A 72,089-nucleotide genomic window follows, 5' to 3' on the forward strand; every position below is an offset into this window, starting at 1 on the left:
GTCAGACTAAACGATCTACTATGAATGTGTCTGCTTCTGACAAGCCAATGCCAACCATCCAAGACGTCATAAGGTTACAGGAGGACGCTCCTGAGAGTGATAAACAAATGTGGAAACGGTTAGGTTGTACATATGATTCTGTTTCCTCTTTATGGACCACGCCTGCACATCAGACTTGTATGTCTGATGTACTGGCTTTATGGGTCATCGAATGTGTACACTTTGCAACTCATTGTGGGGCTCGGGGGACTAGTGATTTGTTGCTGGACACTTGGTGGCACCCTAAAATGCAGGGGTTGGCCCAAAGTATCAGTAATCGGTGTTTGATTTGTCAGCAATATAACACCGGAAAAGGTATCCCTTGTGGGAAGGGGCAAACCCCGTTGCCCAGTGGTCCCTTTGAGACGCTCCAAATGGATTACATTGAGTTGGAAAGGTGTCAATGTTATAAATATGTTTTGGTCATTGTGGATGTGTTCAGCAGATGGGTTGAGGCGTATCCGACTATCTATAGTAAAGCTGCTACTGTGGTTAAAGTCTTGATGAGGGAAATCATTCCCCGGTACGGTATACCAGCTCAGTTAAGTTCTGATAATGGGCCTCATTTTATTGGACAAATTAACAAGGAGTTTTGCTCCCAGTTGGGCATACGCCAGCAGTTACACTGTGCTTACAGACCACAGGCAGCCGGGGTGGTTGAAAGACACAATCAGACCCTCAAAACTAAATTGGCTAAATTAAGAGCAGACACGGGACTGACATGGCTTAAGTTGCTCCCCGTTGCCCTCTTCCAGCAGCGGGTTACACCTGCGGGACCAGCCCGGCTCTCTCCCGCCGAGATTCTCTATGGCAGGCCTCTTAGAACTCCCTGGAGCCTGCAGGTTCCCAGACGGGTTCAGTTTCATCAGATGACTGAGGAAATGACCACCTATGTTCTAGCCCTTACGCAAGTGCTCAAGGAACTCCATGGCCAAGTCCGCGCGGCTCACGAGCCATTGCCCAGTACCTAGCTCACTTTCAGTCTAGCCCGGTAGTTATGTAATGGTCAAAAATTGGACTAGGAAGGGGTCGGAGCCGCGATGGGACGGGCCCTTCCAAGTTCTCCTTACCACCCCCACAGCAGTTAAAGTGGAGGGGCGAAGTGCTTGGGTCCACCTACATCACTGTAAATTGAGCCCATCTCCACTACTGTAAAAGGTCGGATACTAACCTGCCTCCCTTCTCCAGTGCTATTTTACAGGTGTGGAGCATGATGGAGTGGCTACGCATCGTCTGTCTGATATTTGGCCTCACTTCGCTTGGCGTGTTATTGGCGATGGACATGGAAAAGGGGAATATTATGTATCTGTGTAGCCCCAACCAATCTACAAGGATACATCACCTATGCACAGGTGATGTTCTTCACTGCCCCCATATACGAGGACATGGTATCGACTCATGGAAGGTCATCAAAGTTAAGGAGAATGCGGGAGTCATGAAGCAGCTGCACCGGCCCCGGCGATGGGAAGGGAACATTATATGGACATTGCCTTGTTTTTGGAATACATGTAAATTTGATTTTGGATGTGTTAAAAGTGGTACAATAAAGGTAACATCAGGCTGTCAGAAGAGTGTAGGAAGAGACCATGAGAAAGAGAAAGGGACTAGAGAGAGGACGGGGCATGTGAGAAGGGAAGTACAGCTAGAACGTAGGTTACCGGGAGATGCACTTAAGTTAATTAAAGGCCAAACTGAGGAAAACCCGGGTAGTATGAATCTCTTCTACCAGATTTACCACCGTCTGTATGGCCAGGGACGGGTTGTCTGCTACCCAAACCCCGCAGCGGTGTCTAGGTTATTTTCTGTTTCACCGCTTTGGGGCACTCCCCAAACGGTGGTTCATTGTCAGCGTTCCGAGCCATTGCCCGAGCAAGTCACTCTTCCTTACGATCCGGATTCAGCACCACCGGCTATTTGCCTTCCCCTCCCTCGGGATAATTCCCATTCACAGTACGATAGGCTGCGACGGTGGAGGGCGTACATACCTAGCCACTTCACTCCCAATAGGGATTCCCGGTCGTACGAGAATTGCTTCAGCAGTGAAGGATATGGCTGTTTGCTGGTAGAGGTGGACACAAATATAACATGTCTGTTTCCCACCTGTACGGACAGGAGGTGCCATATCACCCAGGCGTCTGGCCAATGCGTTTGTTATAGCACCACTTGCGTTCCATTGAACGCTGGCCTCCAGCTCCTTTGTGGCTGGGCGAATGTCTCTCATATCACTGTTGGGAATAGGGCTTTCTGCATTGCTGGGCGGCCCGAATGGGCATTTCAAAATTGGATAAACTGGGCTACTGGGAGGTCCTTACGCAACCGGTATGCTCTTGACTATCTTCTGGCCCGTGAGGGTGGGGTATGCGCCATAGTACAGGGCAAGTGTATTATGGGGATTCAGGACTTGACTGCTAACATTACTAAATTTATGGATCGCATGCGGGATCACTTGGACGGGATGCAGGATCCTGACTCTTGGGGTAACTGGGGATTTGGAGGATGGAAGGACTGGTTGATAAATATGGCCATGTATCTAGTGGTAGCTATCGGCTGCATCTTTGTGGGCCTGGCCATCCTTAAATGTGTGATGGGTAGAATGCTGGGTGCACTGGATCAGATCACCGCCCCAATCACCGAGAAAAAAATTTAACTGTTAAAATCCATGAGGGTGAAGCAGATGAAGGGGGGCTAAGACAGGAATTGGAAATGCAGCGACGAATCTTTTTAGATGAGGAACCGTAGCTATAGATTGGATAGTTCGGTTATCATGGAATGATAAAAGGAGGGAATGACGAATGTGATATAAAATAGTTACTTTAGAGTTACTAGTTAATGTAATGTAGAAATAAGCCACTTTGATTTTTGCAGTTAGGGACAAAGGAATTTGAGACCGCATGGAAAAAGCAGGAAGAGGTGTGTCTATGAGGGTGATGCTTCATTGATAGGGGCCAGAGAAAGGGATTGGAAGTGAGCCAATCAGAATAGATCGAACAGGTCAGGAGGGACATAGGCTGACCTATGTCCGTCGAGTATGTGAAACTTGATACCATTTGAACTGATTTTGCAGAGATCCCTTTGTCTGTTAGTTCAGTCGTTTTCTGGAATGAAAGAGGCTGGATGTCTCTTACATTTCTGTAAGATGATTAAGCTTGCAAGCTAAATAAATAACTTCTGTTTACGTGCGAATCCGTCTCAACTTTTATTGAGGCCAGACTGACAGAGAAAGAAATTTGGAGATCAACAGGTACACGTGACAATAAACAAATCCAATCCAATTCAATCCAAACCCCTCATTCTGAGATGGTGACCCTGTGTTCTAAATTCCTCAGCCAGGAACATTTTCTTACATCTACACCGTCAAGCCCCCTAAAAGCTTGATATGTTTCAATTCAATCACCTTTCTAAACTTAATTACGGGCTGGCCTACTCGATCTCTCTTCAGCAATTCCTTCATCGCTGGAGTCGGGTTGGTAAATCTACAGTTTGTTTAACAATATAACCTAGTTTCTTCAGAATGCAGCTTCCTGCTTTTATCAATAACTTTGATAGAATATAATTCTAAAGAGATAGGAAATGTAATATTTTACCATTTTGATTCTTGGAGTGTTCAAAATGAACCCTTACGCAAGTTTTCTCACAAATTTGACCTTCGCATAAATGCTTTTAAAATAAAGGATATTCATGATCAACATGGTGCACTGGAGCTGGGGGAAGCCAATGATATAATGTCCTTCTACTGTCTCAGGTTACATGGTTATGACTTACTTTGAGACAGACATGTAGTTTCGGGCTATGTGGATTAATTGGTTTGAAAATGAACTCGCTCTGATCATTGTCACGGTTAGAATCTGAAAAGCTGAAGGGTTGGCCATTCACTGTCGGGCTGGGCGAAAAGGTATGATTAATGCACTTGACCCTTCTGGTGTCACACTACGTCAAGTGGGAGAAACTCGAGTATAACTGATTAGAAAATACCAAGATCACTTCTTGTCTCTCCCTCTGATGTTGTTTTCCTCAGGGCTGTTTATGTGTGATATGCATCTTTATTGTCCCTCTTTACTGTCACCGAGATGGAGAATATTCAGTGCAGCAGCACTTAGGGAATACAATTGGCTTCGATCTTTCTAGGGTCCTGATTTCACAGCGTAAATGTGGTGGGTCCCATGCTGACCCTCGCAAATGACCAAAGCTGACAAGAGGAGACACAGATTGAGGGGGAGTTAGACACTCATCTGATTCTGATCAGTGACCTGTTTAAAAACACCCATACTAGAGTAGGGAACTGGAACGGGCTTCTTAAAACGTGCTACTGATTAAAAATAAAGTTCACGATCCAATGGTCCTGTTATCATGAAGCGGTGAATTCTCCTTAGAGAAAGAGCAGAGCGATGCTGAATTGGAAGATGAACAATGCGACTAAGTGTGACCCTGGAGTAGAGAACAGTTAGATCATTTATTACAAACTAGATGGAAAAAATTCTCCGTCTGTGCTGAACTGACTTCCCCCGGCACGGAGTGTTCACTGGACAGTTAAATCAGGGAGAATCTGTGAGCTCCCAAGATTTACATATTTCCGGCCCTGTGGTGGTGGGAACTATCTTGGGAGATTCGGCAGTCCAGACAAAAGTCCATTGATTTTCAGCAAGGCTGGACAATCCCAGTGAATGGCAGAGCAGGACAATTTCACCCATTCTCTTGGAATTAAGCCAGCATCCACTGAAAAGTGGTGCTTGCCATTGGATTGACTTTCTCACTACCAACTACATTTCTGTTCCCTAACCTTGAACTTTAATTTTCATGAACATATCCAGGCTTTGTAAATCTCCTTCTAGCACTGTTGGGCCATATGGAAGTTATGACATGAACCCGTGGCAGTCAACATTATTGAGGCGGAGAATAATCATAGAATCCCTGCAGTGCAGAAGGAGGCCATTTGGCCCATCGTGCTCCAACCTCGTTAAATGTTGAATATTAATCCAGGAGAACACACTGGCTCTGATCAATGTTCTAATTAAATATTGAGAAAGGGACTAGGAATTTCCTCAGCCAGATCATCTCAAATCAAGTGGAATAGTCATTAAAACATAGTAAAATGTGTAGGATCGAGGCCTGTCCTGGCATTCTTGCTCCAAATAAATGTTCCCTTCTCAACCCCTCCATCCACCCCACTGCACTCCCAAACTCTAGCAGTTGAAACCCTTTTTGGAGGGAGAGTAAATGGTAATGGGGACCTTCGCTCGCCTCATGCCCCAACCATTCACTTTCATAGGCTTTTCAGAGTTCCTCTACCTTAGTTTTGGATGACCCTCTCCTTGCCTACTGCAATACCAATGTAACATGTCCCTCAATTTTCTCCGTGGCAGTAGTCGGCTGCCTTCTTGGTGCCGGTGTTTCGCTGGGAGCTCACTTTGCAAAGGTGGTGAGCCTTGATCCAGATAGATGGGTTGGGGGTCAACAGGGCTTGGGTGGTGAGGGCCTCCCCCTCAGCTGCAGGAGAGAAATCCACCTCACATTCTCTCTGATCGAACAGTTCAATCTGTTTACCATTACCGGAAGGTCCATGTGCAGAGTAGACTCTTGTTATAGGATGCCACCAGTCGTCTGTGTTTGGTTTTTCAGCAGTACATTGAGAACCTTGCTACAAAGTAATTTTCTTGTGAATGCTGATAATGTATTTCTTATTTTTAAATTTAGAGTACGCAATTCTTTTTTTTTCCAATTAAGGGGCAATTTAGCATGGCCAATCCACCTACCCTGCACATCTTTTGGCTTCTGGGGGAGAGACCCATGCAGACACAAGAAGAATGTGCAAACGGCACACGGACAGTGACCCGGGGCAGGGATCGAACCCGGGTCCTCAACACCGTGAGGCAGCAGTGCTAACCACTGTGCCACCTTGCCACCTGATAATGAGTTTCGAATATGACATTTTCATTTCTTATGGAAGAAACTGATCAAATGTTACATTTGTTGCCCTTAAATGCTACCCTCCCATACAGAGTACTTGTATTTCAAAAAAATATTTTTTGAGAAAATATTTGCCCTGAAGTTCACAAATCCCAAGAGATAGATGTTTACTGTCATGCACAGCCATGCAAGTATTTCAGGCAATGGTGAGCTTGCATGAATTTGCCAGATTTGCCTCTGCATATGTCAGATGCTCACACATTTAAATACAAGCAAGCAAGTCTCTATAATTCCTTTGGATCTGTATCGGGGATTTCAGGAGCTCCACATTTACATTTCTGATCCGAGTAAGTATGCAGCTTGTTACAATTAAGCTTTGAAATGTTCCGAGATATTTGCTCAGGCAAATCAACCGTGAACACTGATGTTGCTGCAGAGATTTGAATCCACTTGTCATCATTTCAATTTTCTTCAGGGTTTTTCAGTGGCTTATGCAGACCCATGCATGGATAGAGTTTGCCGATTGATGACAAGAAAACATCTTACCTCAGCACTATGTGGGAATGGAAAGTGTCTCCTTGCTTTTGTTTATGGCTGACCAGTGAGGACAAGGTCAGGCTTAGGCTCAGCTAAGATGCCCCCATTCTTTGCTGGCACACAAAGGGCAAAGTCTGTGCGAGTTTCCTTAATCCACTCCCACTTTTCACCAGGTGCCACTGCCTTTAAACATGCAGTTCAATAGAACCGTGGCCAGTGTAGTCACTGAAAACCAATATATTTTTCAGTTACCGTGTCACCCCTGCTTTCTTCCAAAACGACAATGATCACTTTGTGAATTAGGGGTGTCAAAAACAATGGCCAGATTCTCCGCTCTGCCAGCCCCGTTTTCCTGGGCGGTGCACCATCGCTGGCAGCTGGATTCTCTGTTCCCACCACCTGCCAATGGGATTTCCCATTGTGGCCATGCCATGCTGCCGGGAAACCCACGGGTGTGGGTGCGCTGCTCGCGGAACAGAGAATCCCGACGGTGGAAAATCCCGCCAATATTTTTGAGGTGCATATTTCCGTACACAATCCTCCAGGAGCCTGGCCTGGACTAGCAAACAGTAATTACTGCCATATATGTTTATTTCTGAACAGTAGTGTAAGGAAGCAATTTTTTAAAAGCTCAGTTTCAATCATATTATGAGTATCGATGCATCATTTGGAAATTATATATATATATATATACACTCATGGTTTAATGTAAGATGGCCAAAACCCTGGTCTATGTTTTACTGATTAAAATGACCACACAAGGCTATCCTATTGTTATAGTGACCATTATCCTGCAGTGTTCTGCAAGCTATTTCCTGCCTGCAATCACTATTGTAACATGTATAAAATATGTAATGGTGGCCACAATCAGGGGGCAGCCACACAACGGGAGGCGTTGACCAAAGGCGAATGGAAGAAACAAAAGGGGGAAACAATGAAACATAGTTCAGTCAAAGTTTTCTCATTTTCTGTGGGAATTCCAATGTCAGTCAGCTGTAAATTAGTCACAGAATGCAAATCATGACAAGCTGTCCAGCCCTGGCTTTTTTTGTTGCAGCTCTAATGTTGAGTCCCAGCATCTGCAAGGTGATTGTTTTGTGCGAGTTTGCTCCTGCGAATGTGATCTAAGTTGAATTTAAAGAAAGCTTTTTGTTAATGCGTGGGGCTGTTTTTTGTGTGTGTGGGATAAATGGAGGCTGTCGAAGTGCAGAGAGTAAGCTGTGGCAGCGCTCCTCTCTCGAATGTGAAAGGGTCATAACTCATCAGCGCTGCATGCGTTAATCAGTCGAGATGGAGCGAAAAACCACCTGGAAAGCGCTGTCGCTGGTGAGATATTATTCTGTTTACTTTATGGCCCCCGGCTCCTGACAGACCCTTAAGGGCATCTTTAACTGAATTCTGAATCACCGGCTTTTAAGTATTCTTTTTCATTTGTGAGTCATTAGCTATTTGTGGGTGTGAAGTATCTGTGAGGAAAAAAACAAATAAAGAAAACTTATACTTATATTTCTTTTGAAGAGTTAAGCGTTTAACCTTCTTGAAATATTGGCTTTCACATTTCCTCACTGCTCCTGGTCCGAGTCATACTCCCCAGTTTATCTATTTTCGTTCTTTAGTGCTCTTTTTTGTATATTTCTTATCCATGAGGTAATGGCCTGAGAAAATAAACAGAGTGGAAAAATTAGAGGAAAGAACATCTCTTTTAACAGCGGGCTTCTGATTTATTTAACAGGAATGAATAGGAGGTTTAAGTAACTACATAAGACAGGAAACTTTACTATCAGTTAAGTGCCCACTCGCTGAGCCCTGAGACTGAACTGTTATCCTACAGGAAGGCTCACTCCATGTCCTAGCTGCTTGCTCACACTGAACGATTTTCCAGATGGAAGTTTCTCGCATCTACAGCATTTGAAGACTTAGATGCTGGTAAACTTGCTATTGTTGTCTGCTTGGCTCATGACCATATGTTTCATCGTCATTATTGCCTTCTTGGCTGATAACCTATGTCACGATTATCTTTGTCGTTCTGTTAAATTTTGACTTTACAAATCGTTAACTGCCTGACTCAATTGGTGCTCCTCTTGTCTCTGAATCGGTAGGCCTGGGTTCAAACCCAACGACCAGCACAGAAATCCAACCTGGCACTTCAATATGTAAAAGGAAAGAGGTTCCAGCATTCAGATGAGATTTTAAATTAACATCCCATCTACTTTCTGTGGTGAATGCCAAAGATCGCATGGCAGCATTTGAAGAAAAAACTGGGGGTTGTCCTGACCAATATTACGGCCATAACTGACACCATTAAAACAAATTCTGATCATTCGTTCATTTGCTGTTTGTTGGGTTCAACATTCACCTACACTAGCGACATGGTGGCACAATGGTTGGCACTGTTGCCTCGCAGCACAGTCCAACGATGTGCGGGTTAGATGGATTGGCCATTCTAAAATTTCCCCTTACTGTCCAGGGGTGAGCAGACGCAATGGGCCGAACGGCCCCCTTCTGCACTGTAGGGATTTTATTATCGCGACCATATTTAGAGGTGATCCATTATCTGTAACTCAACATCCCGGAGGATAGTAAAGGTAATGGGCGGGAGTCTCTGCCGGTGGATGGTGTAAATAAATGCAAATGGATCTTAATGACCATTTGCTTCTATTTAGTGGACCTGGCGCCCTATGATCCGACCTCTTGTGATTTTCCGGTCCCCGCAGCCAGGAATCATGTGGTTACGGATCACTTGTGGTCTCAGCAATCGTGGACCTGACATGGTGGACCTTGCAGTGATCCACAGGACCCCCTTGGCCCATCGCGAGGTCCACCACCCCAGGGCCATACTGGTAGAGACCGATGGCCACCCCCCCAAAAATGCACTGCATGCCACACCTCCTCTAGCACACACCTCCACGGCCTCCCCACAGGGAACCCTGTAATTGGGGGACACCCCACAGGGAACCCTGTAATCGGGGACCCTCTGCCTAAAGGAACCCCCTCCATAGGTCCCCCACACACAAACACACACACAGACAACCCCCCAAGCACTAAGTGCGCTCCAATCACTCAAGAGTGTGATTTCACTGCACTTAACTCTCTTTGACGTGGTCGATGTTCACAAACATTGGGGTTTCACCACTGAGGCCACTGATGTGTGAAAGGATATGAATGGAACAAAGCTGCAGATGGCTTTTACAAGCTGTCAATCACAGACCACTACTTGAAATCTATGACTGGATTGCAGGTAATGGATCTGTGGGAACCAGACTCAGGAACCAGACAGCAGCTCAGGGAGAGGGGGGTGGGGCTTGTCTGCATGTGGGGGTGGTCTGTGGAGGGGGCTTCTTCAGGCAGGGGGTTCCTGGGGACTCCCCCTATTACAGGGGTCCCAGGGTGGTTCCCCTTATTACAGGCTTCCCGGAGGGGTCCCTCTATTACAGGCTTCCTTGGGGGGAGGGGGGTCAGCTCACCCCCTGAGGGGACATCCAGGCAATCCGGGGTTGGGGGTCTGCTGGGCTGCTGGCGGTTTTGCAGTATGGGGGTTGAGGCTGATTTGCGGTATGGGGAGGCGGGGAACAGTCGCGGGACCTCACTCTCCAGCGGCCTGCTCAAGATGGTGGCCCAAATCCCTGGGAATCCCTCGTATTCCAGCCCATGCATACATTTGCATGGCGCGGAACATTGAATTGCATTCCGCTCTACAACTGTAAGGGGATCATAAAACTGGTGCAATTCAGCTCTGGCGGGAGAACAAGGGCGGAATTCACCATTACCCGACGCTGATATGGTAATTGCCGATTGGGCGGAGAATCCCTTGTCCAAATCAGGGACGGTACCGCTTTACGCTGGTTTACCACCCTCTGCCCCCTCCGAAATGGCATCATCACGTCTCGCGCTGCACGCCACACGCAATTGGGACGGCATTGGCACATCACCTGAATTCTCTCCCAATTCTCCACCCCCGATGAGCCAGGTTTCTGACCGCGCAGGTGACGTGTGGTCTGAACGGTCGGACTGTGTTCAGCATCGCCGCAGTCGGCCGGGAGTCGTGCTGGCCGGGGGGGCTTCGGCGAAGGCTGGGGGGGACTGGTGGTGGTGGGGGGGGGGGGGGGGGCAAAGGGGTGTCCGGGGGGGGCACTATTTGGCAGGTTGGGTCCGGCCGTCGCCATGTTTTATTGCGCGACTGCTGCATGCTGCAGGTTGCCGCTGTGCGCATGTGCGGTCACGGAACCGGCCATTCTCCAGCTGTTTATATCGTGGGAGCCAGGAGTTTTACATAGCGTGGCTGCTAGTCCCTTACTGGTCGCAGGATCGGTAAGGGTTCGACGCCGATTTTGGCATTGTACAACGCCATGGTTCCCACACCGGCATCGGCACTTAGCCTGAAAAATGGTGAATCCAGCCCCAAGTCTCCCAAACGGAGATTCCTGCCCTATAGTTTTTTGAGACCCTCAAAATCCAAACATTTCAAAACACAAGTTTGCAGTCATTAAACTATTACTTAGTGTATTGTGTAATCTCTGAGTGCTTTCAACTGCTATGGTGATCAATACTATAGATCTTGTTCATTCATCTAGGTTTCTCTGTAAAAAGCAAAGTGTAGATATCTTTTTCACAAGACCATAAAAATCTTCCATTCATTTTAACATTTTGCACACATCTGACTTCCTGTTGTGATTTTTGGGTCACAATTTGTTCTAACTTTTTTCATTGCAAATTAGCATGTCCCCATTTCCATTCAATTTCCATCTGTAAATATGCACTCTGATCACTAGGTGGATCTGTAGAACAATTATCTGAAGTCCTTATACTCTACTCTGTATGGAATTCCATAGAATCATATAGAAGCACGACAGTGCAGAAGGAGGCCTTTCTGCCCATCGAGGCCACACCAACCCTCTGAAAGAGGACCCTACCCAGGCCCACTCCCCCACCCCATCCCGTAACCACACCTAACCTTCACCTCGTTGGACTGTGGGAGGACACTGGAGCACCCGGAGGAAACCCACACAGACACGGGAGAACATGCAAACTTCACACTGACAGTCACCCGAGGTCGGAATGAAACCCAGGTCCCTGGCGCTGTGAGGCAGCAGTGCTAACCACGTTGCCACCTTGACCCCAGCTTGCTATCTGTTCAGGTGAGTTTTAAACTTTGGCTTCTTTTTAATTGGCTCCTTCTAATTGAGTTTACACTGTTGCGACCTTTCATCAACCGAGTCAGCATTCACTGTGTGTGTTTGTGTGTGTGTGAGCGGGGTGGGGGGGGGGGGGGGGGCGGGGGGGGCGGGGGGGAAGACAGGGACAGAAAGATGTGAGTAGAGATTGCAGGAAATACAGGTAGACAACAAGTTGTTGGGAAAGAAGTTAAACTCCGATAAGGGGCCAAAACAGGTAGTTGCAGACCACTGTTCAACCATAAGAGATTGTACTTAGTTGTCACCTCTAAGAATTTAGATTCCAGGAGTCTATTCAGAGAAAAACAAAAACCAAGCTTACAAAAGGGGCATCAGCATTTATTATGAAGGGATGAAAGTATAAAAGCAAAGAAATATTGTTACAATTATATAAGGTCTTAGTGAGATCACACCTGGAGTACGAGGTGCAGCTTTGGTCTCCTTGCTTGAGGAAGGATATCGTTGGCTCAGAGGGAGTGTAGTAAAAGTTCATTAGTCTGATTCCTGGAATGAAGGAATTGACCTGAGAACAGACGGAGTAGACTAGGCCTATATTCCCTCAGGTTTCGGAGAGTCAGAGGTAATCATATAAAAATCTGAAGGGGCTTGACAGGTCAGATGTTGGGAGGATGTTTCCCCTGTCTGGAGAAACAATAACAAGGAGTTGCAGGTTCAGAATAAGAAATCAGCCATTTAGGTTTCAGTAGGGGAGGGTTCTTTTCACTCAGAGGTATTTCAGTCTTTAGAATTCTTTAACTCAGTGACTTGTGGATGCTGAGTCATTGATGATATGTTCAAAACTGGCATTAGTAGATTACTATATACTGAGAGATATGGAGCTAAGATTGAGGATGAGTTGAGGTAGAAGATCAGGCATGATTTTACTGAATGATGAAGCTTGTTCAATAGGATGAATGACTTTCTCCAGCTCCCATTCCTCATGTTCTTATTTAGACACCTGACCCAAACGTTTGGTCAATGGGATAGGTCTCAGGGAAGTCTTAAAGCAGAACTGAGGTGTGGAAACGGTGAGAGATTGAATGGGGGAAAGTTTCAGAGCTTGGGGCGTAGACAGCTGAGGAAACAGCTACCAATTGAGGAGTGAAAGAAGTGGGGAATGGACAAAAGACTGCAGTTGAAGAAACCCCTCCTGTTCAGAGGGTTGTAGAGTTGCTACATAAATCCGCCATTTCCACCACTGCAGTGTGATGCCACTGCCAAACACATCTTTGTCTGCCCTTCCCTTTCAGCATTCCAAAGGAGACAAAGGACCCATGTCTGCGTGGGTTTCCTCCGGGTGCTCTGGTTTCCTCCCACAGTCCAAAGATGTGCAGGTTAGGTGAATTGGCCAATGATAAATTGCCCTTAATGTCCAAAATTGCCCTTGGTGTTGGGTGGAGGTGTTGAGTTTGGGTTGGGTGCTCTTTCCAAGAGCCGGTGCAGACTCAATGGGCTGAATGGCCTCCTTCTGCACTGTAAATTCAATGATAATCTATGATGAATTTAGGACAAAGGTTCGGCACAACATCGTGGGCCGAAGGGCCTGTTCTGTGCTGTATTTTCTATGTTGTATGTTCTATGTATTCCCTCCGTGACACTACAGTCCATTCCAGTCATGCTGCTCGTTTGGAGAGGCAGTGCAGACATGATGGGGGGGGGGGGGCACGGTGGCACTGTTGCCTCAGTGCCAGGGACCCGGGTTTGATTCCCACCTCGGGTGACTGTCTGTGCGGAGTTTGCCCCTTCTCTCCATGTCGGTGTGGGTTTCCTCCGGGTGCTCTGGTTTTCTCCCACAGTCCAAAGATGTGCAGATTAGGTGGATTGGCTAAATTCTCCCTTAAGTGTCCAAAGGTTAGGTGGAGTAATGGGTTTGGGCGGGAGGGGGGTGGGGGTGGGGGGTGGGGAGGGAGAGTGGGCCTAAGTAGGGTGCTCTTTCGGGGGTCAGTGCAGATCCGATGGGCCGAATGGCCTCATTCAGCACTGTAGGCATTCTATGACACTATGGTGGGCCAAATGGCCTCCTCTGTGCCGTAACCATTCTGTGATTATGTGCTCCTCAGTCAGCCCCAACATTCCCTCTCTTTTCTGCAATACTTTTAATGCCAGTGCAGAAGATGCAACACCTTTGCATTCCTCCTCCCTGCTTGCCAGCCAATGCACCAAACACTCCCTCCAGGTAAAACAGCAATCCACTTGCCATTTAAAAAATTTAGCACAGTTTTCATTGCCCATGATGTGCGGAGGAGATGAGAGAGACTTGATGACTGCTTTGTGGAATACTTCCATTCAAATTGCCTGAAAGCTTCCTATCACTTATCATTCAATTCTCCACTCTGACCTTTCTGTCTGCTCCAGTTTACCAATGAAACTCAATGCAAGCTCAAGTAATTGCACCTCTTCGTTTGACTGGGCACTTTACAGCCTTCGAGACTCAACATTAAGTTGAATAATGTTGAATCGTAACTTCTGTCCCCATTTTGTTTTATGTTTTTTCTGCTGATTCTAATTTTTCTTTCTCCCCTTTCTTTCTTAATCCCTTTACTTTGCATTGGGATTCGTCATTCATACCTCTTCTAGACACATCTTCTGTTCTTACCTGATAACACCTGTGGCCGCCTTGCTCCACAGTGCTGGTGTGGTCACTCTACTGGTCGCTTCGGGTATTGCTTCCCTTGGCCTGGAGTATCGCTGTTTCTGTGCTGTTTCACTAGCTGGACAATGCAGGTTACTTTGTACCACATTTTGCTTTCTCCCCTTAAAATGGATCGGTGCTGCAAATGGATTAAAGATTTCCTGACAATCTGGATTACTTTCTCAAGGGTTAGATCTTCACTTGCTTGAAGCATGTTTGAGAGTCCATGGTCCACTGCTCCTATAAATATTCTATTGCTGATTAACTCAGGTTTCAGGCCACCATAATCACTGCCTTCAACTATTCTCTACAGCTTGTTAAGATGTTATGATATGGCAGGTGGTAATTGCCAGGCTGCCCAAACCTCGAAGGGAAACTTGGACAAGCCATCACAACAATTTGCAATTTGTATTTTATTACAAAAAGGTATGTGTTCTAAAGTCAGAAGCAAGGATTGCAAAATAGTAAATAAAAACATTAATTAACAAAAAGAAAAAAAACTTGAATACACATGATTAGTTTTCATTTACACAATTAAAACTAGTTCTACAAACATTTCACTAAAGATTTCTGCTTAGTTAAACCCAGGGCTGAATATTCCCTTTCAGGCAACAGGCTAAAGGTTTTTAATCCATAGAATATTAAGATTACTGTTGTGTTATTCATCCTGGGGTAACACGGACTGCAACTGGATGCAGTTGGACTGTTTCGCATCATCAAACTTAGACGTTGGTTCAATACGATTTATTGAACTTCCTGATCAATGCACACTGCTGGCTGTGGGTTGACACTCTACTACTCTAAGTGTACTAACTCTAATTAACTAGGCCAGACTAGCTCTGATCCACGTGTAGAAGGTGCTAACTGATATATAGACCCTGACTGTCACTACAGTTGTCACCAGTGGAAAGAGGCAGAATGCTGATGCCTCATGTGTTTTATAGTCGGAAGCCCCCCTCTAGTGTTCTGTCTGGTGATTGGTTGTGTTCTGTCCTGTGTGTTGATTGGCTAACCTGGGTGCCTGCCACTGCCTGTCTTTACCTCATGATGTGCATGGGTGCATATTATGACAATTACCACAAGACATCCACTGCTACTACTGGGGAAGTATTTCACAGGGCTTCTCTCTCACTCAATAATGGAAATCCAAGACATATATCAAAACCTGCAGGCAAAATTCCTTTCTATATGAAGCTGGCCAGCGTTCAATTTCTTTCTTTTGCAGCCTTCTTTAAGCACAGCATATTCTTCAGGATATCATGGCCACTCCGACCCATATAGCTTCCAATCTCTCTTTAAATATGTTATTTCTCTTTCATATTTACAGTTATTGTTCTTAAATTACTTTCAAAGTCCCCTGCCCGGAATAAAAATAATCTTTCATGTTAATGTATAGCTGCTACTTTTGGGTAAAAATAAACGTAATACTTTGCTTTAATTTATGATCTTTGTCAGTTGTAACCTTTCCTTTTTCATAGGATTTACAGTACAGAAGGAGGCCATTTGGCCCATCGAGTCTGCACCAGCTCATGGAAAGAGCACCCCACCTAAGCCCACACTTCCATCCTATCCCCGGACCCCAGTAACCCCACCTAACTAAGGGCAATTTAGCATGGTCAATACACCTAACCCAGCACATCTTTGGACTGTGGGAAACCGGAGCACCCAGTGGAAACCCACGCAGACACAGAGAGAACGTGCAAACTCCGCACAGACAGTGACCCAAGCCGGGAATCGAACGTGGGACCCTGGAGCTGTGAAACAATTGTGTTAACCACTATGCTACCATGCTGCCCTTTTGAAATACAACAGCTAAACTTAATTTCACACCCTTATCTTCAAATGCAAATTTCTATTCATGCTGCTGACTGGTATCCCATTTTAACTTTGCTAGCTTTCACTTCAACATGTTTGCTTTCACACCAACCTCCTTTTGATGAATTTAATTACATTCCTCACACTCATATATGCATGCACACACAAATGCAAACACACAAGCTTGTCTCACAGTATACCACAGGCATATTGGGAAAATGTGGGGAAGGATTCTCCGTCCTGCTGCACCCGTTTACTGGTGTGGGGTGCCCCTGCGGCAGCGGGATTCTCCGTCCCGGCAGCTGGCCAATGGGGTTTCCCATTGTGGGCACCCCCACGTCGTCGGGAAATCCGCGGGCACTGCCAGCGAAACGGAGGATCCCACCGACGGAGAATCCAGCCCGTGGTATTTCATTACAAATGAAGGAATCGACAGGTTCTTCTGGCTGTTGAACACTTTTATTAAATTTTGTCCTTTCAACTATTTTGTTATTTTTGAGCTTAAAATAAACATCGAGTGATTTTAAAACTACATAAAAAGTTGCAGATGATTCCTTTTATATCATTGACTATCAGGTCTACTGAATAAATCAGTGTTGTAACTTGAACGTTCTCTTTTTTGCTGTAAAACTCAATGGCCAACTTCTGCCTGTTTATCCAGACCTGAAGCAATCATGTATCTGAGTAATCTTTTTCTCCAAATTTCCCAGTTTTGTGATTCATCTGGGCTTTTGGTGAATCTAAATTTATCTGGATGTGTGGATTTGTGATTTATAGTTAAAGTTTTTTAAATTGCAGGCTCAGCTTTAAGACATTTCCAAAAACCGCGTTGCTTTATATTTCTGCACAAAGGGTTTCCCCACGTTTGCAGGTTTCAGCTGTCTCGCACAGTAATACCATTCACAACCTCAGCATTTAAAACACTTTCAGCAATGGCTATCTGAATTTACTGGTAAGAATCTTCCGCACTTTTCTGCAATATTCTCTGGTTTTGGAAGGGTTGAATCCTGGCTTTTGCTGGAGTTTTTTAAGCCACCTACTTTTCATGATTAATTTATAATCAATTTTATTGTTCGGAGTGAATTCAGTTGTTGTGTTCAGGTGTGAAATTGGGTTTCTCATACTGTGAATTAAATGGCAATTTCTGACCACTGCAGTGCTTTTCAGTCCTTGCATTATCCAGGAACTTTAAGTGTTTAGTTCATGCCTGCTAGGTCTGCTGACTCCACACTCTAGGTATCAAAGCTGGAATTCCGTGAGATTCAATAGAGTTTTCTGCTGCAGCAAGGAATTTAATTTCTGCCTTCAGCTTCCAAGTCTTTCTTGGACCATTTTTCTGTTGATTTCCTTCTGTGCCTTTGTTTTTTCAGTTTTTATTTCGGTCAGAATACTTCTTTGACCCTTGTTACCCCTTTGTGTGCCAGACTCTTATATTACACTCATGAGGTGAGCTGTCAGAGTCCTTGCCAAATATTACTTGGGTTACATACTTGATACAATTGTGAATTAATAGTATGTGAGAATCACAGTGAACTCTGCCCTTGTTTGGCAAGACTCTGATGGATCAAACTGAAAAAGCTTTAACTGTGGCAATTATCTGAGTGGTTAGTTTGTTGGAACTGATCCCCAAGTTTAGCAGCGTGAGGGAATAGCTTTGATAGCTTTGACAGCTCTGGCAAGTTTCTTCATACAGGTCCAAATATAAGACCTCAGGGTTAGTGTATGCATTAATAGAGTATTTAAGGTGCAAGCTCTCATATCTTTCATACCTCCCATGATCTTTGCTTCCCTTCTCAGACACCACAAATAGCCATATATCCACAGGTATAAGTTATGAGCTCTCGAAGAACTGCAGCTATGCAATCACTGACATAAACTGCACCATAGCTGAAAGTAGATATCAAGGAGGCTCCAACATGTTTCAATCATTCGGAAGACAGATTGTCCAGAGATACTGCAACGGTTATTGAAAATAAGGACCATAGTGAAAGGAGCGGACCTCCTAAGCAGTGATTTAAAGACGTGTTCAGCTGGTTGCATCCTGCACCTACCTCACAAATATAGTATTGAGAGGTGTCTCCTGTAAATAAATTTGGTGGCAATAATTACTGCACGTGCTCTGCGAGCAGAGCCCGAGCATGCTTTCCACATGCAGGTTAACAATATTGTTAACCAGTTGTGCATATCTTGAATGTGCTGTCCATAGTTAATCCATTCGATAGTCTGTGTTCACTCACGATTTCCCAAGACGTACAGGTTGATTTGCCCTGCTTGTTCCGCGTAGCTGCAAAGTTGTCCATTTTCCATAATTCATTTGACATGTGAGTTACTGGAAACATGTGCGAAGCAGTTGGTTTTCAGGATGAGGAGAATTTAAGCTTTTTCTGGTGGATGACTTAACAGGGGCCAAATTTGCATCTTGTGAAATGAATGAAAGAAGGTGAAACTTGAATTAATGTAGAACCTTACTTAACCACAGGATGCCTCAAAGCCCTTTTACAGCCAGCAAAGTACTTTTGAAGTCTAGTTACTGTTGTAATGTAGGAAATGCGGCAGTCAATTACTGTAATTGGTCCATCCTGAAGTCAATTAGAAATGAATGGAAAATATTCAGGGTAGTTTATACATTGACAGTTCATGCAACTTTGTAGTTTGTAGAATAAACCATCACAAAATGACTGGGGCTGATTGTGTCTCTTTTACACTTATACTGTCTCGCGCTTTCACCATCAAACTTTGCAAACTCATTCAAAGTAAGACCAGTAGGCAGTCAAAACCAAAGCAAAAGTGAATGGTCCAAATGTGAGGAAATGGCTGGAAATCTACTAATAAATAACCAACACAGACCTGATGAAAATTACTGACCTTGAACATCAGTGTTCTAGAAATACATTTGTTTTATATTAAAAATATTCAGCACGATGGCAAAGGTGTGACATGACAGGAAGTATCTTAGCGTAACAGGAAGTGCACGCAGTTGTAATTTTCATATAAAGTAGATATATTTCCAGCCTGCTGACACACCACAATATATAATGTCAGGGAATTTAGGCTGCAAATGGTGCTGCTAATTAATGAGCAATAGAAACCAGTATAATTTTTAAAAATGGATATTAAAATTCCAATGCTCTCTTATTCAGCACCACTTAATTAAAGTGGCGCATTACTTAAAAGGTGACCAATCTAAAGACCATTTAACACCAAAGTTACATCTGCCCATAGATGGTGAGTTTACTAATTGTTCTTACCTTCTCTCCAGGTATGGAGCATGTTCACCAGACTTTCTGTGGGCTTTTGCAGTAGAGCTTGTAGTTATTAGAAATCCACTTCAGTGAAACACCCTCTAGCAGTGATCTGGAACTATATGAAAAGAACAATAAATGGCATATCTCCTTAACCAATCAAACTGAAGGATTCTTGATGAGGCACACAGAGCCTGAACCAGGAAATGTAAATGAGAATAATTATCCTGGGTGAAATTCTCCCCAAACGGCGCGATGTCCGTCGACTGGCGCCCAAAACGGCGCCAATCAGACGGGCATCGCGCCGCCCCAAAGGTGCGGAATGCTCCGCATCTTTGGGGGCCGAGCCCCAACATTGAGGGGCTAGGCCGGCGCCGGAGGGATTTCCGCCCCGCCAGCTGGCGGAAACGGCCTTTGTTGCCCCGCCAGCTGGCGCAGAAATGACGTCTCGGGGCGGCGCATGCGCGGGAGCATCAGCGGCCGCTGACAGTTTCCCGCGCATGCGCAGTCGGGAGAGTCTCTTCCGCCTCCGCCATGGTGGAGACCGTGGCGGAAGAGGAAGGGAAAGAGTGCCCCCACGGCACAGGCCCGCCCGCGGATCGGTGGGCCCCAATCGTGGGCCAGGCCACCGTGGGGGCACCCCCCGGGGTCAGATCGCCCCGTGCTCCCCCCCAGGACCCCGGAGCCCGCCCACGCCGCCTTGTCCCGACGGTTAATAGGTACTCTAATTTACGCTGGCGGGACAGGCAATTTATCGGCGGGACTTCGGTCCATCCGGCCGGAGAATCGAGCGGGGGGGGCCCGCCAACCGGCGCGGCCCGATTCCCGCCCCCGCCGAATATCCGGTACCGGAGACTTCGGCAACCGGTGGGGGCGGGATTCACGGCGGCCAACGGCCATTCTCCGACCCGCTGGGGGGTCGGAGAATGAAGCCCAGTGTGCCAAATCATGGACCAAAAACAAAATGAACAGAGAGAAAGAAAGATGAGATTAAGTGGGAAGTATACAAGAAACAGGTAGAAAAAGTTTTTAAAAAGAGATTAATTTTTTAAAAAGTCTTCAACAGTAATTAAAACCTGGAGGCATGAGACTCCACACTTATAAATGTTCATTTTAAATGCCTGAGAGGTTGTTTGGCAGCAATTAAGACTTTATTATACTAATAGAAATTTAATTACCTTAGACTCTAGAGCAAGCCCAAGCTTTATTTGGTGAGTTTAGTGGATATTTATTGTGTAACTACAGCAATTTCATGCTGTTCCGTGTATTTCAATGCCACATCTCTCAGTGTTGTGACAGTATAAAGGTACTTCTAGAGAATCAGGGAAACACAATACTGAACTTCCTGATTTCCATGTTTAACAGCATGTGTGCTGCCACCAGAAGTTGCTGGTCAACTTAATGTTTGATGTTGGCGAGCACTGGCTGCCTTGTCATTATGTTTACCGTAAAATCCAAACCAGTATTATGAAAGTGCGGAGATAAGTGGAATGTTGAAAAATTTCAAGCAACACTCATACCCCTTGGCAGTTCTTATTTCCAAATAATGATTAAGTTTCAGGACTGCGCACCATTTGAAATGCTTCCTGAGGTACCTTTGACATTTCACTTTTTTGCCTTTGTTTTTACCGGAATCCCTTTCTAGAAACAAGACTACAATTCTCTGAAAAGACAATCCCACCTTTAATCCATAAATTATTGCTTCTTGAAGAGGCATGTGGGGCCTGAAGTTCTTATTTCAAACAAGAGGACTGACAAAGAATTTAACCAACATCTGCTTCATGAATAATTTTGTCTCATCAGGATTGCTCATTTAGAAAAAAAGTCAGATTGATTGAAATATTAATACATGTTGTACACTGTAAAGTCTGGTATACTGCTCATTGTACTCAAAGATGGGAAATTCATTTTAACATCAGCCATCGAGAGCATGATGGATAATGTGTTCCTATGATGTGAGCTTCTGTGAAAGTAGAATGTGTCATTTCGCCGTGTGTTTAAGGCACCATTACATATGATTGCTTCACTTGCTCCAAAAATAAACATGCTTTATTCCTCATTTTAAATATTTTGCACTTTTCTTGCTGTATTCCATTCTACCCTAAAGTCACTACAACTGGGTTGACAAGAAGGATTTAAATGGAAAATAGAACAAATTTTAACATCAGTTTAAAACTTGTAATCCCCATTGTTAGCTCCTCTGGCATCAATTTCATGCACGTAGCTCCCATGTATTGTATGTAACAGAGGCGGTGGAATAGTGGTATTGGCACTGGACTAGTAAACCAGAGACCCAGAGTAATGCTCTGGGGTCCCAGGTTCAAATCCTGCCACTGCAGATGGTGAAATTTGAATTCAATAAAAATCTGGGGCGGGATTCTCCCAGCCCTGGGCCGGGCCGGAGAATCCCAGCGACTGGGCCACGCCGCCCCGATGCCGGCACAGGGGCCAGAATTAGTCCTGGCAACGGCCCGTTCATGCCGTCGTAAAACGCGACGTGGGATTGGAGAATCTCACCCCTGATGATGACCATGAAACCATTGTTGATTGTCGTAAAAAACAATCCATCTGGTTCACTAATGTCCTGTCCTGGTCTGGCCTATATGTGACTCCAGACCCACAGCAATGTGGTTGACTCTTAACTCTGAACAATTAGGGATGGGCAATAAATGCTGGCACAGCCTGCGACGCCCAGATTCATTGAACAAATTTAAAAATACATGTCTTAATCTTGGGGGTGGCAGATTTAATATTTTGTATTTTGTATTAAAAATACATGTCTTAATCTTGGGGGTGGCAGGGTGGCAGGGGAGCACAGTGGTTAGCACTGTTGCTTCACAGTTCCAGGGTCCCAGGTTCGATTCCCGGTCACTGTCTGTGCGGAGTCTGCACATTCTCCCTCTGTGTGCGTGGGTTTCCTCTGGTGTTTGGACATGACCCTTTCAACCAAAGTGTCTTAAATATACAATGCAAATTAACCGGATGATGTCAGGGTGCCTGTACATAGGGGTGTCAAACATCTTTGATATGTGGAATAACTCCATAGGTTGTCGCAATGAGTTACGGAGGGAAAATATGGACAAAGGATAATATTGGAATCTTTGAAAAATATTGGGATTGGTTAAATGAGTAACACAATCCTATTTAGGATTAGCCCTGACATACGTTGATGGACACATTGCTAATTTTACTCTCTAACAAGTAGGAGACACGGCTCATTGACTTAGTTCTACCCAACCCTAGTATCAAGTCATGGATATTACATCCAGATTGGCGAAGGAATGTGATGCATAGCCGAATTGCATAACAAATATTCAGGCAGGTTGAAAAGTTAGTCTGTATACTAAGTAAGGCACTAGATCACTTTGAACAGAGTTATAGATGTCACAGCATGTTTCAATTTTTCCATGCAACCAACCTATTGGCAATCAATGGGTTATGGGTGTTTTAACCCCTTTCGCAATAAGACAAAAGACAACTTAAGGGATCACATGAATTGTCCGTGAGGATAAGAAGCTCATTTGTAATTAGACACACTTGCTAGAGACAGTGAGAATGGGGAAAGGAACACACGTCAGGCTGAAGGAGAGATATTTGGTCTAGCAATTAAATAGACAACAGCACATGAAGGAGTGATGACAACAGATACAATTAATCATGGCGTGTGCCCACTTGAGTCTCAATTAAATAATGAATGATTTGCATCTTAGTCCCCTAACCAGGAGACCTTGTTTGTTTGATTAACATATGCCATTTTATTCACCACTGATAACATTGAGGCAATTCATGTAAAATGCATTAAGCCTTATGCCAATGAAAGGTTGATTGCACCATTGTTGTTGATCATGTTTAGTTATTGTAGCATTCTACTTTTCAAAATCAGATATTTGCTGCTTAATCAGTTAGCCAGTCTAGTTGGTGGATATGTTCTGGTTAGTGGTCCCAATTAAACAAAAGATTCAGTGATAGGAAGTTTATTTTGTAATTATTGCTTTGCTTTGATTATAATTGAGAAGCAATGAGCTAGAAATCTGCAATTACTAACTTAATATTTTTTTTTATAGTCATTCTCTAATGTGACTGAGAATCAGGATTATAAACTACCGCGGACAGACCAATTACAATTTACTGTGGTCACATTCAGTGATTACTCTAATTCTGTGCCAGAAGCAGGGACAATGAGCTGATCAGATGACGGTTCCTTGCTCCTACCAGGAACTGATCCAATTGTGTACTGGACATTAGTAAAAAGTTCTAAATATGCACAGCACTGCCTTCTATCAACAACAGATGCACATTAACCCTATGGGTTCATTGCTAAATCACATGAATTTAAAGACTAAATGCAAGTTTGTCAGATTAACATATTATACAAAGCAAAAAGTAAACTTGAGGCTGATGAAGAACCACACAATATGGGCGAAATTCTCCGTTATCGGTGCAAAGTCCGCCGATCGGCCCAAAAAACGGCGCAAATCCGACTTGCATCACGTCGGAAAAATGGGTCGAAAGTCCCCGGCCCGAAATGGGCTAGCAGCGACGTAACGGGATCCGCGCTTGCGCACGTGGTTCACGCCGTGCAGCGTCATACGCGCCGCACGGCGTGACGGCTCATAAGGCCGCGCTGCTCCCCCCCACCCGACCGGAACACCCGACTGGATGGCTGGCCGCCGCTCAGCCCCGAGGTTCGAGTCACGGGATGTGGAGGCGCTCCTGGACGCAGTGGAGCAGAGGAGGGACGCCCTGTATCCCGGGCACGGCCGCAGAGTTGCCCCACGCCACAGCCGGCGACTGTGGAGGGAAGTGGCAGAGGCCGTCACCGCTGTGGCCCTGACACCACGGACAGGCACCCAGTGCCACAAGAAGGTGAACGACCTCGTCAGAGCAGGCAGGGTGAGCCTCCCCCATATTCCCCCTCCCCCATATACCCACTCCCCCATATCCCCCCTCCCCCATATCCCCCTCCCCCATATTCCCCCTCCCATATACCCCCTCCCCCATATACCCCCTCCCCCATATCCCCCATATCCCCCCTCCGCCATATCCCCCCTCCCCATATCCCCATCCCCATATCCTCCTCCCCCATATTCCCCATATGCCCCCCTCCCCCATATCGCCCCTCCCCCATATCCCCCCTCCCCCATATCGCCCCTCCCCCATATCCCCCATATCCCCCCTCCCCCATATCCCCCTTATCCCCCATATCGCCCCTCCCCATATCCACCATATCCCCCTCCCCATATCCCCCATATCCCCCCTCCCCATATCCCCCATATCCCCCTCCCCCATATCCACCCCTCCCCATATCCCCTATATCCCCCCTCCTCCATATCCCCCCTCCTCCATATTCCCCCTCCCCCATATCCCCATATCCCCCTCCCCCATATCCCCATAACCGCCCTCCGCCATATCCCCCATATCCCCCCTCCCCCATATCCCCCCTCCCCCATATCCCCCATATCCCCCCTCCCCATATCCCCATAACCCCCCTCCCCCATATCCCCCATATCCCCCCTCCCCCATATCCCCCATATCCCCCCACCCCCATATCCCCCTCCCCCATATAGCCCATATCCCCCCTCCCCATATCCCCCTCCCCATATCCCCCATATCCCCCTCCCCATATCCCCCCTCCCCATATCCCCCATATCCCCCTCCCCCATATCCCCCTCCCCCATATCCCCCTCCCCCATATCCCCCATATCCCCCCTCCCCATATCCCCCCAAATCCCCCATATCACCCCTCCCCATATCCCCCCTCCCCCATATCCCCCATATCCCCCTCACCCATATCCCCCTCCCCATATCCCCCTCCCCCATATCCCCCATATTCCCCATATTCCACCTCCCCATATCCCCCATATCCACCCTCCCCCATATCCCTCCTCCCCCATATCCCCCTCCCCATATCCCCCCTCCCCATATCCCCCCTCCCCCATATCCCCCTCCCCATATCCCCCCTCCCCCATATCCCCCATATCCCCCTCCCTCATATCCCCCCTCCCCCATATCCCCCTCCCCCATATCCCCCTCCCCTATATCCCCCATATCCCCCCTCCCCCATATCCCCCATATCCCCCCTCCCCCATATTCCCCTCCCCCATGTCCCCCTCCCCCATATCCCCCCTCCCCGATATCCCCCCTCCCCCATATCCCCCCTCCCCATATCCCCCTCCCCATATCCCCCATATCCCCCCTCCCCCATATCCCCCATATCCCCCCTCCGCCATATCCCCCCTCCCCCATATCCCCCCTCCCCCATATCCCCCATATCCCCAAGTGAACCCAGCCCTAACCTTAACCTCTGCAATGCACGCGCAACCGATGGCGTGCATTCATATACCTGCCTAACAGTGTTGCCTTTTACCCCTGCCACCACCCCCACCCACCCCCCCCCCCACCCCCACAGGAGAAGCGCGCACACAACAATAGGGAGCATGTGAGGACTGGAGGAGGCCCCGCTGATGAGAGGCCACTGACCGAACACGAGGAAAGGGCCCTGGAACTGGCTGGCGGACCTGAGGACAGGGAGGTTGCTGATGCAGAGGTCGGGGGCGTACTAGCAAGTGAGCCACCGACAGTCCGTCCCCATATCCCCCCTCCCCTAAATCCCCCTCCCCCGTATCACCTGATCACTGCCTGTGTGTCTAACCATGCATGCTTCATTGTGTATCGCAGGACCAAACGTCCAGGCACCCATCCCCGCAGATGCAGACTGCCCGCAGGATGCCCCTTGGAGGCCACGGGAGACAGAGAGACCCGGACCCTCCAGCATGCGACGCCCGCAGGATGCCCCTCGGAGGCCAAGGGAGACAGAGAGACCCGGACCCTCCAGCATGCGACGCCCGCAGGATGCCCCTTGGAGGCCACGGGAGACAGAGAGACCCGGACCCTCCAGCATGCGACGCCCGCAGGATGCCCCTCGGAGGCCACGGGAGACAGAGAGACCCGGACCCTCCAGCATGCGACGCCCGCAGGATGCCCCTCGGAGGCCACGGGAGACAGAGAGACCCGGACCCTCCAGCATGCGACGCCCGCAGGATGCCCCTCGCATACCACGGGAGACGGAGAGACCTGGAGCAACAGGGAGACGACACCCCCGTCACGTGCGGGAGCGACCACCCAGCGACGAGGTGGGCAGCCACAGGCCCCCGTCACATCCGAGCCAGGACACCACTACCCAGGACACCACTACTCAGGACACCACTACCCAGGACACCACTACGCAGGACACCACTACCCAGGACACCACTACCAGGGACAGCACTGCCCAGGACACCCCTACCCGGGACAGCACTACCCAGGAAGACAAAATACCGGACAGTGACTCAGAGTGGATGGGTGGAGATGAACCCCCACCCCAAAGTGCCATGGACTCAGAGTGGGACGAAGAGCACGACACAATGCCACTGCTGTCACCAACACCCTCCACCATCGCAGAAACACTCACCTCGGTTGGGCACTTTAGTGATGAGGCGTCTGGTACACTCACTGGTGCGCACAACACAGCCGTCCCGGTACAGCAGGTGGAGGTAGGAGCAGCAGAGGGGCCGGGCGGTCGGAGGGCAGCCCAGCCCAAGCGAACATCTGCCGCCCAGATGGATCCCGGTTTCCTGGAGTTACCACACCCACACATAGATCCGATGCAACCACCGACCCGGAGACGAGCGAAGAGGGTGACGGCCGGCTTGCGGCGGCTGCAGTCGCAGGTGGAGGAGTCCACCCGCGTCCAGGAGCTGGAAGTGGTGCCGGTCATACGTGCCACCCAGGCCGACACCGCACGGGTGTCGTCCGCGGTGGAGGCAATGGGTGCGACGGTGTCAGACATGGGGAACGGTTTGCGAGGCCTGGGGCTTTCCGTGCAGGTGGCGTCTGTGGCCCAGGACATGGCTGCCCTCTCACAGGAGGCCATGAGCCAGTGCCAGCGCCAGATGGCAGAGGCGCTCAACACCATAGCCCAGTCTCAGCAGGCCATAGCCCAGTCTCTGCAGGCCATGGCCCAGTCTCTGCAGGCCATCGCAGAGGGCATCGCCGCCAGTGACCATGTGCGAGCCGGCGTCGCACTGTCACAGACAGGGTTTGCCAACCCCGTGGGCTCCATGGCTGCAAACCTGCAGACCCCTGTCGATACCAGCACGGGCCTCCAGGACTGGCAGCGCCAGATGCCGGGGGGGCATCGGATGGCCAGTCCGTTCGCATCCCCCACCCATGTAGAGGCCTGGGGGCCATCGGGCACCCCGAGGGAGGAGGAGGTTGTGTGGTCCGTCCCGGGTCCCCCTGTAGTGGAGGTCCGGGAACACCGCGACACCTCGGACTCCCCCCCTTCCGTCCCAGGTGCATCGGGTGGGCAACGGGCAGGACAGGCTGGCAGCTCGCCATCCCAGTCGCCCGGGCCGCAGCCTGGCCCATCTAGGCCAGGACGCCCCAGGAAACGGCCGCCAAAGGGATCCAGTGTCAGAGGGCAGGAATCACAGGAGTCCACCTCCAGTTCTGCTGTACCGTCTGGGGAACCACATAGACGTAGTCAAAGGGCCGTAGGGCCAAACAATTAGACATTGAGTAAGTTGGCATGGGTGCAGGGCACAGATGAGTTTTAGGGGCTAGGGCACGTGCATGAACTCGTTTGGTTATTAAAGTCAATGTTACACCTACAGAAGCTGCCTTTGTGCTCTGTCCAAAGCGTGCGGGGGTGTCATGTACGTTGAGCGCAAGTGTGTGTGTGAGGGGTGGTCTTACCTCAGCCCCAGGTGAGTCTGCCCCCTTCCCCCTGGGCCACATCAACATCCCCCCAGGCAGAGGACGGGACCGTGCGCTGCAGTGTCACAGCCGCATGCAGGGATGGTCCGGGTGGATGGTGGTACTGTGGCCATGGGTCAGACATAGTCCAACGATGTGGAGCCAGGAGCTCACCGCAGGGCGGGTTGTCATCATCCTCCATGGCCAGCAATCGACACGCGTCCACCCGCAACTGTGTGAGCCCGGCCCGGTGTGCCGCAGGTGGATCGGCAATGGGGGGGGGGGTGGTGTGCATGCCATACTACCCGATTCCCACGCCCATCTAGTCAGTGAAGCGGGCGGCTATCAGTCTGTCCCGTGCCCGCTGGGCCAGCCGGTAATGGTGGACAGCCACCCGCCTGTGTCTACCCTGTCTACCCTGACCATTACCCCCATCCCACTCATCTGGGGAGGACTGCGCCTCTTCCTGCTGCTCCTCCACTCCGCCCTCCTCTGCCTGTGGCACATCGCCCCTCTGCTGGGCTATGTTGTGCAGGACGCAGCACACCACAATGATGCGGCCGACCCTATCTGACCGATACAGGAGGGCGCCCCCAGAGAGGTCCAGGCACCTGAAACGCATCTTCAGCACGCCAAAGCACCTCTCCATCACTCCCCTTGTCGCTACATTGTAGCGGTTCTCCGCCTCATTGCGTGGCCTCCATATAGGCGTCATCAGCCACGATCGCAATGGGTAGCCCCTGTCGCCCAGCAACCAACCCCTCAGCCGGGGATAGCGTCCCTCGTACATGCCGGGGATGGATGACCGCGACAACACGTATGAGTCGTGTACACTGCCTGGAAAACGGGCGCAGACGTGCAGGATCATCATGCGGTGGTCGCAGACCACCTGTATGTTCATCGAATAGGTCCCCTTCCTATTGGTGAACATGGCCCTGTTATCTGCAGGTGGCCGCACGGCGACGTGCATCCCATCAATCGCGCCCTGGACCATGGGGAGCCCGGCCACGGCAGAGAAGCCCACGGCCGGGCATCTTGGCTGGCCCGGTCCACAAGGAAGCGGATGTAGCGGTGCGCCATGGCATATAGGGCATCTGTCACTGCCCGGATGCACCGATGCACCGATGTCTGCGATATGCCGGACAGGTCCTCACTCGGTGCCTGGAATGACCCCGTTGCATAAAAGTTCAGGGCCACCGTAACCTTGACGGACATGGGGAGAGGGTGGCCCCCGCCAGTGCCACGCGGTGACAGGTGTGCCAGCAGGTGGCAGATGTGTGCCACGGTTTCCCGCCTCATCCGGAGTCTCCTCCTGCATTCCCGGTCCGTGAGGTCCTGGTATGACTGACGGGGCCGGTACACACGGGCGCCCTCGGGTGCCTCCGTTGCCGTGGGGCCGCGACGTCCTCCTCCCCCTCCTCGTCCTGTTGGTCAGGTGTCCCTCCAGCCTGGGCAGCTGCCGCCTGTCCCTCTGCGGCAGCCTGCGCCGCCTCTCTGGCACGCTCCTCCTCCTCCTCCTCCTCCTCATCCAGGGCAACATAGACATGAGCGGCTGCCGCCACGGCGGCCAACATCGCTGGCTGACCGGAAAACATGACGGCCTGGTGGGGGGGAGGGGAACGACGACATGTCATCATTGCCCATATCCCCTCCTCCCCTCAGCCAGGTGGCATGGACCGCATGGGTCCAACTGTTGGAGGCTGGCACCTGGCCAGGTGGACCAACTCACTTGCCCTCGCATCCCCCTGCCCGGCACGGACCCGCCCAACCTCCTCCCCGGCACGGACACCCCCCCATCCCCCTCCCCGGCACGGACCCCCCCAACCTCCTCCCCGGCACGGACCCCAACCTCCTCCCCGGCACGGACCCCCCATCCCCCCTCCCCGGCACGGACCCCCCATCCCCCTCCCCGGCACGGACTCCCCCAACCTCCTCCCCGGCACGGACCCCCCCCCTTCCACTTCCCCGGCACGGACCCCAACCTCCTCCCCGGCACGGACCTCCCATCCCCCTCCCCGGCACGGACCCCCCATCCCCCTCCCCCGCACGGACCCCCCCCAACCTCCTCCCCGGCACGGACCCCAACCTCCTCCCCATCACGGAACCCCCCATCCCCCTCCCCGGCACGGACCCCCCATCCCCCTCCCCGGCACGGGCCCCCCCAACCTCCTCCCCGGCACGGATCCCCCCATCCCCCACCCCGGCACAGACCCCCCAGCCTCCTCACCGGCACGGACACCAACCTCCTCCCCGGCACGGACCCCCCATGCCCCTCCCCGGCACAGATCCCCCATCCCCCTCGCCGGCACGGACCGCCCCAACCTCCTTCCTGGCACGGACCCCCCCATCCCCCTCCCCGGCACGGACCCCCCCAACCTCCTCCCCGTCACGGACCTCAACCTCCACCCCGGCACGGACCCCCCATCCCCCTCCCCGGCACGGACCCCCCATCCTCCTCCCCGGCACGGACCCCCCAACCTCCACCCCGGCACGGACCCCTCATCCCCCTCCCCGGCACAGATCCCCCATCCCCTCGCTGGCACGGACCGCCCCAACCTCCTTCCTGGCACGGACCCCCCCATCCCCCTCCCCGGCACGGACCCCCCCAACCTCCTCCCCGTCACGGACCCCAACCTCCACCCCGGCACGGACCCCCCATCCCCCTCCCCGGCACGGACCCCCCATCCTCCTCCCCGGCACGGACCCCCCCAACCTCCACCCCGGCACGGACCCCCCATCCCCCTCCCCGGCACGGACCCCCCATCCTCCTCCCCAGCACGGACCCCAACCTCCTCCCCGGCACGGACACCCTCAACCTCCTCCCCGGCACGGACCCCCCATCCTCCTCCCCGGCACGGACCCCCCATCCCCCTCCCCGGCATGGACCCCCTCAACCTCCACCCCGGCACGAACCCCCCCCCAATCCCCTTCCCCGGCACGGACCCCCCCTACCTCCTCCCCGACATGGACCCCAACCTCCTGCTCGGCACGGACCCCCCCAACCTCCTCCCCGGCATGGACCCCCCAACCCCCTCCCCGGCACGGACCCCCCATCCCCCTCCCCGGCACGGACCCCCCCAACCTCCTCCCCGGCACGGACCAACCCCAATCCCCCTCCCCGGCACGGACCCCCCCAACCTCCTCCCTAGCACGGACCCCAACCTCCTCCCCAGCACGGACCCCCCATCCCCCTCCCCGGCACGGACCCCAACCTCCTCCCCGGCACGGACCCCCCATCCCCCTCCCCGGCACGGACCCCCCCAACCTCCTCCCCGGCTTGGACCCCCCCAACCTCCTCCCTGGCACGGATCCCCCCCCCAATCCCCCTCCCCGGCACGGACCCCCCCAACCTCCTCCCCGGCACGGACCCCAACCTCCTCCCCGGCACGGACCCCCCATCCCCCTGCCCGGCAAGGACCCCCCCCCCATCTCCCTCCCCGGCATGGACCCCCCTCCATCCCCCTCCCCGGCACGGAACCCCTCAACCTCCTCCCCGGCACGGACCCCTACCTCCTCCCCGGCACGGATTCCCCATCCCCCTCCCCGGCACGGACCCCCCCAACCTCCTCCCCGGCACAGACCCCCCATCCTCCTCCCCGGCACGGACCCCCCATCCCCCTCCCCGGCACGGACCCCCCCAACCTCCTCCCCGGCACGGACCCCAACCTCCTCCCCGGCACGGACCCCCCATCCCCCTCCCCGGCACGGACCCCCCCAACCTCCTCCCGGCACGGACCCCAACCTCCTCCCCGGCACGGACCCCCATCCCCCTCCCCGGCACGGACCCCCCCAACCTCCTCCCCGGCACGGACCCCCCACCCTCCTCCCGGCACGGACCCCCCCCCAACCTCCTCCCCGGCACGGACCCCCCCCAACCTCCTCCTCGGCACGGACCCCCCCCCCATCCCCCTCCCCGGCACGGACCCCCCCAACCTCCTCCCCGGCACGGACCCCCCTCCCGGCACTCCCCCGGAGCCCAGCCCACTCTACCACCCCCCCCGCCGCGCACACACACACACACAACCCGAGACACGTCTCTCCCCACACATTCAGACTGCGGCCACGCCATCGCCTGCCCAGAGCCAACCCCCCAGGCCGTCACTCACCTCCACGCTGGTCGGCGTGAACCTGGAGCACAGGGTCACACCGATGAAAAGGAGGTTTGATTTACGTCGACGTGAACGGTCATCACGTCGACGGGACTACGGCCCATCCGGAAGGGAGAATATCGGCAGGCCGAAAATCGGCTGCCTTGCGCAGACCCGTGCCATTCTCCGACGGCAGCGGCGCCATGAACGCCCCGCCGACTTTTCTCCCTTCGGAGACTTCGGCAACCGGCGGTGGCGGGATTCACGGCGGCCAACGGCCATTCTCCGACCCGCTGAGGGGTCGGAGAATGACGCCCATGTTTCTAAATGGTAGAATCATGGCAGATGAAATGCAACATGGAGAATCGCAATGGGGTTCCCACTGGTTGGAAAATGGTGACATATTCTCTGAGTGATGTCAACCTCGCTACAGGAAAGGTTGAGAGAAACACTCACAGAACTAGGAGCAGGAGTGAGCCTGCTTCACCATTTAATAAAATAATAATAATCTTGATTACTGTCAAAAGTAGGTGTACATTAACACTACAATAGATCATGGATGATCTGATTGTGGCCTTAGCTCCATTTTCCTGTCTGCTTTCCCTTGACCCCCTTTTCAATCAAAAATCTAATTCAGCCTTGAATATATTCAATGGCCCTGCCACCACTGTTCTCTGGGAAGAGGATTCCACAGACTAATAACCGTCTGAAAAGGAAAATTCAGATTCCTCCCACAAGGGGAAACATGGGGCAAAATTCTCCGTTTTGGAAACTACCGGCTGGATTCTCCATCCAGCGACGCCGGAATCGGGAAACCCGATCGGGCGAAGAATCGCGCATTAGCCGAAAATCAAGATCGGCGCCAGGTGCCTGGCAGAATGCCGTGCTCCGGTGCCTTGACAGCGGTGTGAATGCTTTCCATGCCACATGCCGGCATTGGCATGCAAATTGTAAAGTAACCATCATTGGCATATCATTAACAGGCTTGACCCAGCAATTTCCGGGCCCCCACGACGCTTCACATCCGCCAGGGGGATTACCGATGGCAAGGTTCACTTGTGGTATTTAAAATCGTGAAGCAGGCGCCTTGGCTGCTGAGGGAGAGAGAGGCGACAAAAAGTGTCCAATATTGCTGTAATGTGCTGACGGTTGTGCTGCTGGACGGGGGCCTTCGGTCAGGGCCAGGAGAATAGCGGGGGTGGCCAGGAGGTGGGCCGTGGGACCCAGGGGACAGGCATGGACCACCATTGCCACAGCCTGCAACGCAGTCATCCGGCTGCGCACACCACTGACTGCCCATAGTGAACTTAGTGCCACGGGTCAAATCGGTGCCTCCCCAGGCCACCCCCCTAGGTACCCTCTGGCCCCAGCTGACCCATCAATGGTATAGGCGTGCTCCAGCGCAACCAGTGCCATCTTGTTGGCTGGGATGAGGGTGTGTAGGGAGTGGCATGCTAATATGCAGCTCCTGCTTGTCAGGCTTTCCAGTGCTAATTCCAACCCCGTCGTACCACACGCTGGCATGCATTGCAATTGCACTAGATCCAGGGGGAGCCCGATCTAGCAGGTGTATTGTCCAAGTTAGTGTTAAAGCAATGATTTTCTTTCACTGCCTCTGTCCGTGAGGGCTTCCTGTCAGGGTCAGTAGTAATTCCCACCCATGTGATTCCCAGACCAGAGAATCACGCGGGCCTGGAGAATATGGTGCTGGCCTATAACCTTGATCCCAATGCCGATGGGGGCCTGGAGCATGGGGGCCAACCTTGTTTTCTCTCCAACACTGGATTCTCTGCCTCCTCAGTAACTCCACTACTGGCAACATGTGGCAGAGAATTCAGCACATAATCTCAGCATCCCCTCTTTCAAGTTTCCTGAGGATCTTTCAATAAGATCACCTCCCAATCTTCTAAACTCCAGTAGGTATAGGTCCAATCTGTTCAACCCTTCCTCATAAGATTACCACTTCACTTCATCTCAAGGACTAGCCAAGTGAACCTTTGAACTTCTTCTAATGCAAATATATCCTTTCTTAAGTGAGGAGAGCAAAATTGTACACAGTGCTCTGGGGGGAGGTCTCCCAATGCCCTCAAACAATAGTTGACTCAATTTGAAGCAGTCATGAGAAGGTAAACAAAGTGTTGAACTATCTTGCAAAATCAGCAGCAACCATAATGCTGGATTTATAGAGTGTTTACACCAGCACGCACTTTGAGAGACAAGGGGAACTTGCAGGCACTGGAGTCAGTAGAGAGGAGAGCCCCACCTTTGCTTGTTTTGCCTGGTGGCCATTGGGCCTTCTTTCCCCATATAGAGGAAGTCCCACCTCCGATTACTGCTGGCCAAACAAATGACTACACAGGACAAATAATCTCACTTGTCTGTATTTATGATTGTTAATCCTTAGTCTACAAACAGGGATATTTTTGTTTCCCTGAGCTAATTATTGTTGTGGTTAGAATGTTCAAAGACAACACTGTGATCTCTGCTGGCTCTTTAACAATCCAAAACTGATCCCCTGTTCTCCTCACCAAAGTTTCTACTAAAAGGGTGCAATTGTCTCTGTATCAACCAGTTCCTGGTAGGAAAGCCTATTTAGTATATGCAATAATTTCACATGACACTTTAGATGTTAGCCTTGGCTCACAATAGGAGCACTCATCTTTGAACCAGAAGGTTGTGAATTCAAGCCCCACATAGAGCCTTCAGCACAATCTTGGCTTTACATTTCAGTGCAGTGCTGAAGAAGTGCTGCCCTGTTGATGATACTGGCCAGGATTCTTCGTTATCCTGCTACTGCTGCTAGCGAGGACAGAGAATCTGGCACTCAGCCACTCTTCACTCACTGCAGCGGGATCGGATTGTCTTTTGGATATGACATTAGCGTAGGGTCCCTCTGTCCTCTCAAAGTGGACTTGAATATCCCGTGACATTGTTCAAAGAAAAGCAGGGGAGTTGTCCCCAGTGCCCTGCCACACTTGTACCATAACCAGCACCAGTAAAATAGAGCCTTTTGGGGCCTTGTGCAGAAATTGGCTGTTCCATTGATCCATTACCAGCTGTGGGTCTATTCAATTATATTTCTTTAACTGGGAATTGCTTTGGTGAATCCTCAGTCGTGAAACAATTTCCTGTATCTGCTTTTTCATGTTGTTGGTGAGGAAGTGATTTACATCCGAGATACACCATCGTGAAATGCCTGCGACTTGCTTACTCTGTTTTAAATTATTGACGCTTTTAGTGCCGCGTGTTCTCAACAACAGTTGTGAGGCACTCTTTATAAGGGTCAGTGCAGACATGATGGGCTGAATGGCCTCCTACTGCCCTGCAGGGATTCTATGATTCTTTGAAAACTGCCTCTACTTTTCTCACCTTCCTGTTTCTAATTGTATTCAGATAATGGACATTATTGAGGACTCCCTGTGCTCATGCATATATATGTATGAAACAGTCATGGAATCATAGAATTTACAGTTCAGAAGGAGGCCATTTGGCCCATCGGGTCTGCACCGGCCCTTGGAAAGAGCACCCTACTTAAGCCCACGCATCCTTATCCCTGTAACCCAGTAACCCCACCTAACCTTTTTGGACACGAAAGGCAATTTATCTTGGCCAATCCACCTAACCTGCACATCTTTGGACTGGGGGAGGAAACCGGAGCACCCGGAGGAAACCCGCGCAGACGCGGGGAGAACGTGCAGACTCCGCACAGACAGTGACCCAAGCGGGAAAGAACCTGGGACCCTGGAGCTGTGAAGCAACTGTGCTAACCACTGTGCCTCCGTGCTGCCTTTCTGGCTGAAGATTGTAGCTGGATTGAAGGTATGATACCTCATGGATGTATTTTTGAGGACCAGGAGCGCAAACCCAAGACTAAGGGCCATGGTTTACCAGACTGCAGTTATTCCAGTGCTCGTACATGCTTCAGAGACTGGGTTGACCATCAAAAGTTAATTCAAAGAACTTGTTGTAGTCATCTGTACATCTGTACATACATCTGCACATACACCAGGGACTGCAGACAGATGTAACAGCCACAGCATCACTGGAGGGCATCAGAGACGGGTATAAAGTGTCCAGCCCAAGGTAGGATCTGCATCGTTCAGAAGCACAGGGCTACTGAGCAGCAGCAGACAGAGGCAGCTCAGCATAGGCAGCTTACCTTAGCTTCACTGGTCATACCTCTTGACTGTATTATATCTAGGTAAGCTCTGGAAACAGAACAAACCTACTGAATAAAGTATTTGTGTTAACTGGAAGCCTACAATCTTTATTCAGACTTAGAGAATAACATAAGGTACCCGGAGTGATTTCAGAAAGCTAGCTAGACACCAGCAAGAGAAGAAAAACTTTAACCGGATATTCGATTGTGGAAGACTTCGCAGAAAATGGATCCTTGACGACTAACTGATTTGATGGAACTTGTTGGAACTCCATGGCAGCTGGAAACAACCGGTAATTTAAGTTATAACTGGAAAATGTTTGAACAGCTGTTCCAAATATTTATCACAGCTAATGATTTAAGCACTGCCTCTGATGCAATGAAAATAGCCCTACTACTCTCAACAGGAGGGCATGAAGCTAGAGAAATCTATAATTGCTTTAATTACTTAGAAGGTGAGGACGACACCAAAATAAAAGTAATAATCAAAACATTTGATGAACTCTGTAAGAATCACTGGTGAGATGCTGGAAAGATTTAACAATTGTCATAAATGCCAGAGAGATGGAGGGCCCATCACTGATTTTATTACAAATCTCAAGTTAATACCATAAGGGTGTGATTATGCTGATTTCAGAGATACTGTGATAATGAATCAATTCATTTCTGGACTATCTGATAAAAATTTGAGGGAAGAACAATCACAAAATAAGTACCTAACTCTAGAAATCGCTATACAAAAATGCCTTGCTTATGAAAAAACCCAAAATCAATACTTTGAGTCTCTACAAACACAGAATCATTATTTAGAAAACAAAATTGGTAAAAATGGCGCAAACACTCACCACAAGGCAGTGGCAGGATCACCATAGATACAACAGCACTTTGTGATTGGCAGCCATCTTGAGAAAGGAGCCGCACATGCGCAGTTGTGAAAAGAGCGCACAGTACAGGAAACTCAGAGTGCGCATGGGTAATTGAGTCCTCCGTGTGATGTCACGAGCGTCATGACATTGGAGGACCAGGACCATGCCCACTTAAAAGGGAAATGCACAAATATGAACAAACATAAATTGAAAGCTGTAAAACCCAATTTTCTTGCCTCAAAAGATAGAACAATGCCCGAACTCACACCAGCAGTTGAAAATAACTTTCACAACACCCTGGAACAAGCAGTTAGCACTGCCCTAGAAGATGATATGGTCCTTGTAGACTACGACTCAGACGAAGATTTCATCTTGGGAGATGGCTACCCCAGTACCAAATCCGAACCGCAGCTAGAGGCGTTGTACCATGAAGACCCCGACGATGAGTTCTTCGGATTAGGGAATCTTCAGCCCAGCATATATGACATCCCGACTCGTGAGTGCAGGATTATGCTGTGGCCTGACGCCAAGAAACAGAGAGTGGTCCACGCACCACGAAGGGTCCCAGCCTCCACACAAGAAGATGATTTGTTCATTGAACATGAAGAGAACGATCACAACTCCGAAACAAAAAGCGATGATTTGTCTATCGAACAATACACACAATACTGCTCAGACATGGCTGAGTTATTCGGAGATCCAGATCACAGCATCAGCAACACGGTTGAAAAGCTCAATACGACTCTTCTCATGGTAGATGAATCCAATACCATGGTGCCATGGCAGATCGTCGATACATTGGATGACAGTAATACCCAAGACGAAGACGATGCCACACAGAGAGCACAGAATGACTCCGTTGAGAGAGCACAGATCGACTCTACAGCAAGAACACTGCATGACTCTACAAAGAGAGCGATGACAGACTCCACAGAGAGAGCGATGAAGGACTCGACAGAGAGAGCGATGACAAACTCCAGAGAGAGAGCGATGAAGGACGCCACAGAGAGAGCGGTGAAGGACTCCACAAAGAGAGCGACACAAGCCTCCACAAAGAGAGTGACGCAAGCCTCCATAAAGAGAGTGACGCAAGCCTCCACAGACAGCTCGGTGACAGACTCAAAAATGGAAGGAAGCAAATACTCCATAGCAAACGCCATGCATGTACAAGACCATGAAGATCTATCATGAGCCACCAGAAGAAGACATTGAATGTCTACCCACCGTATGTGAGACAAGTGACGAAGAAATCACAATTCCCATATAAGATGTGCGGGATCACAGCCAGACTGACATATCTCAACACGTCTGCACAGAAGCACTCAATAATCAGAGGACGGCCACCCAAGAGTCCAGAGAGACCACGTCAATAGAAATCTTGAAGGTTTTGACTCCAGAAGAGGAGCACCAAGAGTCCAGAGAGACCACGTCAATAGAAATCTTGAAGATTTTGACTCCAGAAAAGGAGCACAAAGAGATCACAGATGATTCAAATGAACCTGAAATGACTCCAAAAGAGGAGCACCTAGAAATCACAGATGATTCAAGTGAACCAGAAATGATTCCAGAAGAGGAGTACCAAGTAAGCAAAGAAGAGGAATTGAATACACCACAAATGACTGATGTCACCAACATCAATGCAACATCAGATCATTCTCACAATTCTCAAGAAGAAACGCTCAATGTAGCAGAGACCACAAAAGACACTGACACCAATAACTCTGAGAATGACTCAAATCATCCACATGGCACACTCATTGAGCGCAACAAGAACAACAAAAAATGCAAGAAGCACAGCAGAAACAAGACCAACAACAGCAACAACAAAAACAACATGCAGCGCAATAAGAACGACAAAAGCAACAAGAAGCATCCCAGAAACAACAAGCATGACAAGAAAAAGAACAAGAATAAAAAGCGAAAACAATGAAAACAGAATCAACAAGCGCAACAAAAACAACAAGAACGCCCACAAAAAGAACAAAGACAGAAACGACAGAAACAACAACAATGAAACAACGACCTGTACAACATGGTACAACTCTGTACGTGAAGGACAATGCCACAGCACACTGCGAAACATTGACAAGACCACAAACATGCCATGGCATGATAAAGAATCTCATAAATTCACATCTGCTCCAGAACAAACAAGCAAAACAGCTTTCACGAACGATGACATACAGAATCAATACCACAAACACAAGAAAAAGTCGAGGTCAGGCAATGGTGCGACACAGAATCGCTACCCGCAATCAAAGGGAACAGGGGACAATGGTGTCCACATCATTAAACGACTCATCAGCAAGGCAGCCGAGTCACGTTCCGACATCAACCTAGCTCTGTCATCGTACTGAGCAATCCCATTGAGCTCAGGACTGTCGCCAGTGCAAATGCTCTTCGGCAGAGACATCCGGACTACCCTACCGGCAAAGCAATTCCGAGACCTCGGCAACGCACCAGTTCTCGACAACATGCGGGCATTATGCTCCAAACAAAAACCATACTACGATCAACATGCGATCCCACTCAAGCCCCTGACAATAGATGACACCATCAGAATCAGGGACCCAGAAGGCGGATGGTCTGAGTCAGCCATGGTGATCAGGCAGGAGGCACCGTGGTCCTACATTGTCAAATCGTCTGCGGGTGTAATTTTTCGCCGTAACCGCTGGGATCTATTAGAGATTCGACCTACAATGCCAGTATTTCCCACACTGGACTTGACTGAGTCCATTTGTCCAGAGGACGTTCCTCGCCACACAACGCCAGACAGTACTCTTGATGACATCAAACCATCATCCCTACTACCACTGTTAAGACGCTCCAGCAGAAGCCGTAAGGCACCCGACCGGCTAGATTTGTGACGACACTTCAACACATGAACAAGACGAATATGGACATTTCTCACGATGGACTCACAACACAGTTAATTGTTTCTGTATTACTTTTATCATTTTCACAGTGTGCAGATTTGCATATTCTCACCACTTGTTATGTACAGTTTTCTTGAGGCCAGTCTAGAAAACATGTCCAATAAAAGGGGGGGGGGATGTAGTGATCTGTACATCTGTACATACATCTGCACATACACCAGGGACTACAGACAGATGTAACACCCACAGTATCACTAGAGGGAATCAGAGACGGGTATAAAGGGTTCAGCCCAAGGGAGGATCCGCCTCTTTCAGAAGCACAGGGCTAGTGAGCAGCAGCACACAGAGACAGCTCAGCATAGGCAGCTTACCTTAGCTTCACTGGCCTCTTGACTGTATTATATCTAGGTAAGCTCTGAAAACAGAACAAACCTACTGAATAAAGTATTTGTGTTAACTGGAAGTCTACAATCTTTATTCAGACTTAGAGAATAATATACTTGTCAAATCCCATGGGAAGTGTCTTCGCAAACTCTGGTGTAGCTCAGTGGACTAGATGAAGAACAAAGCCAGCAGCACAGGTTCAATTCCTGTACCAGCTGCGAATTCTGAATTCTCCTTCTGTGTACGCAAACAAGCGCTGGAATGTGGCGACTAGGGGCTTTTCACAGTAACTTCATTGCAGTGTTAATGTAAGCCTACTTGTGACAATAAAGGTTATTTATTTTATCTGGTGGCTGGAAAGACAGCACAATCCTCTCCCAAGCCAATGTGCTCAGCATTGAGGCAATAATCACTCAAAGCCAACTTCACTGGCAGGAGACATCGTCCTGAATGCTCCGGTCATTGCGATTCGATTTTCGTGCCGGCAGCGTACCAACGGCCATGGGGTTCCCGGCGGGGTTGGGTGGTTATAATGGCAAATCCCACCGACAAGAGGCGGGAAGATAGAATCCTGTCACAGCAAACGGCACGCCGCCGATAAACACACAGCTGGGGAATGGGGGATCCCGTCATTCATATGCCTGACACCGAGGGCGAGATTCTCTATTGGCTGACGCAGAAATCGCGAAACGCGATTGGGCGGAGAATAGGTTCCGATGCTAAAATTGCAGCGGGCGCCGATTTGATACCAAATCACAATTTGTCCGTCACCTCGAAGCGGCGTCAATGCAGTCCGGAACGCAGGTACAGTAAACATCGTTTGCATGTCATTAGTGGGCCCGTCCTGACGTTCTGCCGGCCGCCGCAATGCTCCGCCTCCGATGGGCCGAGTTCCCGACGGCGCGGTTCACTTTCGCTTTTAAAAATCGTGAAACCAGTGTCATGGCGGCTAAGGGAGAGAAAGGGGGTACAGAAAGTGTGCAACATTGCCATAGTTTGCTGACAGTTGTGCCGCTGGCCGGGGGGGGGCTTCTGTCATGGCCGGGAAAGTAGCGTGGAATGGTCAGGAGGTGGGCTGTGGGTCGACGGGCACGGAACACCATTGCCGCAGCCAGCAAGGCAGCCATGCAGCTGCGCACGCCGCTAACAGCCCACTGTGAACACGGGTCATATAGGTGTCCCCCTATGCCACCCACCTTGGCCCCAGCCGACCCATCAGCTGTATGGGAGCGCTCCAGCAGAACCAGTGCCATCTAGTTGGCTGGGATGAGTGTGTGTGGGGAGTGTAATGTGCACATGCGGCTACCTGCAGCACGTCAGCCTCCTGAGAGTCAATCACGGACCCGGCGAATCCCGTACCGTTTTGATTAGAATCGATTGTGTTCCACGTGGCACCGGTGCTAGCCCCTACACAGTTGATAAATATCCAGGTTTGGCATCAGTTTTGCTGTCGTGAAAGTCCCTGCGATGGCGTCAGCATTTCATCTTGGAAACCGAGAATCCTGCCCCAGATCCTCAAAACAACAGCTCTCCTCCGAAACTGATTGTGCAACAAACATCCAGGAGGGCAATAGAAACACTTTGAGGGTGTCTTCAAAGCATCATTCAGGAAATCAGACATCCCGCCCAACTCATGGGAATCTCTGGCTTGTGACTGACCAAAGTGGAGAAACTTCACTCGGGAATGCTCCGAGACAGTGAGAGACTTTATCAGCAGCACACAGAGATGACGGCGAAGCATCAGAGCGAGAAGGCAAACCTCGAAACACCTCATCAATCTGACGCTTCAAGCACCACCGGCCCCGCTTGTGGCAGAGTCTGCAGGTCATGCACTGGAATTATCAGTCAGTTCAGAACTCATTGAACTGGAGTGGAAGCAAATCGATCCTGGGGAACTGCCTGTAATCATAGAATTATAGAATTTATCATAGAATTTACAGTGCAGAAGGAGGCCATTCGGCCCATCGAGTCTGCACCGGCTCTTGGAAAGAGCACCCTACCCAAGTTCAACATTTCCACCCTATCCCCGTAACCCAGTAACCCCAACCAACACTAAGGGCAATTTATCATGGCCAATCCACCTAAACTGCACATCTTTGGACTGTGGGAGGAAACCGGAGCACCCGGAGGAAACCCACGCAGACACGGGGAGGACGTGCAGACTCCATGCAGATCGTTAGTCAAGCCGGGAATCGAACCTGGGATCCTGGAGCTGTGAAACGACTGTGCCGACCATTGTTCTACTGTGCTGCCCTTGGATATGATTTGGATGTGATTTCACATCCTCGTGTTACCATTTCTTTTTTCCCATCCTGGAATATCAATTGGCTGAAGGTGATTTGCAGATACTGGAAACCCGTTTTCAAAATCTGCTTCTGACCACACAGGTGGATGATAGAAAACTAAAAAGGGAAGACCTTGGGCTGGATTCTCCGATCCCCGACGCCAAAATCGTGCTCGGCGACAGGGCGGAGAATCCCCGATGGCGACAGAGTCGGGGGCGACGCTGCTTTCGCGATGCTCCGCCCCCTGAAAGGCGACGTACGCCAGGAGAATGCTGCACGCTGCATCCACAGCCTCAGGCCATTGCCTGAGGCCCGCTCCACGATGCTCCGTGCCCTAAGGGCCGAGTTCCCGAAGGCGTGGGACCCATGTGGTCTCATCCGTCGGGAACTCAGCATGGCGGCTGCAGACTCAGTCCAGCACCGCTACAGTCGGGGGGGGGGGGGGCTGATCCGTGGGCGGTGGGGGCATTATCCGGGGCTGTGGACACAGTGGGGGAGGGCGGTCCGGGGCGAGCGAGCCAGCCGAATGGGGGGACTATTTTTGGGAGGCAGGTCCACGGGCTGCGTCCGCTATGAAGCACTGCGCAGCCGCTGTAGGCTGCCGCAGTGCGCATGTCACAGCCACAGACCTGGCAATGCTCCGGGCCGTATCGGCATTCAAAGATGTGCAGGTTAGGTGAATTGGCCATGATAAATTGCCCTTAGTGTCCAAAAAGGTTAGTTGGGATTACTGGGTTAGGGGGATAGGGTGGAGGCGTGGGCTTAAGTAGGGTGTTCTTTCCAAGGGCCGGTACAGATTCAATGGGCTTCCTTCTGCACTGTAAATTCTACGATTAAAAAAATAAGGAAATGTTGCTGTTCTGACCACTGCGACCCAACAGTATTTAGGGAAGTAAATGTAACAAGAGCCAGGACTGGCCAAGAGGGCACAATGTTTGTGCTAAAGAGGAGGAATTTTAATGTGTGGCAGACAAATATTTGATGTCCTTATGTTCAGGTGGTCTGCATCCATATGTGGTGAGGGAAAATTCAGTCCAGGATCCCAAACTGAGAGTGTCGGATGTTAGCGTGATTTGGAATGCACCATATTCACAGGAGCAGCAAGTCATCGGCTACTTTGCCCCAAGAGTGAATGATCTGATTCACCATTGATGTTACACAAAGTGCGTAGTTCCTTTGCTTTGGATGGATATACTTGAAGAACCTTGTTAGATTGAAAACATACAGCTACGGGCCAAGTGAGATTCGAGCAACAGCTCCTGCCTCTCGTAGGCTACTTATGCTGTTGGGATGCTGGAGAGATGCTCGAAGAGCCAACACCATCTTGCATCTGCTGCCGGGATGCCCTCCTCCAGTTAGCACCACATCTCAGCAAGGACACATATGCCTGAGGCTTCCTCATCCCTCAAAGGATCAGGACAACGTGAGCCTGATGTGCAACAATTCACTTTCATCTTGAGGTGCATGGGTGAAATGAGAAGAATAGCAACTCTACAGTTCATTTTGGCCTATCATGGAGGACAAGAAGAAACTCACTGCAAATCGTCATCCTCCTCATGAAATCCCTTGGTTACTAGGGCCTCACATATATACCTGCCTTGTCTGACACATGCTATGTCCTCCCCTGCAGCCTCACCTTCCTCAAACTCATCACTCTCATCTCCTTCTATACCCTCAGCAAAGGAGATGAGAAACTTCTCCGTCTCGTCACCTGACAAGCCCAATGCTGTTTGCAGTCTGCAGGAAGCCACGATGATCCATGAGACCTTTTCAGGACCGTACTGGAATGCTCCACAAGATCTATCCAGGCTTTGGATTTGCATCCTGAAGATATATATGGTCTTCTTCACCAAAGCTTGGGTATTGCCAGGAGCTTCATGGCAATCTTCATCAGCTACGTCTTATGTGGGTACCATTTGTCAGAGAGGAGCTAGCCATGGATCTTGTGTGGTCATCGAAGATATCCCCGATTTGTGATCTACTCAAGATGTATAAGCCATGGGCAAATAGGGTTGCATGGTGGCACAGTGGTTAGCACAGTGGTTTCACAGCGCCAGGGTCCCAGGTTCGATTCCCCGCTGGGACACTGTCTGGTGCGGAGTCTGCACGTTCTCCCCGTGTCTGCGTGGCTTTCCTCCGGGTGCTCCGGTTTCCTCCCACAGGTCTCGAAAGACGTGCTGTTAGGTGAATTGGACATTCTGAATTCCCCCTCTGTGTACTCGAACAGGCGCCGGAATGTGGTGACTAGGGGATTTTCATAGTAACGTCATTGCAGTGTTAATGTAAGCCTACTTGTGACAATAATAAAGATTATTATTATTATTAGTTCCTGGATATCTGGCGCAAACCTGCACTGTCAATCTCTTGTGGTTGCAGACTAGCTGTACATTTAGCGAGTGTAGTTTTTCCGGATTATAGACTGAAGAGCCTGTTGCCATGGAGTTATTAGAGCAGCATGATTCAAGTCAATAGCTCCCTACACATGTGGGAATATGGTAATTTCAAGAAAGCCAAGTGTTCTGGTCCCTTTGGCTTGCTTGATCTCGGTTGATCCTGGTAAAACTGTGAGCCTTAGCGTCTGTGACCCCATGAATGCATTTGTACATGGACACTTGAGTGATCTCACTGAGATCCCCAGTTGAGCCCTGGAAGGAGCTGATGGTGTGGATGTTCAGTGTGGTGATTTCTGTCACAGCCAGTGGCAATGGTTGCCCTAGTCCCCTTGGCACCAACTCCTGGAGAATGCGGGAAATGTGTGTCACAGGATTCCTGAATATACAGAGCTGTCAGTTACACTGGTTCTGTTGGGAAAACAAAGGTGGTTTTAAGGTATTTTGCGTTTGTGTTGGTAAAGATTAGAAGAACGACACCCCCAAGACGTTCCAGGGCGGCCATGAGCCAGGGACAGACCCGGAGCACCAGGCGGACGCCGCCCACATCTAGTGCGAGTGCGGCTACGCCGGCGGGCCACACCCTGCAACGAGGAGGGCAGCTACAGCAACAGGCCCCCGTCACAGCCGACCCAGGACACTGACACACAGCACACTGACGCCCAGGACACTGACGCCCAGGACACTGACACACAGCACACTGACGCCCAGGACACTGACGCACAGGACACGGACGCCCAGGACACTGACACACAGCACACTGACGCCCAGGACACTGACTCACAGGACACTGACACACAGGACACTGACTCACAGGACACTGACACACAAGACACTGACGCCCAGGACACTGACACACAGGACACTGACGCCCAGGACACTGACACACAGCACACTGACACACAGGACACTGACACACAGGACACTGATGCACAGGACACCGACACACAGGACACTGACACACAGGACACTGAGACACAGCACACTGACTCACAGGACACTGACACACAGCACACTGACACACAGCACACTGACGCCCAGGAAACTGACACACAGGACACTGACACACAGGACACTGACACACAGCACACTGACTCACAGGACACTGACACACAGGACACTGACACACAGGACACTGACGCCCAGGACACTGACGCCCAGGACACTGACACACAGGACACTGACACACAGGACACTGACACACAGGACACCGACACACAGGACACTGACTCACAGCACACTGACTCACAGGACACTGACACACAGCACACTGACACACAGGACACCGACACACAGGACACTGACTCACAGCACACTGACTCACAGGACACTGACACACAGCACACTGACACACAGGACACTGACTCACAGGACACTGACTCACAGGACACTGACACACAGCACACTGACACACAGGACACTGACTCACAGGACACTGACACACAGGACACTGACTCACAGGACACTGACACACAGGACACTGACGCACAGGACACTGACACACAGCACACTGACTCACAGGACACTGACTCACAGCACACTGACACACAGCAAACTGACACACAGCACACTGACTCACAGGACACTGACACACAGCACACTGACGCACAGCACACTGACACACAGGACACTGACTCACAGCACACTGACACACAGGACACTGACTCACAGCACACTGGCGCACAGGACAATGACGCCCAGGACACTGACTCACAGCACACTGACACACAGCACACAGACACACAGCACACTGACTCACAGGACACTGACTCACAGCACACTGACTCACAGGACACTGACTCACAGGACACTGACACACAGCACACTGACTCACAGCACACTGACACACAGCACACTGACTCACAGCACACTGACTCACAGGAAACTGACACACAGCACACTGACGCACAGCACACTGACTCACAGCACACTGACACACAGCACACTGACTCACAGCACACTGACTCACAGGAAACTGACACACAGCACACTGACACACAGCACACTGACTCACAGCACACTGACTCACAGGAAACTGACACACAGCACACTGACTCACAGGACACTGACTCACAGCACACTGACGCACAGCACACTGACACACAGCACACTGACTCACAGCACACTGACGCACAGCACACTGACTCACAGGACACTGACTCACAGGACACTGACACACAGGACACTGACTCACAGGACACTGACTCACAGCACACTGACACACAGCACACTGACTCACAGGACACTGACGCACAGGACACTGACTCACAGCACACTGACACACAGCACACTGACTCACAGCACACTGACTCACAGCACACTGACACACAGCACACTGACTCACAGCACACTGACACACAGCACACTGACTCACAGCACACTGACTCACAGGACACTGACTCACAGCACACTGACTCACAGCACACTGACACACAGCACACTGACTCACAGCACACTGACACACAGCACACTGACTCACAGGACACTGACTCACAGGACACTGACTCACAGGACACCGACACACAGCACACTGACACACAGCACACTGACTCACAGGACACTGACGCACAGGACACTGACTCACAGCACACTGACTCACAGCACACTGACTCACAGGACACTGACACACAGGACACTGACGCACAGGACACTGACACACAGCACACTGACTCACAGCACACTGACACACAGGACACTGACACACAGGACACTGACACACAGCACACTGACTCACAGGACACCGACACACAGGACACTGACACACAGCACACTGACTCACAGGACACTGACACACAGCACACTGACACACAGGACACTGATGCACAGGACACCGACACACAGGACACTGACACACAGCACACTGACACACAGCACACTGACTCACAGGACACCGACACACAGGACACTGACACACAGGACACTGACTCACAGCACACTGACTCACAGGACACTGACACACAGCACACTGACACACAGGACACTGACTCACAGCACACTGACTCACAGGACACTGACTCACAGCACACTGACACACAGCACACTGACTCACAGGACACTGACACACAGCACACTGACTCACAGCACACTGACTCACAGGACACCGACACACAGCACACTGACGCCCAGGACACTGACACACAGGACACTGACACACAGGACACTGACACACAGCACACTGACTCACAGCACACTGACACACAGGTCACTGACACACAGGACACTGACACACAGCACACTGACTCACAGCACACTGACGCCCAGGACACTGACTCACTGCACACTGACACACAGGACACCGACACACAGCACACTGACGCCCAGGACACTGACTCACAGGACACTGACACACAGCACACTGACTCACAGGACACTGACACACAGCACACTGACTCACAGCACACTGACGCCCAGGACACTGACTCACTGCACACTGACTCACAGGACACTGACACACAGCACACCGACACACAGCACACTGACGCCCAGGACACTGACACACAGGACACTGACACACAGGACACTGACACACAGCACACTGACTCACAGGACACTGACATTCAGGACACTGACTCACTGCACACTGACACACAGGACACCGACACACAGGACACTGACACACAGGACACCGACACACAGCACACCGACACACAGCACACTGACACACAGGACACTGACACACAGTACACTGACTCACAGCACACTGACTCACAGCACACTGACACACAGGACACCGACACACAGCACACCGACACACAGCACACTGACACACAGGACACTGACACACAGCACACTGACTCACAGCACACTGACACACAGCACACTGACACACAGCACACCGACACACAGCACACTGACGCCCAGGACACTGACTCACTGCACACTGACACACAGGACACCGACACACAGGACACTGACACACAGGACACTGACACACAGCACACTGACTCACAGGACACTGACGCCCAGGACACTGACGCCCAGGACACTGACTCACAGCACACTGACACACAGGACACTGACACACAGCACACTGACACACAGCACACTGACTCACAGGACACTGACGCCCAGGACACTGACTCACAGGACACTGACACACAGCACACTGACGCCTAGGACACTGACTCACAGCACACTGACACACAGGACACTGACTCACAGGACACTGACACACAGCACACTGACACACAGCACACTGACACACAGGACACTGACTCACAGCACACTGACTCACAGCACACTGACGCCCAGGACACTGACTCACTGCACACTGACACACAGGACACCGACACACAGCACACTGACGCCCAGGACACTGACTCACAGGACACTGACTCACAGGACACTGACTCACAGGACACTGACACACAGCACACTGACGCCCAGGACACAGACTCACAGGACACTGACTCACAGGACACTGACTCACAGCACACTGACACACAGGACACTGACTCACAGGACACTGACACACAGCACACTGACGCACAGGACACTGACTCACAGGACACTGACTCACAGGACACTGACACACAGCACACTGACGCCCAGGACACTGACTCACAGGACACTGACTCACAGGACACTGACTCACAGCACACTGACACACAGGACACTGACTCACAGGACACTGACGCACAGCACACTGACGCCCAGGACACTGACTCACAGCACACTGACTCACAGCACACTGACACACAGAACACTGACACACAGCACACTGACTCACAGCACACTGACACACAGCACACTGACTCACAGGACACTGACACACAGCACACTGACACACAGGACACTGACACACAGGACACTGACTCACAGCACACTGACACACAGGACACTGACTCACAGCACACTGACACACAGCACACTGACACACAGCACACTGACTCACAGCACACTGACACACAGGACACTGACTCACAGGACACTGACACACAGCACACTGACACACAGGACACTGACTCACAGCACACTGACACACAGCACACTGACTCACAGCACACTGACACACAGCACACTGACTCACAGGACAGTGACTCACAGCACACTGACACACAGCACACTGACACACAGCACACTGACTCACAGGACACTGTCACACAGCACACTGACTCACAGCACACTGACTCACAGCACACTGACACACAGCACACTGACTCACAGCACACGGACAGACAGGACACTGACACACAGGACACTGACACACAGCACACTGACTCACAGGACACTGACACACAGCACACTGACACACAGCACACTGACTCACAGGACACTGTCACACAGCACACTGACTCACAGCACACTGACACACAGGACACTGACACACAGGACACTGACTCACAGCACATTGACACACAGCACACTGACACACAGCACACTGACACACAGGACACTGACACACAGGACACTGTCACACAGCACACTGACACACAGCACACTGACACACAGCACACTGACACACAGGACACTGTCACACAGCACACTGACACACAGCACACTGACACACAGCACACTGACTCACAGCACACTGACACACAGCACACTGACTCACAGGACACTGACACACAGCACACTGACTCACAGGACACTGACACACAGCACACTGACTCACAGCACACTGACACACAGCACACTGACACACAGCACACTGACTCACAGGACACTGACTCACAGGACACTGACTCACAGCACACTGACACACAGCACACTGACTCACAGGACACTGACTCACAGCACACTGACTCACAGCACACTGACACACAGGACACTGACACACAGGACACTGACTCACAGCACACTGACTCAGAGCACACTGACACACAGGACACTGACACACAGCACACTGACTCACAGCACACTGACACACAGGACACTGACTCACAGCACACTGACACACAGCACACTGACACACAGCACACTGACTCACAGCACACTGACACACAGCACACTGACTCACAGGACACTGACACCCAGCACACTGACTCACAGCACACTGACACACAGCACACTGACTCACAGGACACTGACTCACAGGACACTGACACACAGCACACTGACTCACAGCACACTGTCACACAGGACACTGACTAACAGCACACTGACACACAGGACACTGACTCACAGCACACTGACACACAGCACACTGACACACAGCACACTGACTCACAGCACACTGACTCACAGCACACTGACACACAGGACACGGACTCACAGGACACTGACACACAGGACACTGACACACAGCACACTGACACACAGCACACTGAATCACAGGACACAGACACACAGCACACTGACACACAGCACACTGACTCACAGCACACTGACACACAGCACACTGACTCACAGCACACTGACTCACAGGACACTGACTCACAGCACACTGACTCACAGGACACTGACACACAGCACACTGACTCACAGCACACTGACTCACAGGACACTGACACACAGGACACTGACACACAGGACACTGACTCACAGCACACTGACTCACAGGACTCTGACACACAGCACACTGACACACAGGACACTGACACACAGCACACTGACTCACAGCACACTGACTCACAGGACACTGACTCACAGCACACTGACACACAGCACACTGACTTACAGCACACTGACACACAGCACACTGACACACAGCACACTGACACACAGGACACTGACTCACAGCACACTGACTCACAGGACACTGACTCACTGGACACTGACACACAGCACACTGACACACAGGACACTGACTCACAGCACACTGACTCACAGGACACTGACTCACAGCACACTGACACACAGGACACTGACTCACAGCACACTGACTCACAGCACACTGACTCAAAGGACGCTGACTCACAGCACACTGACACACAGGACACTGACACACAGGACACTGACTCACAGCACACTGACACACAGGACACTGACTCACAGCACACTGACACACAGGACACTGACTCACAGCACACTGACTCACAGCACACTGACACACAGGACAATGACTCACAGCACACTGACACACAGGACACTGACACACAGGACACTGACTCACAGGACACTGACACACAGCACACTGACACACAGGACACTGACTCACAGGACACTGACACACAGGACACTGACTCACAGGACACTGACTCACAGCACACTGACACACAGGACACTGACTCACAGGACACTGACACACAGGACACTGACTCACAGCACACTGACACACAGCACACTGAATCACAGGACACAGACACACAGCACACTGACACACAGCACACTGACTCACAGCACACTGACACACAGCACACTGACACACAGCACACTGACACACAGCACACTGACTCACAGCACACTGACACACAGCACACTGACTCACAGCACACTGACTCACAGCACACTGACTCACAGGACACTGACACACAGGACACTGACTCACAGCACACTGACTCACAGGACTCTGACACACAGCACACTGACACACAGGACACTGACACACAGCACACTGACTCACAGCACACTGACTCACAGGACACTGACTCACAGCACACTGACACACAGCACACTGACACACAGCACACTGACTCACAGGACACTGACTCACTGGACACTGACACACAGCACACTGACACACAGGACACTGACTCACAGCACACTGACTCACAGGACACTGACTCACAGCACACTGACACACAGGACACTGACTCACAGCACACTGACTCACAGCACACTGACTCAAAGGACGCTGACTCACAGCACACTGACACACAGGACACTGACACACAGGACACTGACACACAGCACAATGACACACAGCACACTGACTCACACTGACACACAGCACACTGACACGCAGCACACTGACTCACAGCACACTGACACACAGCACACTGACACACAGGACACTGACTCACAGGACACTGACACACAGCACACTGACACACAGCACACTGACACACAGCACACTGACTCACAGGACACTGACACACAGGACACTGACTCACAGCACACTGACACACAGCACACTGACTCAAAGCACACTGACACACAGCACACTGACACACAGGACACTGACACACAGCACACTGACACACAGCACAATGACTCACAGCACACTGACACACAGCACACTGACACACAGCACACTGACTCACAGGACACTGACACACAGCACACTGACACACAGGACACTGACTCACAGCACACTGACTCACAGGGCACTGACACACAGCACACTGACTCACAGCACACTGACACACAGGACACTGACTCACAGCACACTGACACACAGGACACTGACTCACAGCACACTGAGTCACAGGACACTGACTCACAGGACACTGACTCACAGCACACTGACATACAGGACACTGACACACAGCACACTGACACACAGGACACTGACTCACAGGACACTGACACACAGGACACTGACACACAGCACACTGACTCACAGCACACTGACTCACAGGACACTGACACACAGCACACTGACTCACAGGACACTGACTCACAGGATACTGACACACAGGACACTGACACACAGCACACTGACTCACAGCACACTGACTCACAGCACACTGACACACAGGACACTGACACACAGGACACTGACTCACAGGACACTGACACACAGCACACTGACACACAGGTCACTGACTCACAGCACACTGACACACAGCACACTGACTCACAGCACACTGACTCACAGCACACTGACTCACAGCACACTGACACACAGCACACTGACTCACAGGACACTGACACACAGCACACTGACTCACAGGACACTGACTCACAGCACACTGACTCACAGCTGACTCACAGGACACTGACTCACAGCACACTGACTCACAGCACACTGACACACAGCACACTGACTCACAGCACACTGACACACAGGACACTGACTCACAGGACACTGACTCACAGCACACTGACACACAGCACACTGAATCACAGGACACAGACACACAGCACACTGACACACAGCACACTGATACACAGCACACTGACACACAGCACACTGACACACAGCACACTGACACACAGGACACTGACTCACAGGACACTGACACACAGGACACTGACTCACAGAACACTGACTCACAGCACACTGACACAGGACACTGACACACAGGACACTGACTCACAGGACACTGACTCACAGCACACTGACACACAGCACACTGAATCACAGGACACAGACACACAGCACACTGACTCACAGCACACTGACTCACAGGACACTGACACACAGGACATTGACTCACAGCACACTGACTCACAGGACACTGACACACAGGACATTGACTCACAGGACACTGACTCACAGCACACTGACACACAGGACACTGACTCACAGCACACTGACTCACAGGACGCTGACTCACAGCACACTGACACACAGGACACTGACACACAGGACACTGACACACAGGACACTGACACACAGCACAATGACACACAGCACACTGACTCACAGCACACTGACTCACACTGACACACAGCACACTGACTCACAGCACACTGACACACAGCACACTGACTCACAGCACACTGACACACAGGACACTGACTCACAGGACACTGACACACAGCACACTGACACACAGCACACTGACTCACAGGACACTGACACACAGGACACTGACTCACAGCACACTACACACAGCACACTGACTCACAGCACACTGACACACAGCACACTGACACACAGGACACTGACTCACAGGACACTGACACACAGGACACTGACTCACAGCACACTGACTCACAGCACACTGACACACAGGACACTGACTCACAGCACACTGACACACAGCACACTGACACACAGGACACTGACTCACAGCACACTGACTCACTGCACACTGACACACAGGACACTGACACACAGGACACTGACACACAGGACACTGACTCACAGCACACTGACTCACAGCACACTGACACACAGGACACTGACTCACAGCACACTGACTCACAGCACACTGACACACAGGACACTGACTCACAGGACACTGACTCACAGCACACTGACTCACTGCACACTGACACACAGGACACTGACACACAGGACACTGACACACAGGACACTGACTCACAGGACACTGACTCACACTGACTCACAGCACACTGACACACAGCACACTGACTCACAGCACACTGACACACAGCACACTGACTCACTGGACACTGACACACAGCACACTGACTCACAGCACACTGACTCACACTGACTCACAGCACACTGACTCACACTGACTCACAGCACACTGACACACAGCACACTGACTCACAGCACACTGACACACAGCACACTGACTCACAGCACACTGACTCACAGCACACTGACTCACAGGACACTGACTCACAGCACACTGACACACAGGACACTGACTCACAGCACACTGACACACAGGACACTGACTCACAGCACACTGACACACAGCACACTGACTCACAGCACACTGACACACAGCACACTGACTCACAGGACACTGACTCACCGCACACTGACACACAGGACACTGACTCACAGGACACTGACTCACAGCACACTGACTCACAGCACACCGACTCACTGGACACTGACACACAGGACACTGACTCACAGCACACTGACTCACAGCACACTGACACACAGCACACTGACTCACTGGACACTAACACACAGGACACTGACACACAGGACACTGACACACAGCACACTGACACACAGCACACTGACTCACAGCACACTGACTCACTGGACACTGACACACAGGACACTGACTCACAGCACACTGACACACAGCACACTGACTCACAGCACACTGACTCACTGGACACTGACACACAGGACACTGACTCACAGCACACTGACTCACAGCACACTGACTCACAGGACACTGACACACAGCACACTGACACACAGGACACTGACTCACTGGACACTGACACACAGCACACTGACTCACAGGACACTGACACACAGCACACTGACTCACAGCACACTGACTCACTGGACACTGACACACAGGACACTGACTCACAGGACACTGACTCACAGCACACTGACTCACAGGACACTGACACACAGCACACTGACACACAGGACACTGACTCACAGGACACTGACACACAGCACACTGACACACAGCACACTGACTCACTGGACACTGACTCACAGCACACTGACTCACAGGACACTGACACACAGCACACTGACACACAGCACACTGACTCACAGCACACTGACTCACAGCACACTGACTCACAGGACACTGACTCACAGCACACTGACACACAGGACACTGACACACAGCACACTGACTCACAGGACACTGACTCACCGCACACTGACTCACAGGACAGTGACTCACAGCACACTGACTCACAGCACACTGACACACAGCACACTGACTCACAGCACACTGACACACAGGACACTGACTCACAGCACACTGACTCACAGGACACTGACACACAGCACACTGACTCACAGCACACTGACTCACAGGACACGGACTCACAGCACACTGACTCACAGAAACACTGACTCACAGCACACTGACTCACAGCACACTGACACACAGGACACTGACTCACCGCACACTGACACACAGGACACTGACTCACAGCACACTGACACACAGGACACTGACACACAGGACACTGACTCACAACACACTGACACACAGCACACTGACACACAGCACACTGACACACACCACACTGACTCACAGGACACTGACTCACAGCACACTGACTCACAGAAACACTGACTCACAGCACACTGACTCACAGCACACTGACACACAGGACACTGACACACAGCACACTGACACACAGCACACTGCCGCCCAGGACACTGACACACAGCACACTGACTCACAGGACAGTGACTCACAGCACACTGACTCACAGCACACTGACACACAGCACACTGACTCACAGGACACTGACACACAGGACACTGACACACAGCACACTGACTCACAGGACACTGACACACAGGACACTGACACACAGCACACTGACTCACAGCACACTGACTCACAGCACAGTGACACACAGCACAGTGACACACAGGACACTGACACACAGGACACTGACACACAGCACACTGACTCACAGCACACTGACTCACAGGACACTGACTCACAGCACACTGACTCACAGCACACTGACTCACAGGACACTGACTCACAGCACACTGACACACAGCACACTGACACACAGCACACTGACTCACAGGACACTGACTCACAGCACACTGACTCACAGCACACTGACTCACAGGACACTGACACACAGGACACTGACACACAGCACACTGACTCACAGGACACTGACACACAGCACACTGACACACAGCACACTGACTCACAGCACACTGACTCACAGCACACTGACTCACAGCACAGTGACACACAGCACACTGACACACAGGACACTGACTCACAGGACACTGACTCACAGCACACTAACACACAGGACACTGACTCACAGGACACTGACTCACAGCACACTGACTCACAGCACACGGACTCACAGCACACTGACACACAGGACACTGACACACAGGACACTGACACACAGCACACTGACTCACAGGACACTGACACACAGCACACTGACACACAGCACACTGACTCACAGCACACTGACTCACAGGACACTGACACACAGGACACTGACTCACAGGACACTGACGCCCAAGGACACTGACTCACAGCACACTGACACACAGGACACTGACACACAGGACACTGACTCACAGGACACTGACTCACAGCACACTGACTCACAGCACACTGACACACAGCACACTGACTCACCGCACACTGACTCACAGCACACTGACTCACAGCACACTGACACACAGGACACTGACTCACAGCACACTGACGCCCAAGGACACTGACTCACAGCACACTGACACACAGGACACTGACACACAGGACACTGACTCACAGCACACTGACACACAGCACACTGACTCACCGCACACTGACTCACAGCACACTGACTCACAGCACACTGACTCACAGGACACTGACACACAGGACACTGACTCACAGCACACTGACACACAGCACACTGACTCACAGCACACTGACTCACAGGACACTGACTCACAGCACACTGACACACAGGACACTGACTCACAGCACACTGACACACAGCACACTGACTCACAGCACACTGACACACAGCACACTGACTCACAGCACACTGACTCACAGCACACTGACTCACAGGACACTGACTCACAGCACACTGACTCACAGGACACTGACTCACAGGACACTGACTCACAGCACACTGACACACAGCACACTGACACACAGGACACTGACTCACAGGACACTGACACACAGCACACTGACACACAGCACACTGACTCACAGGACACTGACACACAGCACACTGACACACAGCACACTGACTCACAGGACACTGACTCACAGCACACTGACTCACAGCACACTGACACACAGGACACTGACACACAGGACACTGACTCACAGGACACTGACACACAGCACACTGACTCACAGCACACTGACTCACAGGACACTGACACACAGCACACTGACACACAGCACACTGACTCACAGCACACTGACACACAGCACATTGACTCACAGCACACTGACACACAGGACACTGACACACAGGACACTGACTCACAGCACACTGACACACAGGACACTGACTCACAGCACACTGACTCACAGCACACTGACACACAGGACACTGACTCACAGCACACTGACACACAGGACACTGACTCACAGCACACTGACACACAGCACACTGACTCACAGCACACTGACACACAGGACACTGACACACAGGACACTGACTCACAGCACACTGACACACAGGACACTGACACACAGGACACTGACTCACAGCACACTGACACACAGCACACTGACTCACAGCACACTGACTCACAGGACACTGACACACAGCACACTGACACACAGCACACTGACTCACAGGACACTGACACACAGCACACTGACTCACAGCACACTGACACACAGCACACTGACTCACAGCACACTGACTCACAGGACAGACACACAGCACACTGACACACAGCACACTGACTCACAGGACACTGACACACAGCACACTGACTCACAGCACACTGACACGCAGCACACTGACTCACAGGACACTGACTCACAGCACACTGACTCACAGCACACTGACTCACAGCACTGTGACTCACAGGACACTGACTCACAGCACACTGAGTCACAGCACACTGACACACAGCACACTGACTCACAGCACACTGACTCACAGCACACTGACACACAGGACACTGACACACAGGACACTGACTCACAGCACACTGACTCACAGGACACTGACACACAGCACACTGACACACAGCACACTGACACACAGCACACTGACTCACAGGACACTGACACACAGCACACTGACTCACAGCACACTGACTCACAGCACACTGACTCACAGGACACTGACACACAGCACACTGACACACAGCACACTGACTCACAGCACACTGACACACAGCACACTGACTCACAGCACACTGACTCACAGGACACTGACACACAGCACACTGACACACAGCACACTGACTCACAGCACACTGACACACAGCACACTGACTCACAGCACACTGACACACAGCACACTGACTCACAGCACACTGACACACAGCACACTGACTCACAGCACACTGACTCACAGGACACTGACACACAGCACACTGACTCACAGCACACTGACACACAGCACACTGACTCACAGGACACTGACTCACAGCACACTGACTCACAGCACACTGACTCACAGGACACCGACACACAGCACAGTGACTCACAGGACACTGACTCACAGCACACTGAGTCACAGCACACTGACACACAGCACACTGACTCACAGGACACTGACTCACAGCACACTGACACACAGCACACTGACTCACAGCACACTGACACACAGCACACTGACTCACAGAAACACTGACTCACAGCACACTGACACACAGGACACTGACTCACAGCACACTGACACACAGCACACTGACTCACAGCACACTGACTCACAGCACACTGACACACAGGACACTGACACACAGCACACTGACACACAGCACACTGACTCATAGCACACTGACTCACAGGACACTGACACACAGCACACTGACTCACAGGACACTGACTCACAGGACACTGACACACAGCACACTGACTCACAGGACACTGACACACAGCACACTGACTCACAGCACACTGACTCACAGGACACTGACTCACAGGACACTGACACACAGGACACTGACTCACAGCACACTGACACACAGCACACTGACACACAGCACACTGACTCACAGGACACTGACACACAGCACACTGACTCACAGGACACTGACTCACAGGACACTGACACACAGCACACTGACTCACAGCACACTGACTCACAGCACACTGACACACAGGACACTGACACACAGCACACTGACACACAGGACACTGACAGACAGCACACTGACACACAGCACACTGACTTTCAGCACACTGACTCACAGGACACTGACACACAGCACACTGACTCACAGGACACTGACTCACAGCACACTGACTCACAGCACACTGACACACAGGACACTGACACACAGGACACTGACACACAGCACACTGACACACAGCACACTGACTCACAGCACACTGACTCACAGGACACTGACACACAGGACACTGACTCACAGCACACTGACTCACAGCACACTGACACACAGCACACTGACTCACAGGACACTGACTCACAGCACACTGACACACAGCACACTGACACACAGGACACTGACTCACAGCACACTGACTCACAGCACACTGACTCACAGGACACTGACACACAGCACACTGACTCACAGCACACTAACACACAGCACACTGACCCACAGCACACTGACTCACAGGACACTGACACACAGCACACTGACTCACAGGACACTGACTCACAGCACACTGACTCACAGCACACTGACACACAGCACACTGACTCACAGCACACTGACACACAGGACACTGACTCAAAGCACACTGACTCACAGCACACTGACACACAGGACACTGACACACAGCACACTGACTCACAGCACACTGACACACAGCACACTGACTCACAGCACACTGACTCACAGCACACTGACTCGCAGCACACTGACACGCAGCACACTGACTCGCAGCACACTGACACACAGCACACTGACTCACAGCACACTGACTCACAGCACACTGACACGCAGCACACTGACTCACAGCACACTGACACACAGCACACTGACTCACAGCACACTGACTCACAGCACACTGACACACAGGACACTGACACACAGCACACTGACTCACAGCACACTGACACACAGCACACTGACACACAGGACACTGACTCACAGCACACTGACTCACAGCACACTGACTCACAGCACACTGACTCACAGGACACTGACACACAGCACACTGACTCACAGCACACTGACACACAGGACACTGACTCACAGGACACTGACACACAGCACACTGACACACAGCACACTGACTCACAGGACACTGACTCACAGGACACTGTCACACAGCACACTGACACACAGCACACTGTCACACAGCACACTGACTCACAGGACACTGACTCACAGCACACTGACACACAGCACACTAACTCACAGGACACTGACTCACAGCACACTGACACACAGCACACTGACTCACAGCACACTGACTCACAGCACACTGACACCCAGGACACTGACACACAGGACACTGACTCACAGCACACTGACACACAGGACACTGACTCACAGCACACTGACTCACAGCACACTGACTCACAGCACACTGACACACAGGATACTGACTCACAGCACACTGACTCACAGCACACTGACACACAGCACACTGACTCACAGCACACTGACTCACAGCACACTGACACACAGCACACTGACACACAGGACACTGACACACAGCATACTGACACACAGCACACTGACTCACAGCACACTGACTCACAGCACACTGACACACAGGACACTGACTCACTGGACACTGACTCACAGCACACTGACTCACAGCACACTGACACACAGCACACTGACTCACAGCACACTGACACACAGGACACTGACTCACTGGACACTGACTCACAGGACACTGACAAACAGCACACTGACACACAGGACACTGACTCACAGCACACTGACACACAGGGCACTGACTCACAGCACACTGACTCACAGGACACTGACTCACAGGACACTGACACACAGCACACTGACTCACAGGACACTGACACACAGGACACTGACTCACAGGACACTGACACACAGGACACTGACTCACAGCACACTGACACACAGCACACTGACTCACAGCACACTGACACACAGCACACTGACTCACAGGACACTGACACACAGGACACTGACTCACAGGACACTGACTCACAGCACACTGACACACAGCACACTGACTCACAGGACACTGACTCACAGGACACTGACACACAGGACACTGACTCACAGCACACTGACACACAGCACACTGACTCACAGCACACTGACACACAGCACACTGACACACAGCACACTGACTCACAGGACACTGACTCACAGGACACTGACTCACAGCACACTGACTCACAGCACACTGACTCACAGGACACTGACACACAGCACACTGACTCACAGCACACTGACACACAGCACACTGACTCACAGGACACTGACACACAGCACACTGACTCACAGCACAGCACACAGACACACAGCACACTGACACACAGCACACTGACACACAGCACACTGACTCACAGGACACTGACACACAGCACACTGACTCACAGGACACTGACACACAGGACACTGACACACAGGACACTGACTCACAGGACACTGACTCACAGGACACTGACTCACAGGACACTGACACACAGCACACTGACACACAGCACACTGACTCACAGGACACTGACACACAGCACACTGACACACAGCACACTGACTCACAGGACACTGACTCATAGCACACTGACTCACAGCACACTGACACACAGGACACTGACACACAGGACACTGACTCACAGGACACTGACACACAGCACACTGACTCACAGCACACTGACTCACAGGACACTGACACACAGCACACTGACACACAGCACACTGACACACAGCACACTGACTCACAGCACACTGACACACAGCACATTGACTCACAGCACACTAACACACAGGACACTGACACACAGCACACTGACTCACAGCACACTGACACACAGGACACTGACTCACAGCACACTGACTCACAGCACACTGACACACAGGACACTGACTCACAGCACACTGACACACAGGACACTGACTCACAGCACACTGACACACAGCACACTGACTCACAGCACACTGACACACAGGACACTGACACACAGGACACTGACTCACAGCACACTGACACACAGGACACTGACACACAGGACACTGACTCACAGCACACTGACACACAGCACACTGACTCACAGCACACTGACTCACAGCACACTGACTCACAGGACACTGACACACAGCACACTGACACACAGCACACTGACTCACAGGACACTGACACACAGCACACTGACACACAGCACACTGACTCACAGCACACTGACACACAGCACACTGACTCACAGCACACTGACTCACAGCACACTGACACACAGCACACTGACACACAGCACACTGACTCACAGGACACTGACACACAGCACACTGACACACAGCACACTGACTCACAGCACACTGACACACAGCACACTGACTCACAGGACACTGACTCACAGCACACTGACTCACAGCACACTGACTCACAGGACACCGACACACAGCACTGTGACTCACAGGACACCGACACACAGCACTGTGACTCACAGGACACTGACTCACAGCACACTGAGTCACAGCACACTGACACACAGCACACTGACTCACAGGACACTGACTCACAGCACACTGACTCACAGCACACTGACACACAGGACACTGACACACAGCACACTGACTCACAGCACACTGACTCACAGGACACTGACACACAGCACACTGACACACAGCACACTGACACACAGCACACTGACTCACAGGACACTGACACACAGCACACTGACTCACAGCACACTGACTCACAGCACACTGACTCACAGGACACTGACACACAGCACACTGACACACAGCACACTGACTCACAGCAGACTGACACACAGCACACTGACTCACAGCACACTGACTCACAGGACACTGACACACAGCACACTGACTCACAGCACACTGACACACAGCACACTGACTCACAGCACACTGACACACAGCACACTGACTCACAGCACACTGACACACAGCACACTGACTCACAGCACACTGACTCACAGGACACTGACACACAGCACACTGACTCACAGCACACTGACACACAGCACACTGACTCACAGGACACTGACTCACAGCACACTGACTCACAGGACACCGACACACAGCACAGTGACTCACAGGACACTGACTCACAGCACACTGAGTCACAGCACACTGACACACAGCACACTGACTCACAGGACACTGACTCACAGCACACTGACACACAGCACACTGACTCACAGCACACTGACACACAGCACACTGACTCACAGAAACACTGACTCACAGCACACTGACACACAGGACACTGACTCACAGAACACTGACTCACAGCACACTGACACACAGCACACTGACTCACAGCACACTGACTCACAGGACACTGACACACAGGACACTGACTCACAGGACACTGACTCACAGCACACTGACACACAGCACACTGACACACAGCACACTGACACACAGCACACTGACTCACAGGACACTGACTCACCGCACACTGACTCACAGCACACTGACTCACAGGACACTGACACACAGCACACTGACACACAGGACACTGACTCACAGGACACTGACACACAGCACACTGACTCACAGGACACTGACTCACAGCACACTGACACACAGCACACTGACACACAGGACACTGACACACAGCACACTGACACACAGGACACTGACACACAGGACACTGACTCACAGGACACTGACTCACAGCACACTGACACACAGCACACTGACACACAGCACACTGACACACAGCACACTGACACACAGCACACTGACTCACAGGACACTGACTCACCGCACACTGACTCACAGCACACTGACTCACAGGACACTGACACACAGCACACTGACACACAGGACACTGACTCACAGGACACTGACACACAGCACACTGACTCACAGGACACTGACTCACAGCACACTGACACACAGCACACTGACACACAGGACACTGACACACAGCACACTGACACACAGGACACTGACACACAGGACACTGACTCACAGGACACTGACTCACCGCACACTGACTCACCGCACACTGACACACAGCACACTGACACACAGGACACTGACACACAGGACACTGACTCACAGCACACTGACACACAGCACACTGACTCACAGGACACTGACTCACAGCACACTGACACACAGGACACTGACTCACAGCACACTGACTCACACCACACTGACACACAGCACACTGACACACAGCACACTGACTCACCGCACACTGACACACAGGACACTGACACACAGGACACTGACTCACAGGACACTGACTCACAGCACACTGACTCACAGCACACTGACTCACTGGACACTGACACACAGGACACTGACTCACAGCACACTGACTCACAGGACACTGACTCACAGGACACTGACTCACTGCACACTGACACACAGCACACTGACTCACAGGACACTGACTCACAGGACACTGACTCACAGCACACTGACACACAGCATACTGACTCACAGCACACTGACACACAGCACACTGACTCACAGCACACTGACACACAGCATACTGACTCACAGCACACTGACTCACAGCCCACTGACACACAGCACACTGACTCACAGCACACTGACACACAGCACACTGACTCACAGGACACTGACACACAGGACACTGACTCACAGCACACTGACTCACAGCACACTGACTCACAGCACACTGACTCACAGGACACTGACACACAGCACACTGACTCACAGGACACTGACACACAGCACACTGACTCACAGCACACTGACTCACAGGACACTGACACACAGCACACTGACTCACAGCACACTGACACACAGGACACTGTCTCACAGCACACTGACACACAGGACACTGACTCACAGCACACTGACTCACAGGACACTGACACACAGCACACTGACTCACAGCACACTGACACACAGGACACTGACTCACAGCACAATGACACACAGGACACTGACTCACAGCACACTGACACACAGGACACTGACACACAGCACACTGACTCACAGCACACTGACACACAGGACACTGACTCACAGCACACTGACACACAGCACACTGACTCACAGCACACTGACTCACAGCACACTGACACACAGCACACTGACACACAGGACACTGACACACAGGACACTGACTCACAGCACACTGACACACAGCACACTGACTCACAGCACACTGACTCACAGCACACTGACACACAGCACACTGACTCACAGGACACTGACTCACAGCACACTGACTCACAGCACACTGACACACAGGACACTGACTCACAGCACACTGACTCACCGCACACTGACTCACAGGACACTGACTCACAGCACACTGACTCACAGCACACTGACTCACAGGACACTGACACACAGGACACTGACTCACAGCACACTGACACACAGGACACTGACTCACAGGACACTGACACACAGGACACTGACTCACAGCACACTGACACACAGCACACTGACTCATAGCACACTGACTCACAGGACACTGACACACAGGACACTGACACACAGGACACTGACACACAGCACACTGACTCACAGCACACTGACTCACAGGACACTGACTCACAGGACACTGACACACAGGACACTGACACACAGGACACTGACACACAGCACACTGACTCACAGCACACTGACACACAGCACACTGACACACAGGACACTGACACACAGCACACTGACTCACAGGACACTGACACACAGCACACTGACACACAGGACACTGACTCACAGGACACTGACTCACAGGACACTGACACACAGCACACTGACTCACAGGACACTGACTCACAGCACAGTGACACACAGCACACTGACACACAGCACACTGACACACAGGACACTGACACACAGGACACTGACACACAGCACACTGACTCACAGCACACTGACACACAGCACACTGACTCACAGCACACTGACTCACAGCACACTGACACACAGCACACTGACTCACAGGACACTGTCACACAGCACACTGACTCACAGCACACTGACTCACAGGACACTGACTCACAGCACAGTGACACACAGCACACTGACACACAGCACACTGACACACAGGACACTGACACACAGCACACTGACTCACAGCACACTGACACACAGCACACTGACACACAGCACACTGACTCACAGGACACTGACACACAGCACACTGACTCACAGCACACTGACACACAGCACACTGACACACAGGACACTGACTCACAGCACACTGACACACAGGACACTGACACACATCACACTGATTCACAGGACACTGACGCACAGCACACTGACTCACAGGCCACTGACACACAGCACACTGACTCACAGCACACTGACACACAGCACACTGACACACAGCACACTGACTCACAGGACACTGACACACAGCACACTGACTCACAGCACACTGACACACAGCACACTGACTCACAGCACACTGACACACAGGACACTGACACACAGCACACTGACTCACAGCACACTGACACACAGCACACTGACACACAGGACACTGACTCACAGCACACTGGTACACAGCACACTGACTCACAGCACACTGACACACAGGACACTGACTCACAGGACACTGACTCACAGCACACTGACACACAGCACACTGACTCACAGGACACTGACACACAGCACACTGACACACAGCACACTGACTCACAGCACACTGACACACAGGACACTGACTCACAGGACACTGACTCACAGCACACTGACTCACAGCACACTGACTCACAGGACACTGACACACAGCAGACTGACTCACAGCACACTGACACACAGCACACTGACTCACAGCACACTGACACACAGCACACTGACTCACAGCACACTGACTCACAGCACACTGACACACAGCACACTGACACACAGCACACTGACTCACAGGACACTGACTCACAGGACACTGACTCACAGCACACTGACACACAGCACACTGACACACAGGACACTGACTCACAGCACACTGACTCACAGCACACTGACTCACAGCACACTGACACACAGCACAGACACACAGCACACTGACACACAGCACACTGACTCACAGCACACTGACACACAGCACACTGACTCACAGCACACTGACACACAGGACACTGACTCACAGCACACTGACACACAGGACACTGACTCACAGCACACTGACACACAGCACACTGACACACAGCACACTGACTCACAGCACACTGACACACAGGACACTGACTCACAGGACACTGACTCACAGGACACTGACTCACTGGACACTGACTCACAGCACACTGACACACAGGACACTGACACACAGCACACTGACTCACAGCACACTGACACACAGCACACTGACTCACAGCACACTGACTCACAGCACACTGACTCACAGCACACTGACTCACAGCACACTGACACACAGGACACTGACTCACAGGACACTGACTCACAGCACACTGACACACAGGACACTGACACACAGCACACTGACTCACAGCACACTGACACACAGCACACTGACTCACAGGACACTGACTCACAGCACACTGACTCACAGCACACTGACACACAGCACACTGACTCACAGCACACTGACACACAGGACACTGACTCACAGCACACTGACACACAGCACACTGACACACAAGACACTGACACACAGCACACTGACACACAGGACACTGACACACAGGACACTGACTCACAGGACACTGACTCACCGCACACTGACTCACCGCACACTGACACACAGCACACTGACACACAGGACACTGACTCACAGCACACTGACTCACAGCACACTGACACACAGCACAGACACACAGCACACTGACACACAGCACACTGACTCAAAGCACACTGACACACAGCACACTGACTCACAGCACACTGACACACAGGACACTGACTCACAGCACACTGACACACAGGACACTGACTCACAGCACACTGACACACAGCACACTGACACACAGCACACTGACTCACAGCACACTGACACACAGGACACTGACTCACAGGACACTGACTCACTGGACACTGACTCACAGCACACTGACACACAGGACACTGACACACAGCACACTGACACACAGCACACTGACTCACAGCACACTGACTCACAGGACACTGACTCACAGGACACTGACACACAGCACACTGACTCACAGCACACTGACACACAGGACACTGACTCACAGGACACTGACTCACAGCACACTGACACACAGGACACTGACACACAGCACACTGACTCACAGCACACTGACACACAGCACACTGACTCACAGCACACTGACACACAGGACACTGACTCACAGCACACTGACACACAGCACACTGACACACAGGACACTGACACACAGCACACTGACACACAGGACACTGACACACAGGACACTGACTCACAGGACACTGACTCACCGCACACTGACTCACCGCACACTGACACACAGCACACTGACACACAGGACACTGACTCACAGGACACTGACTCACCGCACACTGACTCACCGCACACTGACACACAGGACACTGACACACAGGACACTGACTCACAGGACACTGACACACAGGACACTGACTCACAGCACACTGACTCACAGCACACTGACTCACAGCACACTGACACACAGCACACTGACTCACAGCACACTGACTCACTGGACACTGACACACAGCACACTGACTCACAGCACACTGACTCACAGGACACTGACTCACTGGACACTGACACACAGGACACTGACTCACAGCACACTGACTCACAGCACACTGACTCACAGGACACTGACTCACAGCCCACTGACACACAGGACACTGACTCACAGCACACTGACACACAGGACACTGACTCACAGCACACTGACTCACTGGACACTGACTCACAGCACACTGACTCACAGCACACTGACACACAGCACACTGACTCACAGGACACTGACACACAGCACACTGACACACAGCACACTGACTCACAGCACACTGACACACAGCACACTGACACACAGGACACTGACTCACAGCCCACTGACACACAGGACACTGACTCACAGCACACTGACACACAGGACACTGACTCACAGCACACTGACTCACAGGACACTGACACACAGCACACTGACTCACAGCACACTGACACACAGGACACTGACTCACAGCACACTGACACACAGGACACTGACTCACAGCACACTGACACACAGGACACTGACACACAGCACACTGACTCACAGCACACTGACACACAGGACACTGACTCACAGCACACTGACTCACAGCACACTGACACACAGGACACTGACACACAGCACACTGACTCACAGCACACTGACACACAGCACACTGACTCACAGCACACTGACACACAGGACACTGACTCACAGCACACTGACACACAGGACACTGACTCACAGCACACTGACACACAGCACACTGACGCACAGCACACTGACACACAGCACACTGACTCACAGCACACTGACACACAGGACACTGACTCACAGCACACTGACTCACAGCACACTGACACACAGGACACTGACACACAGCACACTGACGCACAGCACACTGACTCACAGGACACTGACTCACCGCACACTGACTCACAGCACACTGACTCACAGGACACTGACTCACCGCACACTGACACACAGCACACTGACTCACCGCACACTGACTCACAGGACACTGACACACAGCACACTGACTCACAGCACACTGACTCACAGGACACTGACTCACAGCACACTGACTCACAGCACACTGACGCACTGGACACTGACTCACAGGACACTGACACACAGGACACTGACTCACCGCACACTGACTCACAGCACACTGACTCACAGCACACTGACTCACAGCACACTGACACACAGCACACTGACTCACAGGACACTGACTCACAGGACACTGACACACAGGACACTGACTCACAGGACACTGACACACAGGACACTGACTCACCACACACTGACTCACAGCACACTGACACACAGCACACTGACTCACAGCACACTGACACACAGCACACTGACTCACAGGACACTGACTCACAGGACACTGACTCACCGCACACTGACTCACAGCACACTGACACACAGCACACTGACTCACAGCTCACTGACTCACAGCACACTGACACACAGGACACTGACTCACAGCACACTGACACACAGGACACTGACTCACAGCACACTGACTCACCGCACACTGACTCACAGGACACTGACTCACAGCACACTGACTCACAGCACACTGACTCACAGGACACTGACACACAGGACACTGACTCACAGCACACTGACACACAGCACACTGACTCACAGGACACTGACTCACAGGACACTGACACACAGCACACTGACACACAGCACACTGACTCACAGCTCACTGACACACAGCACACTGACACACAGGACACTGACTCACAGGACACTGACTCACAGGACACTGACTCACTGGACACTGACTCACAGCACACTGACACACAGGACACTGACACACAGCACACTGACTCACAGCACACTGACTCACAGC

The sequence above is a fragment of the Scyliorhinus torazame genome, chromosome 8 (assembly GCF_047496885.1).
Source record: "Scyliorhinus torazame isolate Kashiwa2021f chromosome 8, sScyTor2.1, whole genome shotgun sequence".
NCBI lineage: Eukaryota > Metazoa > Chordata > Chondrichthyes > Carcharhiniformes > Scyliorhinidae > Scyliorhinus > Scyliorhinus torazame.